Source organism: Pinus tabuliformis, chromosome 1_1, assembly GCF_031772625.1.
Source record: "Pinus tabuliformis cultivar Carrire ecotype Pingquan chromosome 1_1, CPIR1, whole genome shotgun sequence".
Classification (NCBI taxonomy): domain Eukaryota; kingdom Viridiplantae; phylum Streptophyta; class Pinopsida; order Pinales; family Pinaceae; genus Pinus; species Pinus tabuliformis.
In genome coordinates, this window is record NC_142297.1 from 804,640,601 (window position 1) to 804,712,689 (window position 72,089).

The following is a 72,089-nucleotide window of genomic DNA, read 5'->3' on the forward strand; positions in this document are numbered from 1 at the left end:
GAATGGTCATTTAATGTTTTCATATCAAAATTTCCCATGCTATATTTTTTTTTTTACAATGGATTACATTGTATGTAAAATTAATAGATCATTGGTCTATTTGTTTTAATTAGATCATTACAATTATTTACTATAAATATGGTTTAAGTTATTGTTATACCTCTTATAAATTAGTAATGTGAACGATGACCCATTGCATTCTTATAACCTTTTTTATTCCATATAAGTTGAAAAACTATATTAAGTTGTATGTAGCACCAACAATAAACATACAATTTGTACTAAAAGAAGCACCAAAAGAAACTAAGGTAGAAACTCTATAAATTAACATATAATAATTAGGTTTGAAATTTAGAAATTGTATTATATTGTATGTGAAAAATAATATATAATTAGTTTGTTTACTTGCACTAGACCATTTTAATTATATTTTTCAATTGCAATTAAATAAATCATTATAAGTCTTAAAATCATTGATTTAAATGGTGGTTCATTGATTTAAATGGTGGTTCAATGCATTCTTATAAGACTTTTATTCCATACAAATTAAATAAAGGTATTAGGTTGTATGTATAAAGTAAACATATTATTTGTTTGTTCATTTTAATGGGGCAATTGTTTTTGTATTTTGTGATACTATGAACTCATTGTAAAATTACCTTAGCATACAAATGGAAATAATTCATAATAAATATTAACATCATTTTTAAAATGATAGGTTTTTATCTCCTTAAGCAATGAAGTGTTGAAGTGAAGATATGTTAATATCATACATGTTGTTACAGTGTAGATGCAAATGGGCATTACTACAAGTCAGAAGATGTTGTTGATATTTGAAATGGAAGGAGTATTCTTCCAATCATACACCAAATATGAACAAAATTTTCATATCCAAAGAGAACCAGATTGGCAGTTTGGTGATAGGTCCTTTTTTTTAAGGCCTTTTCAGTCAGAAGTATTAAAATATTGCTTAAGAAATTATGATGTCGCAATATGGACATTAAATGTCACTGACAAGTACATCCGAAAAGTACTTGAAAAATCAAATATTGATATAGAGGAATTTAAATTTGCATGGGACAGGTCTCATTGTCATTTGCAAACAAAATTGGAAGCAGGGAGAACAAGACAATTTTATGAGAAAAAGTTGATTGATGTGTGGTCCCAATATGGAGATAGTTATGAAGAATCAAATGTATTGCTAATAGATACAAAAAAGCATACTTCTCAATTCATCGGATATCGATCAAACCACATCTTGATAAAATCATATACAGGAAAAGAGCAAGATATGTGGCTTCTGCAAGTTTTATTCCCCTTTCTTAAGACACTTCATCGTATCAAACAAAAACATGAGTACATTCGAATGTTCAATAGAACATGTACTTCATTGTAGTTGATGAAGATATTTTCCTTTATAAATTTGTTGAAAAGTACATTCCAATTTTTCAATACATTTTGGACATAGTTTTTGTTGAATCAATTTGTATGATTTTATATTTTTTGAAGTATATGGGATGCCAATTATATTAATATGTATATTTCTTATTATTAATAATTGTTTTTGCAATGACTTTGTTGTATCAATTTTTTTTCTAAGATGTGTGTGTGTTCTTAAATGAATTGTTTGCCATTCAAATTATCTTACATGAACCATCAATGCATGTTATTGCTAATGACTTATGTTTACTTATATGTATCAATAATCATATATCAATGTGAAATATAAGTTTTTAAATATAACTCCTTGCAAACAAAGGTGTTATTCTTACTAAAGAAATTATAATAATTTACTTGATAAATGTTATGTGCATTATTCACTATTAAGGCTAATGATAAATGTGTCATAGGTAAATGATTTGATCTTTTTGAAGCATAAGATATGTGATTTTTCAATCGATAGTTTTCATAAATGTATATGCTTAAATCAACTAATGGTTGTAACTACAATCATATCATATTGAAAATCAACAAGGCACAAAGTCAGTTATTTATTGTTTACATAAAAAATGCACTAATATAAGTGCATAAATGTAACATGTAATTTTTGAGATAAAAAATATATTTTAAATAATTTTGCATTTCTTAAAAAAACATATACATGATGATAATGATATATAAGTGGATTATCAAGGTTTGATTAGACACTATCACAAATGAATTATGTCATTGAACTTTTTTAACTGTAAGGCATCTAATTTCATTATTTAAAGTCATTTTTTGTAAATTAGTATTTTAAATAAATTGAAATCATATCACTTGAGTTAGAATTATATCATTGACTTGTACTTACTTATGTCCATAAATATGAGTATACTATGATGCAATTTTTCGAAAAATACGTCTTTTAATTTCTTGATAATAAGTATTAAGTGGACTATTTAGGCTTAATGGGTGATGGTTCATAAGTGAATACTACTCGTTAAATTGTAGGGCATTCAATTTTTAACCCATATATTTTATTCATATATTCTTAAATCACCTATTTGTATATGCAATCATCTCATCTCATTTAATTTAATAAAGAATCCATATATTGAATTTTATTTGTCTATCATGGAATTTATTAAGATTGTATTAATCTCATATTATATTGTTTTGAAACAAAACTCCATGAAAAACAAAATTCTCTTTTTAATAAAACATGGAATAATTAATTAACAATGTGTTAAGTGGACCATCTAGACCCATTAAGGAGATGGGTAAAATATGGTTGTATTTAAACTTTTTTGCACCATAAGACATTGATTTTCTAATCCATATTAGCATTTTTTCATTTTCATTTCTTAAATATTTTATTTGTGGTTTAAATAATTTCATAGAATCGAATATGAGTTGAAGAATTCTATTTGGCTATATGCATTGATAGAAGTTCATAAATGTGATGCATTTTCTAAATGTAACTCTTAATGTAAGTATATATATATTTTACAAAAAAAATTATAATTAATTGATAATGAGTTTTAAGTGGTCTAAGCGTGTAAATGTGACACTTTGTTTAAAAAATAAAACTCCATGTAATATGAAATGTTTTTCCCAACAACACATGGAATAATTAATTGGTAATGAATGTTAAGTAGATTGTTAAAGTTATTTAAAGGTACAAGTCATAAATAAATGTATTTAAACTTTATGCAACATATGGTATTTGATTTTCCCACCTTTATTAACATTTCGTAAATTTCAATTCTTAAATAAATTATTTGTAAATGAAATAATCTCATAGAAACCAACAAGATGAGTATGTATTAAATTATATTTAGTATGTATGTATGTGTAAATGGAATTTATTTTTGAAATAAAGATCTCAATGTAAGTAAAAATATATATATTTTTAGAAAATTAATAATTTAAAATCAATTATTTATGAATTCTAACTGGTTTATTCTATTTTGAATTGACAATTTTTTCTAACTATGCATTATTAAATCAATTATTCCTATATGCAATCATGTCATATAAGTCAATAAGTCAAGAAACCATTAATTGATTTTTATTTAACTATCATGTGGTTTAATATGAATGTATAAATGTGAAATTGCTATTTCTAGAATTAAAAAAACCACGTAAAGAAAATGAATTTTATAATAAAACATGGATTAATGACTTCACCATGAGCATTAAGTAGACTATTTAATCTCATTCAAGAGATGGGCTATAAATGGATGCCTTTAAACTTTTTTCACCATATGACATGCTTTTCCCATCAATATTAACATTTTGTAGATTTCAATTCTTAAATAAACTATTTGTACTTAAAATAATCTCATAGAATCCAACAAGACTCAAAAGTTATTTATTGAATTTCATTTAGTTATATGTATTCATATAAGTTTATAATTGTAATTTATTTTTGAAATAAAGCTATTAATGTAAGTAAAGATATATCTTATACAAAACTAATTAGAATTAATTGATAATAAACTTTAAGTGGTTTATTCAGACTACATGAAAAATCAAGTGTCATAGATGAATGCCTTTTAATACATATTTAATATTCAAAATCAATATCTTAATTATAATTTATTTGTATTTACATTACGTATTTAATAATTAAAGAACACGGGGAATTATATAAATTTCAATTAAAATACATGAGTTATGTTTCACACTTATTTCTTCCCCATTAAAAATGGTTATCATTTTCTCTTCTTAGTGAAAGTAATGATCAATCATGGTTTTCCATACAGTTGGTTAACACTAAAATTACATTGAAACTATTACTGGTTTTGACACTGTTGACAAGGAGAGATCAATATCCACACTGCCATCAACTGTGCTAATATTTGAAAACCCTTGCCTCCACTACTCACAAGAAGTCACCACTAAAGTTTCTTGTTTACTTCAATTTTTGACATTGTCCATCATAATGGAATGACTTGAATACCCATTTAAGAACTCTCATTTGATGTACTTGGATTTGAGTGGAGATAGATCAATGGTGCCTAACTTTCTTGAAATACCTAGATCAACAATGTATAACTTTTATAGTGGATGTCTGCATGCTATGAAGATGAATGATGACCCCCTCATTAGTGGTTCATAAAGGCACATAGGGACCGTAGGAAATTGAGCACAAGAACATTTTACTAAGGTTTTAGTAGACTAGTTTCAAAGAAATGCAAGGGACACTTATCATTGTCATTTATAATAAGATCTTCACATCACCATCATTCAATCAACAAATCTCCTGTAGGTTGGGGGAAAGGGGGTTAGAGTTGCCATATTAATATGATCTAGCTTAAATCAATTTCTTCTAACAATTTGATTTCACACTCCTTTTGTGTATTGATACTATTGTACATAACAACCACATGTTTGACCTATTCATGATCTCTAATTGCTTTGAAATTACTAAAATTATTTTAATATTGAATCAAGTCAATATGATGATTTACAAACGAATGAATGTTGTTGAAGGCCCTGTAATAAAATACTTGCAAACAAAGGTGATATTCTTACTAAAGGAATTTTAATAATTTACTTGATAAATGTTATGTGCAATATTCACTATTCACAATGCATAATTCACTAGTAAGGCTAATGAGAAATGTGTCATAGGTAAATGATTTGATATTTTTGAAGCATAAGATATGTGATTTCTCAATCGATAGTTTTCATAAATTTATATGCTTGAATCAATTAATGGTTGTAACTGCAATCATATCATATTGAAAATCAACAATGTACAAAGTGAGTTATTCATTGTTTACATATAAAATGCACTAATATGAGTGCATAAATGTGATATGTAATTTTTGAGATAAAAATGTATTCTAAATAATTTTGCATTTCTTAAAAAAACATATATATGATGATAATAATTGATAAGTGGATTTAATCAAGGTTTGATTAGACACAATCATGAATGAATTATGTCATTGAACTTTTTGAATTGTAAGGCATCTAATTTCATTATTTAAAGTCATTTTTTTGTAAATTCGTATTTTAAATACATTGAAATCATCACTTGAGCTAGAAATATATTATTGAATTGTACTTAGTTATGTCCATTAATATGAGTATATAAATGTGATTTATAATATCCATATATTATGATGCATTTTTTTCGAAAAATAAGTCTTTTAATTTCTTGATAATAAGTATTAAGTTGACTATTTAGGCTAATGGGTGATGGCTCATAAGTGAATACTACTCGTTAAGTTGTAGGGTATTCAATTTTTAACACATATTTTTTTTTTCATATATTCTTAAATCAACTATTTGCATATGCAATCATCTCATCTTATTTAATTTAATAAGGAATCCATTTATTTATTTTTATTTGTCTATCACGTAATTTATTAAGACTCTATTAATCTCATATTGTATTGTTTTGAAACAAAATTCTATGCAAAAAAAAATTCTTTTCTTAATAAAACATGGAATAATTAATTAACAAATTATGTGTTAAGTGGACCATCTAGACTCAAAGAGATGGGTAAAAAATGGTTGTATTTAATATTTTTTCACCATAGGACATTGACTTTCCAATCCATATTAGTGTTTTGTCATTTTCAATTCTTAAATAGTTTATTTGTGGTTTAAATAATTTCATTACTAGAATCCAATATGACTTGAAGACAAAATCACTGCTGATACTGGACATGAATGGGAAGTTATTTATTGAATTTCATTTAGTTATTTGTATTCATATAAGTTTATAAATGTAATTTATTTTTTATTTCACACTCCTATTGTGTATTGATACTATTGCACATAACAACCCCATGTTTGAACTATTCATGATTTCTAATTGGTTTGAGATTACTAAAATTATTTTAATGTTGAAACAAGTTAATATCGCAATTTACAAAAGAATGAATGTAGTTGAAGGCCTTGTAATAAAAAACTTCCAAATTTAATGAAATATGTGTTATTGGCGAGATGAAGTCAATTGGGATGTGCTGGGGGACCCATCAACCTAACAATAATACTATTGGTAGAGAGGTGGGGCCACTTAACAAGTTGGCCTAGCAAATTGACACCCCAGATCGACGGCCCTTCCATTGGCTAGAGGAGTGGCCCAGATGCCTTAGCCCAAAATAAAAGATGGAGGCGTAAAAAGGAACATTGCAATAAAACAAGTGGGATTATGTGAACTTAGTAGTTTTGCCATTGGTGGAGAGGTGGGCCAATTGATAGGTCATCTCGAAAGGTTTACCCTAGATAATTCTCAAGCACATAGGCGAAAGGGGAGTGGGGTGAAAGGATCAAGATGACGTGTCTCAGTGGTCCCCACCCAGAGGTATAAGGAAGTTCAACAAAGAAAAGTGTCGGGACAAAGGAGTCAGGATGACGTGTTCTAGAGTGTTCCGCTTGGCGTGTAAAAGAGTGGAGCTTAATGAAAGTGTTGGAACAAAACAGGTGGGGTGAAATAGGTATGGTATCATGGTAGGTGTTTGGAACGGGTCCCCTGGGGGTCATTTTTAGGATTAAAAACCCAAGTTTTGGGGAATAAGGCTCGAAATTTGTATAGAAGAATGTAAAGTCTCTGCATTTTGTGGTCGCAAAGCACGAAAATATCTAAAGTCAAAAAGGGTTTTCCGCCCTTAATCTAGATAGGTTGTGTCAGTTTTAGAGATCTGCCCTTGGTCCAGGGACCATGGGATTGTATGAAAAGGAGGTCTTAGAGGAGTCTAAGGTAGGAAGAAGTGAAGTAGGAGTACTTGATGAGTTTGTGAAGAGCTAAGAGCAAGAATCTTAGTGTAGGAAGAGGCTCTACAATTGAGTGCACAGAGGCCTAGGGTAGAAGTCTGCAGCCGAGTGCACAGAACCTTGTAGCTATGTGCGTAGGGCAAATAGAGTTTGTGTTGAGAGTCCAAATCAACAAGAAGGAGAAGTATTCTAAAATTACTATGCATTTTTCCTCTGTGGATCACATGTGATTATGTTATGTTAAGTTTTGGGTTTATGTTATAATGCTAATTTGATGTGCGAATGTATATGTTTCTATCTGTTATATAAATGCAAATAATGATATATGTCTATGTGAAGATAATATTAACTGCATGGTAAATTTGGCAAACACTTAAGATAATTCATGAAATTATACAATAACATGGTAGCAAAGGCGTGTAAGCACCTAAGCCACTAGGTAGGGTTACGTGAAGGAAAATCATATACTTTCGTGAGGGCTCTAAGAGACAAAAGAGAAAGTACATCAATAAGCCCCAGGGGCTTATCGATCTGTGTGAAGGAAGGGTTAAGGTATAAAACCGACGTCACGACCATCTCAGGGTGTAGAAACTTGGTTCTTGCATCCCCCCATACTACTTCGGGTGAGACTTCGATCCACGCTCCGCAGACTGATGCCGAAAGGGCCAGTAGTGTAGGGATTTGCTTGGCTAACTAACATTGAACTTGGATCAAGGCCCATCAAGCCAATCGCAAGCGTGCCACCCTGGCTGCTTCTCCATTGGTCAGAAAGCGACCCCATTATACACACAAACTCGGTGAATAAGCCCCAATGAATAATAAAGGAGAGAATTGGGATAAGGGTGTCAGGATGACACATTTTGGAGGGACTCGCCCGAATTAATTAAAAGGCACCATTGAGGGAATCTTCAAGATAGTGCACCGAGGTGAGCTGGCGCAGATTGACGAGGCGATGGCCCCGTGGACCAATGAGAGGCAGGGTGAGAAAAGGTAAGGTCCACTAGCCATGTGGTTGCAAAACCCCCATCCTGTGACGTCAATGGGGAGGAGGGGCAGGCTAGCACAATGATATTGGGTCGTCGGATGGGCACGTTCGATTTTGGTCGTCAAATAAAGGCCCAGAACTATGAGCTGGAATCAAGATTGTGCCACTGCTTGCTAGAGTTGTCTGTCGAGTGGTTTACCCTAGTGCAATCCATGGATCGAGGCACCGATGAATGAGAACCGTCGAATTGGTGGGGAGATAATCGTCAGTGTGATGTGAAGTTAGTAGGACTCACCTTAGGTCGGGGTTCAGGGGTAGGAACCGACCTTAAAAGTTTGTGAATGGGTGGAGCCAAGCCTGACTAGGTTGAGAGCCGAGAGTCAAGCTTGAACAAAATGGAATTACATGTTGCAAGGAAAGCCAACCCCGACTAGCCTATGAGCCGACTACCAGGTGGGCCAACAACGAGCTACCACATGGTAGTTAGACGAGGTGGTAGGGTGAAGTGGGGCATATCTTTGAGAGGCCATATCTCTTAATTAGGCAGTCAGATTGAGGCGAAATTTTATATCATTGGATTCGTTTCGATGAGGTAAATGCAATGGTGATGGTCATTCTAAGCTTAGAAGAGTTTGAAAAAAAGTCGAAATTTCTATACTCCAATTTCATAATGGTACTTTGGAGATCATATTTACATAGTGAACACCCCTTATTTATGGTTTTTGGTTTTAGGTAATGGGCATTCTCATGATATATATATATATATATATATATATATATATGACAAATAATTAAATAAATCTATAACTTTAAAAAATCATTATAAATATTAAATTTTTATACGCTTATTAATTAAAATTTTGAAATATTATAATTATTAATATGAATTATTATTATTTAAATTTATTTTAATGTGATATTTATATTATAATTTTGTGGAAATTTTTATTTGTAATTTGTTAATAAAAATAAAATTACAACAAAAACAAATTAAATTAAATCCATTTATTATTTTTATTTTTTATTAAACTAACACTATATTTTATTATTATTAAATTTTAATATAATGCTAACTTGAAAACATCTCCCCTATATTTCAACCAATGTTTTTAAAACCGGAACCGGTGACCGGACCGGTCCACCTAATGAACCGGTTTACCGACCAGAACCGGTCTAACTGGCACTGGTTTGGTCTAAACGAACCGGTTTTAAAAAAATACATTAAATAATTAATTTTTAATGAAACAAAACTATTTTTAAGATGTAAAACCATGATTCCAAGCCAATAGAGACAAAATATGCAAAGTTTGCTCATTTATATACCATGTAAAGGTGAATACATCAAAATGGCACCGAGTGCAATACATATCATCAACAAAATAGCAAAATACATAACAAATGAGGCTCTAAATGGCCTATAAAGTCCAAAAACATTGCTGCAAGCTATGAGGCCATTGGCCTACTACAAGTCTACAGTATACACATGATCAATCATCAAGTTCATTACCACTACTAGTAGTAGACACAAGATCATCATCAGGAGCTACATAGACATCATCTGGTTCAGAGTCTGAGGATGCCTCAGCCTGATCTGCAACCTCAGTATCAATGCCACCAATGACAATAGAAGTGGACCTAATGGAAGCACGAGTTTGTCGACCTGCATGACTAGTGCCTTCCATTGGTTCCTTGCCTTTCCTTAATGCCGCTATTGATCCTGGTTCTGATGCCACCACATAATCTGCTTCATCCCCCGCCAAAGCCATGTCGATATCAAAATCAGCCTCAAACACAGGTTCTTCAGTCTCCTCCACCCATTCTGATGTTGGATCAATATCGTCCAACACAATGGGATCTAGATTAGGAGTTTTTCTTATCATTTGGAGCTCTAATTGCATTTATTGTTTACCCCCAAACCATGAAATCCTGAAAACCATTAAGTCTGCTGAATTTTGAGTGAAATCTAAAATTCTAGTTTCTCCATATGAATTCCAATGAGGTCGAAACCACTCTCAAACATCCTGAGTCATTTCATGGTAATGTTAAAAAATTAAGTAAAAGGATGAAAATGAAAATTAAAGGAAATGTCGCTTTTACTTAACATTACCATTAATTGCCAACATTGTTAGGGTTGAAACACCCTTAGTCCCCCCCCCCCCAAAACCCCTCAAACACAGTCAAAAACATGTTTTTTTAACTTTATGGTGGTTGTGCCTAAAACCCGCCGGTTTTCACCGGTTAGGGCCAAAAATCGGGCAAATGAAGGGTCTGACCGGGTTTTTAGGCCGATTCGGACCAGCCAACTAGCTAACCGGCCGGTTTGACCGGTTACCGGTTTTTCTGAACGATTTTTAAAACTATGATTTCAACATCTCCCCATATTAAAATGTAGAAGGCAACATGTCCCAACACAATAATAATTAGCTTCATCTCAAAAAAACACTTTTTAAAATATGAGTTTGAAACTCATTAAAATGGTATATGAGGCGTTTGAAATTCATTAAAATTGATAACGGATAAGTGATGGATTTGAAATTATGGCAAAATTAATAAATTATTTAATTTTAAAATACGAATTATAAATTTCAAAATTATTTATATGTCTTAATTTTTATTTTTTTAACATGTGAAAATGAGTATTTATTTGAAAAGATTATTAAAGTGTGAAAAATGAGTATTTATTTAAAAAAAATATTACGATTAAAAAGTAATACTTTTTTTAACATGCGAAAAATTAGTATTTATCTTAAAAAAAATTATTAGGATATTTAAATATTAGGAGTAATAAGGTTAAGATGAATCTAGTTTAATGTAATATTAAATTAAATAGTATTTTTATTATTTTATTTTATTATTACACTTATTCATTCATACAAGTAATAAATATATATTAGATGGTAAATAATGATATAGGCTTACATAATGTTAAAGGGTTAGTTAAAGTTGATTTAATACTAATTATTTAGTGATTAACAATACAACTTTATACTAATGATTTGGACTCAACGAAGGATTGAGAACCATGGTCATGCAATGTTTTCAACTTGTAGTAAAGATGACATGATATTTTAGTTTATTTCATGTTTTAGGTGGTTGTAACAAAGATGATTGTAATGTATGCCATGACCTTATTTAAGATATATAAAGAAATGATGAAATAAATGTGTTTATATATATATATATATATAAACTTTGTAGTTGGTCTATATGGATAATGAGTAAGAACTTGTAGATATAGGAGGTCAATAGAATCATTATTATACATATTCAGTTAGGACTATTATAATTGGATGCATTTGGGTTTATTGGAGTCTTATCTTAATATTTAAGGAGTTATTTATAACTCATCATAACAATTTTTTTGAGAATTATACTTCATTCCACATTTGGTGTACATTGTGTGTGTGCAAGTTATGACACTTTGTTGTAATTTATGTTCATTGCAGTTACAAGTCGTGATGGGGTGCCATGCTACTACAAATGGTTTCATAGTTGAGTAGTGGAAACATAATAAAAGTGTCGATAGAGTGGATTTCATGTTCTTTATGCTACATGATAGTGAGTGTTAAAGAATGTCACATTAACATAAATATAATATGGCAAGAAAATAAGATAGTGCCAACCAGGTCAAAAGAAGATAAATAGAATAATATAAAAGAATGAACTACAAAAAATGACAAACCAAAAATGCAATGGATTGTTATGGCTCTAATTGTGAAAGCAATTGTGCTAAAGTTCAACCTTCATTATGCAATTGCATCTAGTCACTACACCATAGTTTAGATAGGAGATGGATTTATCCCTAATATAAGTAAATACAAAAGGTTGCCATTAACGAGATACTTATAAAGTTGATTTGATTTTTAACAAACTTTGCATGAAACAAAAATTAATTTGATATTCCTAAGTTGATCACTTAAGTGAGCATGGGCTCAATGAACCTTAATCATCTTAAATGGAGAGTGCCTTAAAAATCCAATTGGTAAGATTTTGTTGACTATGCTTGAGAATGTAGAGTTGATGAACAACAGTTTGATGCATGTTGATCTATAATGGATGCCATGTCGAAGATGAATTGATGAAGATTATATTACAAATTAAAGATTAAGCATTGGTTACAATTGCATCAAATGAGAAACTAAGGCTTATTACATATGAAATCATGGTAGAATCTATTACGACTACACTCCTAGTTGGGCTACATGCTAAAAGGTTCCTCCTACTTATTACGGACACCTTATATAAAACACTACAAGCAAAAATGTTCCTTCTACATTCTAGAATCTTATTGAGGCACATATAATGTTTTTCATATTAAAAACATTGGTGAATTGAAAATTCAAGTATAATAATAATCTTAGTATGGTACCAAAAAGTTCAAGAAATCTTCATAAGGCTATAAAAATTTGCACTTGTGTGTCCCACTAAGGACTTGGTGATATTTGAAGGTTTATATATCCTTGGAAGTCAATGCCAGCCTAAGGGTAGTCTTTGATGTGTACTAACTACTATTCCCACTATTCGAAGGGGATCTGATCAAAGACCCATCCATTATTACCACCTCATGGGTAGTGCATTATTTGTAACTAGGCCATCCATGACTCTATAGGCAATGGTTTTTAGACTATGATATGAGCACATATATAAGCCACCCACTCAAAGAAGAAGAAATGCTATATGATACCATAGAAAGGGGCTTTGAATCCCCAATAGAATAAGTAGTTAGTGATGCAAATATATTCTTTCATAGTTCATTGATTTCTAGTCAAATATTTTCCTTTAGTGCTTCTCATTGCTAGATCCATATAGTCCCATGATAGGTGCTAGGAAGTGCATAATCCAACAAGATAGACTCTTTTCCTACCTAGTGCACTCAAAACGTTATGAAATTGAGCACACCCTAGACACTTGAAGTCCATCAAACAATTAACTAATAAGCTAAGATATCTACCTATTGAATGTACATGAACTATTACAGGATTGCATGTGTCCCAATGTCAATATAAAGTAATTACTCTATATCGACATTGAGATGTTAAGCTCCCATAATTGTTGCCAAGTCGACTCCCTTTACAGCTGCCAAGTTATTACGGAAACCAAATCTGTCGCCGATTCCGTTAACCATCTGCCGCCCATTCCAAAAATTATGGAAACCATCTGCTATTGATTAATTTCTTGTTGGGAGCTCCTGGAGTGGTCCATTACTCCCACTACAGTTCTCTACCATGTTGTGTGGAACACTTGACACATAGCCAAATAAAGCTTGATGGAAGCTTGGCTATAAATATTTATGTTTGGTCCCCAAGGTCACTAACTCAATCCCCTTCAACGTTACACCATCAAATCAGAGTGAGAAGAGCTTGGAAGTGTCACACGGGTGAAAGAAAAAGTCTGCAGGTTGCCTTCATTCAATCTCATAGATTTTCTGATATTGTCATATTTGGTGAATCGCATGCTCCTGGAGATATACTCTCTGCCAAGATCGAACTTTCAATATGAGACATATGCAATCCTCTGTACATAGCATGTAATGGGAACAACCTTCCATAATTATAAAAATAAAAATAACAAAAATAAATATTACAATTATTCTAATCCAAATTACCACTATATGTAACTCCTTGGTATCAAAATGTCTCGGGGAGTTTTCTCATATATCCATTACACCCATTACAACCCTGATAGCGGCTTTTAATATCAAGGAAGAAGTGATCACACCAGTTGCATGTACTTTATGGAAATGAGTGGTAACGTATAAAGGTGAGTTAGGTATTGTAATTTCATACAAATTAAAAAAAAACTGAAAGGTTTTTGTTTAATTAACAAGGGATGAATTTACAATGTCATAATGTAAGTTTTTTGAAACTATAGGAAATTATATCTAAGTTTGGTTTAAAAAATACATCATATGTATAGAAATGAGATTTTTGTATGTAAAAACCATTTCAAGAAGATATTCTTATAGTTAAAGAGGTATTGAGAGAAGAGATAAAACTATTTCATGGGATATCCAGATTTAATTGAATCTCACGAAATTTTGATGACAACATCACATAACCGAACTTCCCATAACTCTCGTAACAACATCCCACATGTGGACGCATTGTTCTTTTGAGGTGGGATCATGGCCCTAGCTGGACCCCTTCGACACTTGGTTGGCTCGAATGTGGAAGTGGGTGGTTCTCGCGAAGCTGAAATGTCTTATTTGGCTCCTGGGCCGCAATCACATCCTTACTTGGGATAACCTGAACAAGAGAGGATTTTAAGCCTAGCATCTGCTCCTGTTTTGTCAACTTTTGGACAGACAATCCATCATAGATTACTTACAGGGCTGGTTTAGATATCTGTAACTTAAAACTCTCCTTCTATATATATATTTTTTTGGGAAATTTGGTGTTGCAAGAACAAATCTATTTTTGAAAATTTGTCCCCAAATTTGCATGCTACTACTGCCCGAATTGTGAACTACTTCATGGAGGTTGGCCCTTGTAAAGCCAGTGGCTGTAGGTGTCGTAGGGCACATATGCGCCTTGACAATGTCTACCCCATTGCCTTTTTTGACAGTGCCTCGGGTGGTGGGGAGTGTGGATGCGGGGCTCTAATTTCTCTTTGCTCATTCAGGACTCATCAATTCTTTTGGTTAGGGGCCTTGGGCTCCAATACTAAAGTAGAGGTTTTGGACCTGTGGAGTGCCCTTAAATCTTGTGGTTCGCGGTGGAAAAAATTACAGTGGCAAGAAATTCAAAAGTGACCATTGATTGAATAGGGGAGAGCACAGTCTTGTTGTGCCGTCACTATCCCACTAGCTCCTACAAATCCAAGCCATGAAGACAAAATTCCGCTCCGTTACTTTCTGCGAGAGCAGAATTCTCAGGCAGACCTACTTTCCAAAAGGTGGTCTCTGTCATGCCTGGACAGATCAGGCTGGAATGCCTTTATCGGGGATCAGTTACCAGCTCTGGATCCTTTGCTTTCACGTGATGGAAGGTTTCTCTTGTTTGCTTCCCGAGGCAAAATGACTTAGATGCTCTGTTTTATTTTTTATTAGCCTTGGCTTTTGCTACACAACTTGATTGTCTCTTGGGATGCTTTCTCTGGTTTTTTATTTTACCAGTTGGGATTCTGGTCCTGCTTTGCCTTCTATTAAAGGACAATCTATGAAATGGGAGGAGATTTTAAAAGCTTTCAGTGATGGGTGGCAAACACAAAAGGAGGTCAAAGAGTGTACCAAAGAGATTAGCAACATGTTATCCAGAATGGATGTAGTTGCAGACCAATTTGCAGGTGAGGTATTCATTAAGTTCCTCGGATTGCATCAAGAACGTGGTACTCATATGCCCAAACCAACACGGACGTGAGGGATTACATTTCTGTGCAGAAACATTTTTTCTCATAACTTACTTCGATAATTACTAATAACCCATCAAGGCAGTAACTAACAATGAAATAAACACTTCCGATGGCATTTCATGATGGAATCGACATTGGTATTTATAAAATTACAGAGATTGAGATATCAGATTGACAATGAAATACAAAAGTCAGATTTACAATAAAATCTTTGCATGCACAAATTGGAAATATAATATCCTGAAAGTAATGAATGATGTCAGTCTTCTATATCACATAATACCGCTATCTGTAGCGGACTTAAATGTTTCCGTTGTAGTCTAGTTGGTTAGGATACTCGGCTCTCACCCGAGAGACCCGGGTTCAAGTCCCGGCAACGGAAGTCATGCTCTTCGACGTTTAATATTTTTCAATGTTGTTGGGATCGACGGAAATGTTCTACAGAATATATAATTAGAGAAATAACAACGGTGATCTTCTGTAATGAAATTAGATGCGCTTAAGGAACAAATGTGGAAATTAGATGCACTTGCCGGGGATCGAACCCGGGTCCATTATTGAAGAAGAGATTTAGAAAAGTAACAGCAAGTGATATTAATTATAAAATGAAATCGACTGGAGATTTAGAAAAAGGAAAAACGGGTGATATTCTAGAATGAAATTAGATGCGTATAAGGATCAAATGCTGATATTGTAAAATGAATGGATGCATTTGGCGGGGATCGAACCCGTGTCCAGCGGAGAAGAAGAGAATTAGAAAAGGAACAGGGCCGAACCCGAGCCCAGCGGAGAAGAAGAAAATTAGAAAAGGAACAGCGCTGATATCCTAAAATGAAATTAGACGTATTTGGCGGGGATCGAACCCGGGTCCAGCAGAGAAGAAGAGAATTAGAAAAGGAACAGCGCTAGATATCCTAAAATGAAATTAGAACATCTTAGGAATATCCCTTGATCCACGTGTTCGTCATCACCCACCCACTTGTCTTCATGCGGAATAAATATTCCTCCACCTAGAATTCCTTCACTTAGGCAAGATCACTCATGACTCTGCTCCTCCTTAACTACTATACTACGTTGTGTCCTCACATGATCTGATTCATTAACCTCCTGGCCTCCCTCTTGTATACATTAACATTGTATTCCTCACACGCCATGCCCATAATGTGGAGCATCCCTCCTCCTTTGTTGGGTCTCCCGCTCCATGCTCCATCTTGCATTTCCACTCCTATGACTCTTCTGACCCTTACAACATTTCCCTCCAATTTTCCATAGCATAACTGAATGGGAAGCAGAGGAGATGCACCATGGTGGGAACATGATGATGAACCTTTGAGCTCTTCGCAATCTCCTCACCCACCACCTCCTCTCTCAAGAATGGGACTCCTCTAATGTCGCTAGAAGAATTGCATAAATCAATTCCCACTCCAACCACCTCTACTCCTCCCTTCGCCAACTCTCCCATGACCTTGGTGTTGTCTTCCCTCCGGATCTCCCCTCCTCATCCTCTCTTGGTCCCTCTACCTCAAAATTTCTCTCCCTTGGCTCTTCCTCACCATCCACCATCTATGTTGTCGAGCGTAATTCCCCTTCTAGTGATTTACAGAACACCCCTCTTCATTCCATCGACATGAAACTTGCAAACGACAGACTCTCTCCCCCTTGCCCCAGTCCATACAACTGTTACATATTGGAATAACTACCCAAAGTTGGCCCCTCTGGTCTTAGAAGCACATAGGTTGCTGGTCCTCGAAGGGAAAAGGTTGCTAATATTGGTAGTGTAGAGATTGTTGGTCTTGGAAGCACTAGTCCAACCAACGAAGGACTAGCACATCAACAGGAAGTCCGCACTTTCTTTGAATTACATGGTGCTAACTGAGCTTAACCAACTCCACTATTTTTATGGTTTTGTCATTAGTATTTATTTTCACTGACTTTGTCAACTTGTTTTGTCTTTATGTAATAGTTAGAACAACGGTTAGGGCTCTCTTTCATTGGCCTTGCTCAACTCTTTTGTTTTGGTCTTATCAATCTCTTTTAACGATAATGAGGGCACTAATCTTCTTCTTCTTGGGAAAACCATTTGGTTTCCCCCTCTTAAGGAAGATGCTCTGCCTTCTATATCCTTCTATGGAGCCTTCGAGCCGTGACTTACCATGCTTATCTGCTTGTACTTTTTGGAAACCATTTTTGTTAATATAATGTAAATCATTTTCCAACAAAAAAAATATCCTAGGAAGTAAAATAAAAATTATTTTCTTTAATTAACATTGAAAATAAATAAAATTTAGTTAATTTACAGATAAATTTATATGTTAGATACCTAATCCCTAGGGATTGAGATATATTATAAATCTATTTGTAAATATTAAGTTAGGATAAATATGAAGAGTCATAGGTGAATAGGAAGGGTCAATTAGGCCTTTTGGAGGATGAAACCAAAGGTCACTTCCTTTTGTATATATGCATGATATGAGTTAATGAAAATCATCCAAGCATGGAGTTACTCATCCCCGCCTCTCAATGGTATGAGAGTGGGTTATTTTTTTAACTCCATGATTATCTCCTCATTTTCTCAACATTGGGTATTACTTTCTCTCTCCTACATGCAAAAACACCCCCTTGTCATATCTGAGATCTCTCTCTCTCTCTCCCAACTACTTCTCTCATTCGCATTCTTGCCTCTCTCTTGGACCTTTTTCATTGCAGATTCATTGTTACTTCTCTAAGCATTGTAGTAGTTGATGTTCACGTGTGATATTTTTCCTCCAAGCTTTATAATAGTATATCCATTTGCATATCTACATTCCTTCTTTTGGAACTCTATGATTTCCTTCCTTTGATCATTGTAGCAGTGGATACTCAACATATTATCTTGAAACTTGGGAATCAACCTTGACACTCCAACTTCCTTGTTGTATTCCTTGAAGGGGAGTTTCTTATTATATTACTATGATTATGCATCTTTTTCCATGTTTGATACATCAAATCTTGAAAAATGTGCAACAAGAAATGCTAAATTTAGAATGTGCTAAAAATAGCAGTTTGGCCAGTGAGGTCATTGGCCACATTGGGTGAGAGGTGAAACTGCTAAAAATAGAAAGTTCTAAAAATAGCATTTTGGGTCCCTTCCTCTTTATAGCAGTCCCTAGTCTATCTATAGGAAGTAAAATTATTTTTGGTCTTAACATCAGTTTAAAATATTAATTAATTAATCTCCATGAGCTAATTAATTATGGAAAATTAAACTTGAAGTCTTTGTGAGATCATGCAATTATTTTCTCCCTTGATTTAGGAATTTATCCCTTGATTAAAGGAGATAAGGTTCAGTTCTATAATGAGAGAATCAGTTGGCTTAGATCTAACTAGTCAAGTCCAGTTAGATTATTTTAACAAGTTGTTAAAATAATAAAATATAGTTTGTTAATGCTTGCATGCATGTGACAACTATTATTTTAGATAATCGAGGATTCACTCATGGATGACTGTTGCATGTCAGTTCTGTCAAAGACCCCATTGAGATTAGATGGGGGACAATGTACTATCAGATGCTTAACTATTTCTAGTAAGTAGTTTTTGCACGGTTGAGGAACTAGTGTTCTCAAGGAATACGTAGTTGGACCATTGGTTGCTTTTGGTATGTTGGAATTAATAGAATATTCTTTTGCTATTATTTCCTAAGCAAACTACGTAAGGACCATAGGGAAAGCCTATATAAACAGGGCTTGGGTGATTCATGAGACATATCTTCATATCTTCATAGTTCATTGAGAATTGAATAGCTTGAGAGCTAATTCTTTTTGTATTGTGAAGAGGATTTCCACTTGATTGATAATACATGGTTGGGGTTTTATGCTGGTGCTTTCCCCTGAATATATCTTGTGTTATGTGTGATTATTTCTCTTGATCAGTTATGCATGTTTCTACTTGATGTTGCTCATGAATTCGATTATGCTTCCGCTTAATGTTTTGTAGAAGTAGAACAAGTATTATGCTTTACGACATTACATATATGGGTTTGTTCTACAGGTGAAACTTCTACATGGTATCGAAGCTAGCTGATCTGTAGAAAAAGTTCTACGTGGTATCAGAGCTAGCTGGTTTGTAGAAAAATTCTACAAAATTCTACATGGTATTGGAGCATAGGTGATCAAGCAAGAACAATATACTAGTAGGAGGAATTCGAAGTTTCTTATTTTTGATATATATCTCAAGTTCTTATCACATCTATTTCATCGATGGCGTTCAATGGTTTGAGGCTTGAGTATGCCCTTGATAGCAGCTCAAACTATATAACTTGGAAGGATCGCATGGAGGTAGTTTTGGAAGATAATGGTCTTAAGGATTTCATTGATCAAGAAGTCCCTAAGCCCACTGACAAGACTGAGCTGATGGAATGGGGTAAGTGTGTGGCTAGAGCTAGGAGAATTCTCTTGGAGGGAGTGCGAGATCACATTGTCTCGAGCCTCCATGGGAAGGAGACTCTGCATGCAATGTGGAAATCATTGAAATATTTATATCTGAATAGCAGTGTTCAGAGGACGCTGGCACTGAAGGACAAACTTCGAAAGATCAAGTGTGAAAGGGATGAGACGATATCTATGTATCTGACCAAGCTCATCACATGCAGGGATGAGCTTGCAAGTGTAGGGGTCGTGACATCGGATGAGGATATGGTGAGTCTAGCACTCACCATAGTCCAATGAATATGATCTTGTAATGTCTACTTAAAACTTTAACCAAAAGCAATGAAACTAGTGCTATGTAAGTAGTCTACCTCCACTTGTAAAATAATGTAGTGGTAAGGTAATAGTGTAGACAAAAGGGGTAAAAGAGGAGTAAACTCTGGTAAAAACAATAAAGAAGTAGGTGTAAATGGCATAAAAGTAGGGACCAACACCTTGCATAATCATTTGTGGCATAGATTGGGCACTTGTCTTAGGTGTACTTGGAACCGGTTGTTGGACAATTATTTGCACAGTAGGCTGAACAAATGTTTAAGGAATACTCTAGACAGGGTGTTGAAAATATACTTTAGGAGTTCCATGGATATGTTGTTGAACAAGTTTTTGTGATATAGTTTGGCTAGTAACTTAGACAGGTTAATAAGCAGGCACTTGTGGAGTATATTAAATAGTCTATTGAACATAAGGAGGGTTCCAAATAGTACTCCCCATTCTTGGAAATGGAGCGCTAATAAAGGGTTGAGATATAACAAATTGACTTGGACTCACCTAAGGTTTCTAACCAAGATTCATATAAGTTCCAGTAATATACAATCCTACAAACGAAAGATAAATTTATCCAGGAGGTTTCCCTCTAGGAGGAACATAGGATTGTTCCCCCCCAGCTGGATAGTAAATCCTAGTTGGAGTCAGCTGAGGAGTACAGGTGTTTCCGAATAACATATTAATGTATTGATCTGATGCCAAAGGTGTTTCAGACATGAAAGTCATGTTCTAAGAAGTAATTTCTACATTACTAGGTGTTAAACTAGATGAGATTCCATAAAACCAAGTAGAAACTTGAGAAGGAGTGGCTCCCGAAAAATTTCAGTGAGTGATTGATACCCAGCAGGAACCGAAGGTCCACCATATAGGAATGACTTCGAAGATCCTATAAACATAGAAGTGACAAAAGGTTGGCTAAGTTGTGTGATGATAGGAAAAGACAAAATTTGACTTATAGGAGAAGCTTCTGACATGATTCACCTAGGTGTAAAATCAAAAGGAGTGCGTAAACAAGGAATACCTTGACCTAAAAAGTTTAATGGAGTCAAATACCAAGGATCTGGTCGAAAAGGTTCAAAAGGAAGAGCTTGAACAATTAACAAATCACCAGTAGTAAGAAGAGGATATTCAGTATTTTCCTCTTCTCCTTCAGTAATATCTTCAATGCTTAGAAGATTGGGAGGTAGACCAGTTGTAATAATAGTTCTTCTAGATGAAACCAGTAGAGGGGTAGGAGCTATAGCAACTGAAGGTGATTCAGGTTTAGAAATGTTAGATTTAGGTTCCTCTATGCTTGATTCAGTAAATTTTGTTTCTAAATTTCTACCAATCTCTGATTCACTCTGAATGATCTCAGGTTCTAGAGTTTCAGTAACTTTAGGTTCAAATTGCATTGTTTTGGACTCTATCCTTTGTGGTTGAGTTACTTTAGATTCTACTATTTCAATTTCTACAACACCAGATGTTTCAGGTTGGTCTGACGTTCCAGATTCTGCTGATTTTAATTTCTCTTCTTTGATTTTTTTCCAATTGACCAGTTGTGTATTGAGGGGGTACACCTTGGATTCTATGTGAATGTGGTGAGCACCAGTATTGTAGCAATAATGCTGCAACCCCTGGGTTGCCTACTTTACTCTTATCAACTTGGTAGTTCATAACAAACTTGGAAGCATTGGTGCTATATGCACAAGTACTAGTTCTTACTGCAGGTTGTCACTTGGTCAACCGACGCAAGATCACTAGGAGCTCAAGCCAACTTCTATGGATTATTAATATGTTATAAAAGTCATTATACTTCATTTTTTAAAGTATAAAACGTTTTTGACTTTAATTATTAACAAATCAATTTTTTTAATATATATGTAAAAATTATTAAAAATTATAAAATTATTTTATTAAGTTTTTTCATATTTATAAATTTCTCCGGAAAAGAACATTTAAAATCTTTGTTCTAATTTAATATTATTGTTATCAGGTTTTATAGATTTTTTTTTAATAAATTTGTAACATAATATTTGCATTTGATAAAACATTATAAAAATGTTCTAAAGTACACTTTAGAAACATTTTGTTTAAGAATTGAAACATAACAATGTATTTTTAACAATTACATGATATTGCAATAATGTAGATGAAACTTAATAAAGTCTTAAGATAATTTTTTATCTTTGTAATTGGAAATTTGAATAAACTTTTTTAGTTTTTCAAAATAGATTTTTGAAAACAAAAATAAAGTGGTGGCAATGTCCAAAAATGCAGAAGCAGTGACATTTTTCCACCAAGTGGCTCTTTTTTCTTATAGAGTACTAGCATTGGTTCATTGGCTTATGAGATGTAAGAGTTGATTGTTATGACTTGTGATATGTAAATGTGTGAACCTCCTTGATATCATTTCATTGGCTTATGAGATGTAAGAGTTGATTGTTATGACTTGTGAGATGTAAATGTGTGAACCTCCTTCATATCATTTGTGATACAAGTGGGAAATTTTGGGGTTCATTGGCTTGTGAGATGTAAGAGTTGAGCATTATGACTTGTGACTCCTGTAAGTGTGTGAAAATCCTTGACATCATTTGTAATGCAAGTGGGAGATTTTGGAATTTGATGGGTTAAAAATAGTTTTTGGTTTAAACTATTTTTAATTGGCACATGTAAACTAGTAATTGGTATGGTGTTGGCTTGTAAAGTTGGGTGAATATTATATAGATTGAAATTTACAAAAGATTTTTCAGCGAAAATCACATGAAATGTCATTTGTCGACGCGTTTCGAACCAACCAGTGTGGTTCATCGTCAGGACAAGTTGAAGAACAGATCCAGCTTAGCATGCTTAAATAGCTAGAGCAGAGACACCAACAGTTACCTGGGCAAAAGGTTTACTCAAGGAGCAAGGTCAAATTTAGTTAAATTGGGTAAAAATAAATAAATAAATATATAAATGATAAATTATAATATAATAATAGAAATAAATAAAATTGAATATAAAAATATAAATTCAGTTATATTAAGTGTAAGAAAAATAATAACAAATTATTTATTTAATATATAAATGAGGAATAATAATAAACTACTTATTTATTAATTAAATAAAAGAAAAAATATATAAATTAATAAATATAATAATAGAAATAAATAAAAATATATAAAAAATTATATATATAAAAATATAAATTTAGTTATATTAGGTGTAAGAAAAATAATACAAATAAATTATTCATTTAATATATAAATGAGGAATAATAATAAACTACTTATTTATTAATTAAATAAATGAAAAAATCTATACAAAAATATATATAAAATTTTATATAAAATATAAATTTAGTTAAATTGGGTGTAAGAAAAATAATAATAAATTATTTATTTAATATATAAATGAAGAATAATAATAAACTACTTACTTATTAAGTAAATAAATAAATAAATGAAAAATATATAAAATTAATAAATATAATAGCAAAAAATAAAATAGTTATTTAATTTAAAAATGAAAGGTATCATTAGTAAGGTAAATACATTCATATTTAGTTATATTAGGTATAAGGTAAATAACCAATTGAAGAATAATAAAACTAATAAATTATTAAATTTAAATAAATAAAAATATAAACGAAGAATTAAAAAATAATAAATTATTTATTTATTAATTAAAAAAAATAAATATAAAATAAAATAAAAATAAATAAATAAAAGTAAAAATAAAAATAAAAATAAAAATAATAACAAATCAATAAAATAATGAATAAATAATAATAATAATAAATAACAATAAAATAAAATAAATAATAATAAAAATAACAATAAAATAAATAAATAAATAAAAATATAAACCAAAAATAAAAATAATAATAATAATTAAAAATATAATAATAATAATAATAATAATAAATAATGAATAAAAAATATCAAAAAAAATAATAATAAATAAAATAAATAAAATAAATACAAATATAAAAATAATAATAATAGATGAATAAATAAATAAATATTATTAATAAAAATGCAAACACAAGTAAAAGGTGAAGGAGGCGGAAAAATGACTAAGAAAGGAGAGCCGGGACCCAACACCTACTGATTTTCCAGCCATCATCTCTGTTGAGATTGTTAGGCCTCTTTTCAATCTCAAGCGCTTCCCTAAATTTCCGATGATGGAAGTGCGCAACCCTGGCAATAACACTAGCCTCCTCAATACAGACATGATGATTGGTTCGAAACGTGTCGACAAATGACATTTCATGTGATTTTCGCCGAAAAATCTTTTGTAAACTTGATATAGATCACAGAAGCCTAAACTCTATAGATTGAAATTGTTTTTTGGTCTTTTGAATAATATTATAAAACTATTTTCAATTAAAAATCAAGTAAACCAATAAATATACCAATAAAAGTTAGTATAATCAATAAACATGTGGCACCAATAAAAATTAGTATAGTTTTTTATTTAAATAACCATAATGAATCAAAATATATTGAAAGAATATCTATCCTTATTATCAATTTACATTTAAATTTTCAAAGAATAACTATCCTTATTACCAATTTGCATTTTAACTTCTAAATAGCATGTAATCATATTCATAACCTATAATCCATCTTTACTAATATTCATTTAATTTAATTACGGAATAGATTTAATTATTAATCTTCATTTAATTTAAAATTTCGAATAAATTTAATGAACTTTCTAGAGTCAAATTATTTAAACTTAAAAACTTCCAATAAATGTGGGAGCTAGATTCCTCGGTTCCTGGGCCCACATTATTGTTACTGCTTATAGGCAAAACTGAAATTTGCCAGACTAAATCTGATCGAAGACAATTATTGCTACCGTGGGAAAATTTCCACCACACACCATATTTCATTATTTTATCCAATGTCGGATTTAAATAGCAAAGGCTTCTTCCTTCTTTCCAGCCATAGAATGTAGTTCTTATGAAAGGTGTGTGCAATATGGATTTTCCTAATTTGCCTCTGTCCCTGACTACCACACTAGCTGGTGAAGGTGCTGCCACAGCTGCTTTTGTCAGACTAGTCTTCTCTTTCTTTTTCATTTGGTCATTGCACAGAAGCATCAGCGCCAGATTGCCTCCAGGGCCCTTTCCATGGCCTATCATCAGAAATCTACACCAATTGATTCTGCCTACTCACCGTTCTCTTAAAGACCTTGCTGACAAATATGGCTCCATTTTCTTTCTGCGCTTAGGCTCTGTTCCTACTGTCTTCGTTTCTTCTTCTGAGATGGCTAAACACTTCCTCAAAACCCATGATTTGTTGTTTTCCAGCCGGCCTCCCACCTCCGTTTGGAAATACATATTTTACAATTCCAAGAATATCGTGCTTGCTCCCTATGGAGATCAATGGAGGCAGATTAGAAAAATATGCGTGGTGGAACTGCTCAATGCCAAAAGGATACACTCCTTCAGGCACGTGCGAGAGGAAGAGACGTCTCTTGCGATCCATTCCATTTGGGAGAAGAGTGAAAGTAGCACGATTGCGGTGAATGTGAGCAAGGCCATCTCCACTCTCATCTCTAATATAGTTTGGTGGATTCTGGCGAGCAAGAAATTTACTGACGATAATTTGGGTGGCGATTTCGAAGGTTTCAAGGATCTGTTGATAGAGTTGATAACTGCAGTGGGAATTTTTAACATTGGTGACTTCATTACTTACCTACATTAATTGTGTTTGTATTTGTGCAGGACATGTTCTCTGGTGGGGTGGAGACGACATCAAATATGTTAGAATGGGCAATGAGTGAGCTACTCAGACATCCCCATGCAATGAAGAGTTTGCAGGAAGAAATGGAAAGGGTAGTCGACAAAGATTGCAACGTGGATGTGTCCAATCCGGAAAGTATGAAATACCTCCACTGCGTGGTGAAAGAGACACTACAATTATACCCAGCTGTGGCGCTAGCGATTCTTCACGAATTTGCAGAGGCACTGACAGTAAAAGGATATTACATACCTAAGAACACACAAGTAATGGTGAATTTGTGGGCTATAGGAAGGTATCCTAATGTGTGGGGCGGGGAGGCAGACACTTTCAAATTCAAGCCGAAGAGGTTCATTGTTAGAAATATTTGGCGAATTTAAATTTTGTTTTCGTGGAGGGGAGAGGTAGAGAGTTGTGATTTTCGCGAAGCTACTTACGGGAAACTAGGTTCACCCACTGCGAAGAAGATTTCGCGGAGCTACCTTCGTGCACCGTGAGGCTAATTTCCCAGACTTGGATTTCGCGCACCTCGGAACTATTCCAAAGACTTAATGAGTACTCAGAGCAAAAATAACAAGATAGGTTTGGATCAACACACTAAAACTTAGTATTCATTTCTTAAACATGAAAATTACATTTACATGAGATTGCGGCTCATTCACCAAGAAAAATAAAATTTTACAGAGATTTAAACTTATGCGAGTAACTGTTGTTTTCACGCGTCCACCAAAAGTTTCTCCACCATTTTCTCCACAGAGACTTACGCTCTTTTCTTACTTCTTACTCTCTAACCTCTCTGCACAGTCTTACTCTAATAAAATGAATTTTACATTCATATATAAGTCAACATACAATTTTACATTTAATTCATGATAGAGCAAAATTAATTTTGATGTTGTTGTTGAGTTTGATCAGAGTTGCGGAGGTGTTTCTGGAGTGTGGGCAAGGTTGTTGAATTAATGCTTGCCCATATCTGTTTACCTAAGTACATAAATTCTTTAAATGCCTTTGTTGGGTTTCTAAATGGTTTGCGTCTAACTTCAGACCTTCTATCTTCACGCTGAGATGCAACCTGCAAAAATGTCTTCACAAATAGACGCAACCTGCAAAAGTGTCTGACATGTATGGCCAAAAAAGTGTCTGACATGTATGGCTGCTGTCAGGATGTTTATTGCGGTGGTTGGGATTATTATTTCCAACACTCCCCCTTAATCACAACTGTCGCCATTGACAATTCCCAAATAGTTTCTGAGATAAACAAAAGTTTCTCCTGCTAATGGCTTTGTGAAAATATTAGCAAGTTGTTCCTGTGACTTGCAGTGCTGCAACACAACTTCATCATTGTCAATAAACTCTCTAATAAAATTATATTTAGCATCAATATGCTTGGTCCTTTTGTGGAAGAAATAATTCTTTGACAATGCAATTGCTGAGGTGTTGTCACAGAAAATAGTTGTCGTGCACTCTTGGTCATGACGAAGATCCCTCAACATCCTTCTCATCCAAATTGCCTCACACGTTGCTGTTGTTGCTGTGACATATTCAGCTTTTGTTGTTGACAATGACACTATTGGCTGCTTCTTGGAGGCCCATGAAATGGCTCCGGAACCCAAATGAAAAACATATCTTGACGTGATCTTTTTGTCATCGACACTGCTTGCCCAATCACTGTCAGTGTAACCAACCTGCCTGAAATCACTGGTTGCTATGTACAAAACACCACATTGTTTTGTCCCATTGACATACCTCAGAGTCGTTTTCGCTGCTTGCCAATGTGTCTCCTTGGGTGTCTCCATGAACCTTGACACCAAACTTACTACTTGCATTATATATGGCCTAGTGGCGGTCAAATACATCAGGCTGCCTATCATGCTTTTGTATAATGTCGGATTGATGTTGCTGCTGCAATATTCTTTGATCAACTTCAACCCTATGACAGTTGGAGTTGGTGCGGACTTGCTGTTTTGCATTTTAAACCTCTCCAAAATTTCTGCCACATGCTTTGCTTGAGTGATAAAAATTCCATTTTCTGTTTTCTTCACTTCTATGCCCAAAAAATATCTTAGCAATCCCAAGTCATTCATTTCAAACTCACTCTTCATTACTATTTTAAAATCAGCGATGAGGAAATCATCACTGCCTGTAAAGATCAAATCATCTACATATAAGATGACAATGAGAAGCTTACCTTTGTTCTCTTTGATGTAGAGAGTAGGCTCACCATCACATTTGTCAAAACCATTGTTAAACAGGTAAGCATCTATCATGTTGTACCATGCGTGCAATGCTTGCTTCAATCCGTAAAGAGCTTTCCTCAACTAATATAATTTATCTTCTTGACCTTCAATCTCATAACCAGGCGGTCGCACGACATACACTTTCTCTTTCAACACTCAATTCAAGAACGCTGACTTTACGTCCATCTAATACACTGTCCATTTATGTTGCGTGGAAATCACCACAACTGCATGCACTGTCTCCATTCATGCCACTGGCGCGAAAGTCTCCGCATAATCTCTTCCATGTTGCTGCTTGTATCCTTTGACAACTAGCCTTGCTTTGTGCCTTTCAATCTTTCCCTCAATGTTACTTTTGGTATTGTAGACCCACTTCACTCCAATGACATGTTTTCCTTTTGGAAGGCTCACTAACTCCCATGTGTCATTCCTTTCTATTGCTTCTATTTCTTCCTCCATTTCCGTAACCCATTTTTCTTCTTTGACTGCATCTTCAAAGTGAATTGGGTCATCTACATGACAAAATAATGCAAATAAGGAATTCACTATCAACTTCATCTTGCTCATAAATTTCATTTAAATTTCTGAATTTTGGCCTTCTTGTGCTTGCTGAAGATGGACTTGATATGTCACTTGGTGTCGTGCTTCGTGGTGTGCTTGGAGAAGCACTTTCTTGGCTGCACGAAATTGTCCTATTATTTGTTGATGGTGTTGCTTGCTTCCTGCTTTGTTGTGCTTGAATAGGAGTAGAGGAAGTCACTATTGAGGAATTACTTGCTGCTAATAATTCCTCTCTTTCCTCATGTGGTATGCATGCTTTGACATTTATTGTCTTTTCTAAACTTCCATCCCATGCTTCCTCTTCTATGAACTACACATCTCTGCTGATTATGACCTTCTTGGTTAATTGATTGTAGAGTTTGTATGCCTTGGATTCATCACTATATCCAAGAAATATGCATTTCTCCCCCTTGCTGTCCAACTTCTTTCTCAACTCATCCAGGACATGTGCATAAGCCACACATCCAAAAAATCTCATGTGAGTGACACTATGCTTTCTTCCACTCCATGCCTCTTCAGGAACAATGTTTTGGACACTTTTGGTTGGACATCTATTCAAGATATATGCTGCACAAGCGATTACTTCAGTCCAATAGTCATTTGGCAAATGCTTTGCCTTCAACATACTCCTTGCCATCTCCATAATGGTCCTATTCTTCCTTTCTACCACACCATTTTGTTGCGGTGTATATCTTGTTGTAAATTGCTTATGAATTCCATGTTCCTTGCAAAATCAAAGGAAGTCATTTGAGATGTATTCTCCACCTCTGTCTGTCCTAAGGACTTTGATGAAATGTTTGCTTTGCTTTTCAACAAGAGCCTTGTATTGGCGAAAGCGCTCAAACACTTCACTTTTCTGTTTTAGGAGAAAGACCCATGTCTTCCTTGTGTAGTCATCTATGAAGGTCAGTACATAGTGACTGCCACCAATTGATGGTGTCTGCATTGGTCCACATAAGTCTGAGTGGACAATCTCCAAAGGTGCCTTTGCCCTCACTGACTTTCCTACTGGAAATGTCTCTCTATGTTGCTTGCCTAAGATACATCCTTCACATATGCTATCTGGTTTTTCTATGAGTGGTAAAACATTCACCATGCCTTTCCTATGCAACAAATTCAAACCTCCAAAGTTGAGATGTCCAAATCTCAAATGCCATAACCAGTTTTCATCTTTTACGTCTGCATGAAAGTTTACTTGTGTGATAGTTGTCCCTTTTCTTCCCTTTTCTTGTTAGTTCATAGATAGTTGTGATTTTGCATCTTCTTTCTGTAAATATGATATTATTTTCAGGGGAAACATTCTATTGTCTATCATTTGAACCTTTGCAATCAACTGTCTGCTTGGAGGCCTATCCAAAATTGTACACACATCATTTTTGAAGAAGAAATTGGAGCCTTTTTGCATGAGTTGTCCAACGCTCATGAGATTATGTTTCAGACCAGGGACAAAGTAAACATCTAAGATGTATTTCTTCTCCCCCCTCTTTGTTAGGATATTAACTCTTCCTTTTCCCATGACAAAGACTTTGCTATCAGTCCCTAATGTCACTTCATATTTCACACTTTCATCTAGATCATAAAACATTTCTATGTTTTCTGACATGTGGTTGCTACAACCTGAATCTAGATACCATATATCAGTCTATTTTTCTTGTGCTACATTAGAAGCTAAAAACATGCTATCATAGTTACAATTTTCTCTAGTGAAATTTACACTTGGTTTGTTACTGATATCATATTGCTTATTTCTACATTCATTTGCATAATGACCATACTTCTTACAGTAATGACATTGAACTTGAGACTTATCATACCACTGATGTTGTGCTTGATTTTGGCTTGGGGCTTGACATGGATTTTGATTGCTGCCTCTTCCATTTGAGCTTGAAGGGCTGCTTCTTCCACCTCTGTGTGGGCTTCTTCCTCTTCCTCTAGCATATGTTCTTTCTCTACCTTGACCTTTACCAGATTATACTTGTGTCTTGAAGGCATGCTCCAATGAGGAGCTTGCTACTCTATTCAGTCTATGTTCATGAGAAATTAGTGATGCATTAAGCTCATCCAATGTGAACTGTGAGAAATCCTTTGTCTCTTCTATGGCCACAACAATGGCCTCAAACCTTGCTGGCAGACTTCTCAAAACTTTCTCAACTATTCTTCTTTCCTCAAGTGTCTCACCATGAGACTTGATTTGAGTAATCAATCCACTTACATGTGTAAAAAGTGAGTCTATATTATCAGACTCTTTCATACAAAGTGTTTCAAAATCTCTCCTCAACATTTGCAGCTTTGTTGTCTTGACTTTTTCTATGCCTTGGTAGGCAGTCTGGAGGGTGTCCCATGCTTGCTTGGACTTCGTTGTTGCTACAACCCTTGGGAAAATACTTTCATGAACTGCTTGAAAGATATAAAACAGAGCTTTTGAATCCTTCTTCTTGTTGTCCCTTAACACATCTCTTTTTGGTTGAGATAAGCCATTGTATATTGTTGCATCTGCTAGTTCTTGAAAACCATTCTCCACCAAATCCCAAATATCTTGAGAAGAAAATAGGGCCTTCATTGTAATAGCCCAATAAACATAATTTTTTCCATTAAACTGAGGTATTTAAGGATTAGTCAAGCTTGTGCTTGATGTTTCCATTTCTGAGCATGAAAACAAACTTTCTACCTACTGGTAAATATGCTAAAAAACAATGAGCACTAAAAACAATTTTCATTGTTAGTAAAAACACTTGGTTTTACACTAACAGAGTTTAACTCGCTCTGATACCATGTTAGAAATATTTGGCGAATTTAATTTTTGTTTTCACGGAGGGGAGAGGTAGAGAGTTGTGACTTTCGCGAAACTAGGTTCGCACATCGCGAAGAAGATTTCGCGGATCTACCTTCACGCAACACAAGGCTAATTTCCCAGACTTGGATTTCGCACACCTCGGAACTATTCTAGAGACTTAATGAATACTCACAACAAAAATAACAAGATAGGTTTGGAGCAACACACTAAAACTTAGTATTCATTTCTTAAACATGAAAATTACATTTACATGAGACTGTGGCTCATTCACCAAGAAAAATAAAATTTTACAGAGATTTAAACTTATGCGGAGTAACACATAGTAAAACAGAGTAACTGTTGTTTTCACGCGCCCACCAAAAATTGCTCCACCATTTTCTCCACAGAGACTTGTGCTCTTTTCTTACTTCTTACTCTCTAACCTCTCTACATAGTTTTACTCTAACAAAATGACTTTTACATTCATATATAACTCAACATACAATTTTACATTTAATTCATGACAGAGAGAAATTAATTTTGATGTTGTTGTTGAGTGTGATCAGAGTCGCGGAGGTGTTTCTAGAGTGTGGGAAAGGTTGTTGAATTAATGCTTGCCCATATCTATTTACCTAAGTCCATAAATTCTTTAAATGCCTTTGCTGGGTTTCTCAATGGTTCATGTTTGACTTCAGACCTTCTATCTTCATGCTGAGACACAACCTACACAAATGTCTTCAAGTAGAGACGCAACCTGCAAAAGTGTCTGACATGTATGGCTACTGTCAGGTTGTTTATTGCGGTGGTTGGGATTATTATTTCTAACATTCATGAAGGAGGAAGATACGAATTTAATAGATCAGTCAGACTTCAGTATGATTTTGTTCATGGCAGGAAGGAGAGGATGCCCAGGGGGTCCCATAGCTATTCCCACGCTTGAACTTGCCTTGGCGCAACTAACGCACATTTTTGATTGGAGAGTGGGTGTTAGGCCCCTATACTACTAGTGTAACCCCTTATTGTTATTAGTATAACCCACTTATTATATTGATGTACCCATGTAGTGCCCATATTGTTACTATTATGCCACATAGAAGCCCACCATTGTTACTGTTGTGCCCTACAATATTATTGTTATGTAGGCTTTGATTGTATTGGGACCACTTAGACTCATATATATAGAAAGGAGATATTTTCATTTGTATCATCCAAGAATTGTTCATTTATGTAATGTAAAGGAGGTTGCCCCTCGAAGAGGCTGAATTCTAAGGCGTGGATCTCTCTTTTCTATCTTTTTGTGAGCTGGTTTCATAACATTTGGTATCAGAGCTTTGGATTCTAGGGTTTCGCTGCTCCAAACAGGTCATCGTGGAATTGTCGCTATAACTTTATTTCTGTGACATTTCAGAAGTCGCAAAAAAAAACCCATTTGAGAAGAATTGGTGCTGAACCTTGGGTCCGAATTTCATATCTTTTCGCGCGATATTGTCGGAGATAGGATCTGCGGAAGTTGGTCTTTTTGCCGACTCCTGAATTACACTCAAAACAGGTGACCTGGGGAAAATCGTCATAACTTTCTTTCTGAGCATCGGATTGAAATTTCGTAAGAAGTTACAGAAAGAGGACTGACTGTAGTTTCTGTTTATATATTTTTTAGAGTCAAAGGTTGAAACAGTGACACGTGGCACTTCATACAAGTTCGCCCTACTGAACTAGTCTATAATTAGGTCACTGCGGGAGATTGTGCATAACGTTTTCTTGGAGAATCCAATTTGGATCAGACTTGTGGCATTGGAAAGAGGACACAGAGGTCTACTACAGATCACAATTTCAGAACTTAAAGATCCGAAAGTACAGAGTTACAGTCGTTTCAAGGTAGAGCTCCTAAAATCAAGAAAAAGCAAGATGAGGAAGTTTGATGGCAAGGATCCGGTAAATTGGATACTTCAGATGGAGCAATATTTTGATATACATGGTGTACAATTGTTACAAAAGGTATGTATTGCATCTTCATATTTAGAACCAGATCAATTTTTATGGTACAAAGGGCTTTGTTCTCGTAAAAAACTTGTTACGTGGTCAATTTTCACGGAGGAAATGATAGCACATTATGAGGATATAAAGAGCAACACCTTCTTTAGAGCAACACCACAACAATTGGAAAGAGTAAAAGGGCTTTGTGACATAATGGAAAGCAAAATTATGGAAACCAAGAAGCATACCCCTCACAACTATAAAGATGGAAGTGTTGTTTCTCCCAGCTTTCCACAACCTACAAGGGTTACACCACAACAATTGGAAGAAAAAAGAGAAAAAGGGCTTTGTTACAATTGTGATAGCAAATGCACTAAAGGTCATAGGTGTGCTGAGAAGAAAATATTTTACATAGAATATGAAGAGGAGGAAGAAAAGGATCAAGAAACATCAAAAGAAGAGGATATACGTCAGGACACCACCCGAGAGAAAGAAGAAATGAATCAGACCATATCTTGTAAAGCATTGGCAAGAATTACCACTCCTCAAACTCTCAAGATAGAAGGACATATCAAGAAGAAAAAGGTGCAAGAAGTGAAAGATCACATCGAGAAAGAAGAAATGAATCCAACCATATCTTGTAATTCAATGGATGAAATTACCACTTCTCAAACTATCAAGATAGAAGGACACATCAAGAAGAAAAATGTTCAAGAAGTGAAAGATCACATCGAGCATCAAGAAATGAATCCGACCATATCTTGTAAAGGACTGGAAGAAATTACCACTCCTCAAAAGATAGAAGGACATATCAAGAAGGAAAAGGTTCAAGTAGAGAAAGATCATATCGAGCATCAACAACAAGTTCTCCAACTTTTAAAGGATAACGCCACTTCGGTGCAAAATCAAATGAAACAACAAGTAGATCAACATCGTAGTGAAAAATGTTTTGATGTGAGTGATTGGGTATTTTTACTGCTACATCTCAAGCAAGCTATTTATGAGAAGGAAATGTTGGCAATACTACATGCACTTAAAAAATGGCGACCTTACCGAATGGGAAGACGCTTCAAGGATGAGGATGTGGAAGCATTGTTTTGTGCTATTTATATTATCCAACCAAATTGGATAAACGAAGCAACAGATGAATGGAGGAAGAACGAAGAAGTATGGCCACTTATTCAAAAGTTGCAAAAGATCCCAATTCAAGCAATATTGCCAGAAATTGAAGAGGAAGGAAAAATCATATTGGAACCTGGAGCAGTCACAAAAACAAGAACCCGACAGCTACGAAATCGATCAATTTCAGAGTATCTCATCAAGTGGAAGAACTTACCCGCTGAATATTCCACATGGGAGGACACGAATTTTATATAGAAGCATCAAGAACTACTCAAGCATTGAGGACAACGCTTTTTGAAGGAGAGGGGCATGTTAGGCCCCTATACTACTAGTGTAACCCCTTATTGTTATTAGTATAACCCACTTATTATATTGATGTACCCATGTAGTGCCCATATTGTTACTATTATGCCACATAGAAGCCCACCATTGTTACTGTTGTGCCCTACAATATTATTGTTATGTAGGCTTTGATTGTATTGGGACCACTTAGACTCATATATATAGAAAGGAGATATTTTCATTTGTATCATCCAAGAATTGTTCATTTATGTAATGTAAAGGAGGTTGCCCCTCGAAGAGGCTGAATTCTAAGGCGTGGATCTCTCTTTTCTATCTTTTTGTGAGCTGGTTTCATAACAGTGGGTCCCGACTGGATATGAAAGAAGTGTTAGGTTTGACAGTTCCAGGGCAAGTTCCGCTCTACGCCTATCCAAGGTTGAAGGTGTGCTTCCCACTACAGACTGAGGTTGATCCGTAGGAGCAGGCATGACGCTCTGTCGCTTTCCTTGCAATTGCTTTAGTATTATCACCATATATGTTAGTTGTATATTTCCCTTTGTCGCTTCTCACCTCCCTCACAAGGAACACTAAAGTTCTGACATGAAGATAGGATCACATGGTTGAACTCAACAACACAACGCAACAACTAGATTCAATCTCCCTAGCTTACTCAATTCGCTCTATTTTATTACTTTATGTAGTAACTTTTGTCTGTGAGCTCATGTTCTGCCAAATTAATTTGGCGAAGCTCCTTTAGGCTCTAATCTCAGGCTACATGCATTAACCCTTCTTTCTTATTCTCTAGACTCCATCCAAGTTAGGTTCATCGGCAGATGCAAAAGTGTTGTTGATTCCTGACTTACATTCGCATCTAGAAGTAAGTTGTGTACCTAGAAGTATGGTATGATGTGTATCTAGAAGTATTCTTGTTTTATTTTAACTAGTGACTTTCAACGTAGTTGTGTTCATTATTTTATAGGTCCTTCTTAGATGCATTTAAGCGTAAACATAACTTAGTATTCTACAAACAACAAAATGATACATCCCAAATATAGTAATATTTATTCTATACAACAGCATAGTCAAGTACACAAATTATATAAAGACAATTCGATTTACAGTGCAAACCATAATAATGAAATCAATTAGTGTAAACAATCACCCTCCATGGTCTTTCTGGTTGCAAGGATTACAATAATCAGTTTTTTTAGTGTCTATTATCTTTCTAGGAAGACAAATGAATCCCAATAAATTTCTTTTTCTTCTGACCGAAGTTTTTTGGTTATTTATTATTTTTATGTATTGTTTTACTATGACCATTTTATTTGGCTTCTTCTCACAGTAAGAGGTTTTAGTGGCTTTAGTATGTTACAATATACGTCTCCCATATATCTACATTCTTTTACTGAAAATATTGTTAGCTTTAGTTTGACTACATTAAATGCTTTCATGAGAATATTTGTATTTCATTTGAAAACTTTCCACAACCTTGTAACTATCACCTATACATCCATACAAATATCAACCTTCCATCTTATTCGGAAGCAATTTAAGGGGAAAAGAGCAGGAATGAAACCTTAACCTTGCCCATGTAAACTAAACCCAACATAAAATAAATAACAGGTCAACCCATAGTACCCAACAAACAAACCAAGGGAAGAAACTCCGAGTGGATAGAAGATGTTTGGTTCTTAAAAGTATATATAGGGAGATTTATGAACCAAAAAAACCTGAGAGTGGTCAAGAAGTTGGGCTTCTAGTGACTTGCTTCACTTTGTAACCTCATCCACTCTGTGGGGGATACCTTCTTAATGAGCTTTCCATTCTGACTCATTTGAGGCAACATATTACCATGTAAGAAAACATTGTACCGATATGATGGATGACTAATTTTAGAGGAAGTCATGGGCATGACTGGTCTACCTTGCTTGGCTTATAACTCCTCAACCTACTCCTTTTCTTACTTGTTCACTAGCAAGATCCTCATAGCTAAATGAAGAGTTTAATGTTCAAACCAAAGATCCAGAGGGGGAACTTGGCTACATGCAAACCCCACTTGGAAGTTCGGGCAATTCACTTTATTTTTTTCTTTTATTTAACCTTATTTATTAGTTATTATATTCACTTCTTTTTTTTAATTTAAATATATTAAAAAAATAAACACCAATAGCTTTAGTCAACACATCTTTGCATGCACGAGACATATCTAGTGGATGTTAAACCTATTTGAAATTTTTAATTTTGATGAATGCCTCAATTCATTTAATTTATTGGCTTATTTTCCTGTGAGATTATTTTTGCTTCATGTTGGGTTTTTCCTTTATGACTTGATTAAAAAAATGCAGAGGTCAAGAAATAGCGAGATAGCCATCAATTGGAACACACAAATCAAAATATTGTGCTACGATTTAGCCTCGATCTCTCTTCTATTTCAAGGTGAACGAGATAAATACGAGTTGTCTTTGTATCTGAGAATCATTGTTGAACATATGTTAATTGTTGTTTTAATTGCCTTTGCCTTTGGTTTTGTTTTCTACTGATATGTGTGTGCAACAGATCCTTTCCTATGCTGGGATTGTGACTATTTTGTAAATGGTAAAAAATCAGAAACAAAAAGTTCAGCAGAGATTCTTAAATCCAGTGATAAAGTCTATCTTTGCACATAAGAAGCACTATAACAAGAATTATTATTTGTTGAATGGTCTTTAGAGTATGTCACTACATGCATGAAGCATTGATGAAAGGATGTTAATTCTTAATGTAATTGTTTATGTCTTTGCATGTGTTTCTTGACTACTATGTCCTTGTAATATATCTTTGCCTATGCTGGGATCATGTTTCTTTTTTTCACATTTCAGTCATGGAATATTACTGGTTTTGACTGAATTTAAGTAGATATAGACACAAATATAGAATATAAGTATGCCCTTTATCTTTTGGATCAAAATCAATGCTAAATAGGGATCTCATCCTTTTAGGATACAAATGTCTGTAGAAACTATTCATCCTATGCAATCTTTTCTTCAATCTACAAGTCATATTTTCTTCAAATCCTGCTTAAGGGGGGGACTTGTTTCCCTATGAATTCCCTTGTTAAATATGTTTTGAATCATTAAAAATATTGAATTCCATGAGAAATATTTATTTGTGTCCACTTTCGTGAATACACATCATTCTCAAAAAGAAAATGGAAATATTTGAACAATGAAGCAAATTTATATCCTGGAATATTTATGAGGTATAAATAAGATAAAAATGTTTATATTTATAAATAAAATTTATTTAATTATAATTATTATAAAATTGGTTCCCAAAGTCTCAACAATCATGGGTTAACAAATATAATTTAAGGTCCACTTGAGAAGTGCAAAAGAGCAAATGATAGGAAATCAGAATCAAATTGTTTTCCTGTAAATGCTTGGTTTGATGAGGAATGAAAAATACCAAGGAGAACCTTGAAAATAGCAGGAAAGGAGAACATGAATGTAAAGTTTATATAAGTAGAATTTAAAAAGGAAAAAATATGAGTTCATGCAAAAAAGATGAGAAGAGAATATATCTAGGCAAGAATAACCCAAAGTTTTTTTGGTAGGAACCTCAACCAAGGAAGAAGTAAACTGAAAACAATATTACATTCAATCAATGGTTTGACTGTGCAATACAAATCTATGAGAAAGAATCAGAGGTTGAGGCCCCCTGAGGATCAACACAAGTACAAATATTTTCATGTTGTAGGAGGTGTAGATTGGAGTTAAGAAGTTGAGAATATGAAAGGCAAAGGAATTGGTTGAACTTCAAGCAAGATATCTAAATTTGGGAATGAACACTCTTACACCACACATCATAGAAATATTCAACAACGTCATTCAACAAGGATTACCAAGAGACTAGACAACTAGCCTAGCAATACCCCTTTTTAAAAGTGGAGACATTAATAATCCTTCCAACTCTAGAACCATTATGATAAATCCCTTCTTTGCAAATATTTTTAGTAGCATGGTACAAAATAGAATCAGTAAGTGGGCAGAAGTAAAAGAAAAGAGGGAAAAAGGGCAATTCAGTTTTAGGCCGAAGCATTCTGAAGAGGATCATGGTATCACGCTGAGACATGTTATTGAAAAGGGTTGGGGGGTTGGTGGTGTGGGGGGCGGGGGGGGGTGGTGGGGGGGGGGGGGGGGGGGGGGGGGGGGGGTGGTGGGGAAGAAGAAGTATTTTTTTTTTTTTTTTAATTTTAAAAGGCATTTGAAATGGTCCCTAGAGATAAGTTGTGGCATAGAATGGAAGAAATTGAAATTCCTTTTCATTATAGATTCGTTGTTCATAGCCTCTATGAAGACTAGGTGAAAGTCAAAATTAGAACTTCAACAAGAATTTCAGAAATCTTTAGAAGTGACATTAGAGTCAAGAAAGGTTGTCCTTTATCCCCAACTCTTTTTGGTTTATATATTGATAAACTAGAAGAGTGGCTAAATATGCAAGGTGGAGATGGTGTTCGGTTGGAGGAGTTTGTGATAAATCTTCTTTTATATGTTGATAACCTTGTATTGATTGTTAAATCAGCCCATGGATTCCAAATGCACTTATATGCCCTTGAGAATTTTCGTAGAGAAGTGGGGATGTAAGTCAATACTAGCAAGACAAAAATAATGATTTTCTCTAATTAAAGGAAGCAAAGCCAACATATGTTCTTCTTTCAAGGCAACATTCTTGAAGGAGTAAATGAGTACAAGTACCTCGGGATTTCTTTCAACCACAAGTTTAATTGGGAGGATTGTAGAAATAGAAGAATTTTAGGAGGGTGGAAAGCATTATATGCTCTTCAAAACAAATGTAGAAAGGTAGAGTTATGGGATTGGAAAATGATTGAAGTTCTTTTTGGACTCCTAGTTTGTCCAGTGATGTTTTATGGGTGTGAATTGTGGGCTAGCAACACCCCTGTCTCAAAATGAAAATAAATTGAGAAAATCCAAAAAGGCTTGACCATTTGCAAGTTCAAAATAAAAGGTTTGGTTCCTTATGAGATAATTTTGAGTGAAATTGTAACATTCGCTGGTTAAAAGTTCATGTAATAAAAGTTAATAAAGGAAAAATAAGACCACAGTTAAGGGACACATATTCCAAGTTGAATGTTGGTCAAAGATACCCTAGCGGGCATCACTAGATGTGTTTGTGGCTAAGGGAGATTGGAAAAGGAAATGGAAAAGGCATTAAAAAGGAAAAAAGGTATTTGGACACATTTATTTATGAAAATAAAGGAAAATAGGAGAAAAGGAAGGCGAAAGGTCACAGGGTGCATGTGAGGAGGAAATTGAAGGAAAATAATGGAAAATGAAGAAAATAGAGGCCTCATTGATAAAAATGCTTATGAGGATCAGTTGGGAAGATTTATGTCCCATTTAAGATTTTTGTCAGAGTTAAGCTTTTTGTCATAGTTAAGCTTTTGCTGAACTTTGGAGCAAGGAATGGAAAAGCAAGCAAAGGAAGGACAAGGAAAAAGGAGGGAAAGAATATATCAAGTAAGGAGGAGCAAGATCAAGTAGCTTCAACAAGAATACTTGTAGGTAACATATTGCATGTTTGATTTCCTAGTTGGTTTTGACATGCATGGCTTTTCATGTTGGTATATGGTTCTCTTTTACTCGGTGGCAAGGTTTTGCTGGGTTATGGCAGTGGTTTTCAGCCTTGCCTTCCCTTTTTTCTTGACAGCGATGATGTGATGAGATTGCTTTCTCATTCTGAGCTTTGGAATTGTCGGATGGTTTTTGAGATCCAGGGTAGAGGTGGTCTCAAGAAAATTACCAAAGGACTAGGAATCCCTTGACCGGTGGGATACATGGTAAATCATGAGGGTAGAGTCTCAGTTTAGGGCCTAGTGATCTGATGTGGATTGTGGTAAATCCTAAGAGACTGGTGTCTCATCTTAGGCCTAGTAATCCAGTGTGGATTGCGGTAAATCGTGAGAGACAAGGAGATAAAAAAAATCCTTAAGGATAGTGATAAAGTCTAGAGGAATTCCTATCTTGGTTTGGCTTTGTGATCTTGATGTTGGTTTTGGTCAGATCATGGTTTGGAGAGGGTGCAGGTGGTTTAACCTCCGGATTCCCTTAGTTTCTTTTGGTTTAGTTTATCCATGAGATCCCACATTCAAGCTTGGAATATGGCACGGGGGTGACTGGCTGAAAGAAATATTTGGTTCAACCATGTCTATGGTTAGGTGGTACATGAAACTCCCAAACCTAGCTGGCTCTTTCCTATGCTTGATAAAAGTTAAGTTCTCTTTCTTTTGTACTTTTTTATTATGTGGCCTTAATAAGTGTTATATCATTGTTATTTACATGGTTTAATGTTGGTTACAATCATGGTTATATGACAGGTTATTGTCATGGTTATTTTATGTATTTACCTATAAGTGAAAGGATAATGGATGCAAGAGCTAATTGATGTCAAAACAATTAAGGGAAGAGGGAAGTGATCCTTCTTATCAAATCCCACATGATTTATCAGTCATTTATGCTTTGTCTTGTATTCATTTCCTGTAGATTGCATTGATTCCAAGTGTTTGACAGAATGTCTGTCCTGGTTGGGGATGGTCAGACCTAGTCTTGGAGCCGTTTTTATTTATAAGTCTTATCATTATATACTTTATGAATTTTGAGAGCTACATGGGTTTCTAGGCAGTGACCTGGATTTTGGGCTTGAAAAGTGGCACAAATTCAGGAGATATAAGCACAGCACTAGGAAAAAAGGTCCCCAAACACATACATACCCATGCAGTGGGATCATCCAGAGGCTCCCAGATGCACCCTTGTCCATATAAAGGGAGCGCATAGGGATCTGATCTACTAAAACATTAGTTCACTTCAAGGGTTGGTTACCTTAGTGGTTGGGATGACTCCTAGGAGTTCTATTGTTGATGTGGAAGGTCTTTTTGATGTGTTCCAACTATTCCACTTCTTTAAATGACACATAGGGAGTCAAATCATATCATAGTAACTTCTCATCACATGTTTAACCTTGTTGGCCAGTTAACTGGGTAGATGTGGGAGGAGGGTCCGTACAGAAACAAGAGTAGCTTCGATCAAAGTGATTTCTATGGTGTGTATCATAAGATATCTAAAAATAATTAAGAAAATGGGAGTAGACAAATGGACTAAAGCTATCTTAAATGAAGGCATGAATGAAATAAATAAAACATGGATGAGACAAAACAACAAATGGAAGAAAAAATGGAATATATACCTCAATGTTTGCCCCACAAATAGCAAGGAGTTAAATAATTTGCTTATGGAGAAGTTTTGTAAGCCTATATGGAGAAAAGAGTTGGGTAGAAAGAAGAAGTATTGTGTTGAGGATTTCAACCCCGGTTGTGATATCCAACAAAAAGAGTACATTGGAGCTAGCATTTCATGGAGAGAAAATATTCTTATTGCTCAATTTAAAAGCTAACTCACATCAACTTTGGCGTGAAACAGGATGGTGGAAAAGACCTAAAGAAGCTTGGAAAGAACTGTTGTGTATTTTTTGCACTTATGAGGGAGTGGAATTGGAAAAATAAAATCATTTTGGAATGTGATGCTTTTAGAGACATGAAGGATAGTTATGGAAATATGTTAGCAGCGATCCTTTGGCATTGTCTTTTCAACAAGGGGATTGTTAGAAGGATGGGCCAACGCATGATCATCAATTTGAATAAGAAAAGATTGAATTGCAAAAGATGAAAAGCGGGGAGGCTAGTGGTCCCATAGACTAGTTTTAGTCTCATGGACATAAAAATATCATTCCTTAATTCATTATTTTAATTACTATTATTTTTAGTATATCAATATACACATTTATTAAGGTTGATTTTTTTATTTTTTTTTTACAAAAATCAATATAAAATAAAATGCAAACATCTATATATAATAATGTATTTTAAAATAAAAATTAATAATTATATGGTTTGATGTGTAACCATGCATTGTTTATAAATATTAAATCCATATGTAAGCAACCTGGAGCGAATGTGAGGTTTGTTAAATTAAATAAAACAATACAAATCATATAATTATGAAACTACTATTTTAGATTTTTATGAATTTAAGTAACGGGATTAAAATCATATGATTTTTATAATTCTTGAAGAGGATATTTGGCTACAATCCTTGCATTTCAAACCATGTAGAGATATATTATATTCACCCTGACTACAAAGATAACTTCATGTTAAACATGTAAATCATTTTGATTTAAAGGTATCTTAGCTTGCTATTATTAAGTTTGATACCATTAACATTGATATTAACATTAAATTTAATAACATTAATATTAATATTAATATATTATCTTAATATTAATATTAAGGATGTCTGTTTGGGGTAGCTCAATTGGCAATGGCCGTGGAAATGAAGTCTTAGAGAACCAAAAGTCTTGGGTTCAAATCTTGTGCTATCCCCCTGATCGGGGTGAGAAGTTGGAAATGATGAAGATGTAGCCCTACCAAGCTTACATAAAAAAAAGTATTAATATTAAGGATAATAACATTAATATTAACATCAATATCAATATTTTACTTTAATATTAATATTACGATTAATAATAGTAATATAGATAATAATAATGTTATTAATATTAATATTAAGATGTAGTATTTATTTATTAATAACATTAATATATACATTAACACATTAATAATACATTTGTCTACAAATAAAAACTTGTTAATAATATATTAATCTGTATATTAACACATGTCAATTATGATTGATTTGGTCAACCATAGTCAACATGGATATCATGTCCAATCATGATTAAATATAGGCATTATGTTCAACAGGCCTATAATTAACCATAGATATCATGCCTAACACACCCATTGTCAACCATAGTTAAGGTTTAAAAAGGTTTAATAATAACAATAATACTTTTAAAACATTTTTTAACAATGAAACCATATTGAACCATGGTCAAAGTAGGTTAACTATGTTCACCATGGTCATTTATAGTTAACATGGCCAACCATAATGAGAATGGTCAATCATATTCATTTATAATTAAACTTTGATAACCATGGTCAACAATTTTCATCCATACTCAACCATGTCAATCATGATTGATTTGGTCAACCATCATCAACATGGATATCATGTTTATGCTTGCTTAATAATAGGAATTGTCTTCAACATGCCTATAGTTAACCATAGAAATCATGCCCAACATACTCATTGCCAACTTTAGCCAACCTTATTCAACTATAGTAAATCATGGTAAACCATAGTCAACAATGGTTAAGCATAGTTAGTCAACCATATTTAAGGTTTTAAAAAGTTTAGTAATAATAATAATTATATTAAAAAATTCAATAGTGTAACCATATTCAACCTTGGTGAAACTAACTCAACTACGGTTAACCATAGTGAACATGGCCAACCATATTCATTTATACTTAGACATTGACAACCGTGATTAGCAATACTCACCCATAGTCAACCACAGTGGACCATAGACAACCATGTTAAAGAATTAGCATTAGAATGTGACAAATAAATATCAATGTTGTAATGTATCAAACGAAATGCAATGTCACAATTTAATGAAAAAAAATTAGCATCACAATGTGATGAACAAAAATTAACATCGTATGTGATGAGTTAAAAATCCTTGTGGCATTGTGATGAAAAATTGAATGTCACAATATGGTAAAGAAAAAATCATCATAATATGGCAAATGAAAAAGTCAACATCAACATCAAAATTAATTTCAATGATAGTTAACATGGATGTGATAATCAACATGAACATCAAAGTCAACCATAGTTATAGTTAATATGGGTGGCATGGTGAACCATAGTCACCATGTCCATTGACTTTAATATTATTTCCAATGTGACAAGGAGAAAAAAACATTGCAATGTGATTAACAGTAAAAATGTTGTGAAGAACAACAGATGATGCCGCATGTGACAAATAACATAATTTTAAAACTAGAAAAAATAATGACGTCACAATGTGACAAACAAAAAATAATTTTTCAACATGATGAAACAAAATGTCATAATGTGACATCTTTTTACCTACGTTTACCAGGTTGACCTAAGTTTACTAGGATCACCTAAGTTTATTAGGTTTATTACATTAATCTAGGTTTACTAGGTTGAATTATGGCTTACTAGGTTAACCTAGGTTACTAGGATGACCTAGGTTTACTAGGTTGACATAGGTTTACTAGGTTAACATAGGTTTATTAGGTTGACCTAGGTTTATTATATTTACTAGGTTAACCTAGGTTTACTAGGCTAAGCTAGGCTTACTAGGTTTACCTAGGTTTACTAGGTTGACCTATGTTGAACTAGGTTTATTAGGTTTACTATGTTTACTTAGAGTTTTCTTGGAGAAATTTGGCATTGGATCAAGAAAGGAAAAGAAGGCAAGATGAAGGAAGGAGCACAGAGAAAGAGTAAGATCAAGAATCTATAGCGAGATTCTGGGTAGGTATCAATTCCCATGTGTGTTTTCCTTTCTAGATTTGGCATGCATGGTATTGGACGCGGTTCTTTTCTATCATGGCATGGGTTTTTCTAGGTGTGACAGTGTTTTAAGCCTAGCCTTTCCATTTTTGGATAGCCATGGTGTGATGGGGCTCTCATGTTTTGGTTGAGCTAGATTTTCAGATGGATTCGAAGTTGAGTGAGGTGGATCTCTGAAAGAAAAAACACATGGCCTAGTGATCCCTGAACCAAACCATGGGTTGCGATAAAGACACTAGCCTAGTGACCCTTGAACTGAACTTTGGGTTCCTATTAAGCCAAGTATTTTGTGCCTCAGTGGGCCTAGGAATCCTTTACTAGTCAATGGAGGGATATACGGTAAATCCTAGAGGTGGTTTCCCTTCATTAGGTATAGGAATCCTTATCGGTGAATGGTGGGATATATAGTAAAGCTGAGAGGGTGGAGTCCTAGTTAGAGCCTAATGATTCGGTGTAGATTGCGGTAAAGCCTAAAGACTAGGAGATAAGGAAATTCCTCATGGTGTAGGTGGAGAAATATGGTGGCATCCATGCTTGCTTTATGGCATAGTGATCTAGGATGGATTGCGGTAAAGCTTGGTTATATTAATTGAGGGTTAGGTGGTGTAGCCTCGGGAAGCTTTGGTTGAGTTTGCTTTTAAGTCCCGCACACATGCTTAGAATATGGCACAGGGGTGATTGGTTGAAAGAAAAATTTGGTTCATCCAATCTATGGTCGAGTGGTTCGTGGAAGTCCCAAAGCTAGTTGGCCTTTTCATCATTAATATGAAGTTATTTCTCCTTGTTAATTCATAAGTATTATACTAGTTTATATGAGGGTTATATGGTTGTTTTTTCTTTGGTATTTCTATTGTTATTATGTCGATTATCAATATGTATTATCATAGTGGCTATGTATGCCTGTCATCATGTTTTTACTTGTAAATGAATGAACAATGTATCTAGGCTTAATAGATTATAATGGAGCTAATGTGATAAGGAAACAATGCCTCATAGAGAATATAAAATAAGTATAATAGCCCTATGCTTAGATTTGATGTTAAGACATGTAGATTGCATATTTGTGATATGTTTGACGAAATGCCTTTCATGGCTAGTAGTGGTCCAGTCTAGTTCTTGACAATGTTTCACAAACATATCTTTATTCTTATGTGAAATTTCATTTCTGAAGATGCCATTGAGTTCTAGGTAGTGACCTGGGCTCTGGACATGAAAAACTGGCACAAATCCCAGTGTCGCAGACACATCACTAGGGAAAAAAGTCCGTGGAAGCTCCCTTGCCCTTATTGTCAGAGATTTTAGAGCCTCCCAAATGAACCCTTGTCCATATTAAGGAACCATCTAGGGGTTTGATGCACTAAAAATGTAGTTGGTCTCAGGGGATGGTTACCTAATTGGTTGGGGTGGCTCCTGGGAGTTCTGTTGCTGATGTGGAAGGTCTATGTGATATGTTTCTATCGATTCCACTTCCTTAAGGTGACTTAGGAGGTTGAATACCATTATAGTAACCTCTCATTCCACACTTACCACGGTTGGTTTGTTACTTGGGTAGATGTGGGATGAGGGTGTTGCATCGTGGCAATGAGCAGTGGAGCAGTTTGATAACCCATAATTCTCATAGATCTGCCTTCCAATGATTAATATGTAACAAAAGTCACCCACTTTGATACCAATTGTTGGAAACTTAGTTATACTGAGGGGGGAGGGGGGGGGGGATGAATTAGTATAACACTAATTTAAACAATTTACTTAATCTTTTTCCAAATCAATAAACACTTAGACAACCAACAACATGGTAGAAGAATAAAAAATTTAACATGCATGCAATTTCAAAACACAACATGAGAAACAACACACAAGGACACCATGATTTTCAGTGGAAACCCTCAAGGGGAGAAAAGTCATTGTATGGTATATCTTCTTGTCTTCTTCTCATTAACATTCATAATTATTTTACATAGATTTTCTAGCCACTACCCAAAAGGAGCCACTACTCTTGCCTTGGCAAGCCATCGCTTTCCAAATGCCCCAATGATCCAGGTGGCTCCAGAGAGACACATAGGACAAAGAGGGCTTATGAATGCTTGAAAACCAAAGTTCCCAGAATGGCTTCGACCCAGGACCAAAGCACAGATCTTGTCATCCTGATTGTGGAGGTGTGAACGATTTGCTAAACCGAGTTTGTATGAGGGAGAACGGGCCAGTCAAAGTTTTGGTCAAAGTTGGTTTGTGGGCTAGGTTTAAGTGTCCTACAATTTCACCAACCCCGAGGCATAAACCTAGCTCCCGAAATCAGTCGAAATTGTTGCCTCATTAATTTTCCCAATGACCCTTATTTTCTAGAAGTTTCAAAACAACCTCTCTCTTTATAAAAATCCAAAATATATATTCTAATTATAAGGCCAACGGGCCATAACTCCCCGCCGGCCAAATCGCAACAATAATCCAAAATTATTATAGTGTTGACGGTCATAACCCTCACCGGCCTAATCGCTCCAATCCTCAAATTGCATCAATATCTATTTTTGGGTTGGTGGACATAACCCCCGCCGAACACTCAACCATCGCATATATTAAGCATTGTTATTTGGGGCCGACACGGGCCACCGGCGGTGGACCCAACCCACACCCCATCACCCCAACCTCCTTATACATATATGTTATATATTACATTGTATTATGGGGAGGGTGCGGGCCATCGGCGGTGGAACCAACCCACACCCTATCGCCTCGACCCTTTAAATCGCATCGATTAATGCGATGACACCATCATAATATATATTTCCGATCTTTGAAACCGGCGCAACCACCGTATATGCTGCCATATCCGATCACTGATTTATAATGCCGATCATCGATTTAATAGGCGCTGATCAGCACCGATCATCGATTACTGCGCTGACAACAGTTAAGGATGTTAAGTGTTAGTGCGGGGTTTAAGGGTAGGCCGCCCAGTGTGGACCCAACCCCCATTAATACATCATTTTGGTTCATAAAAATATATATGGAGGGGCAAGATTTGATCCCTTGACCTCTCCTCAACCATATCCCTCTTTTGCCAATGCGCCAACCAATTCCTTGGTTAATCCGCCAATAAATTTATTTAAACAATCATCTTCACCAGTGCACGTAGTTTGAGACAGGGGAGAGACTGCAGACACACAAATCGAGGAGGCAAAAGGTGGGCACATATTTCGAGGCAGTTAACTAATATTTTAATGCAAGAACCATGAATTTTGCACGAGGGAAAATTTTTCACTTTGTCAAATTTTGACAAATTTTATATGGATTCTACACCTCTCGTTGCCACGAGCACAACGGTGCTATCTGTTTCTCCATCAGAGTTCTGTATTTTCATTCATTTTCCGAATGAACGTGGAAAAAGAGGGCATATGAACACTCAAAAGTCAAAATGCTCAAAATGACTTCGACCCAGGACTAGAGCGTAGATCTCGTTGTCCTAATTGCGGAGGTGCGAACAGTTCGGCAAACCAAGCTCATATGAGGGAGAATAGGCCAGTCAATTTTTTGTCAAAGTTGGTTTGTGGGCTAGGTTTAAGTGTCCTACAATTTCACCGACCCTGAGGCATAAACCTAGCTCCTGAAATCAGTCGAAATTGTTGCCTCGTTAATTTGCCCAATGACCCTTATTTTCCAGAAGTTCCAAAACAACCTCCCTCTTTATAAAAATCCAAAATATATATTTTAATTATAAGGCCAATGGGCCATAACTCCCCACCAGCCAAATCGCAACAATAATCCAAAATTATTATAAGGATGACAACCTTAACCCCACCCAACCTAATCACCCCAACCCTCAAATCGCATCAATATCTATTTTCGAGACGGTGACCATAACCCCCGTCGAACCCTCAAGCATCGCATATATTAAACATTGTTATTTGGGGTGGGCATGGACCACCGGTGGTGGACTCAGCCCACACCCCATTGCCCCAACCTCCTTATATATATATGTTATATATTACATTGTATTATGGGGTGGGCGCGGGCCATCGACGGTGGACTCGGCCCACACCCTATCGCCCCGACCCCTTAAATCGTGCCGATTAATAAGATGACACCATCATAATATATATCTCTGATCTTTGAAATCGACACAACCACCGTATATTCCGGCATATCCGATCGCCGATTTATAATGTCGATCGCTGATTTAATAGGCGCCGATCAGCGTCGATCGCCGATATTACTGCGCCGAAACAGTTAGGGATGTTAAGTGTTAGTGCGGGGTTTAAGGGGCGAGCTGCCCAATGCGGACCTGAACCCCATTAATACATCATTTTGGTTCATAAAAATATATATGGAAGGGCAAGATTTTATCCCCTGACCTCTCCTCAACCATATGCCTCTTTTGCCAATGCGCCAACCGATTACTTGGTTAATACGCCAGTAAGTTTTTTTAAACAATCATCTTCACCAGTGCACGTAGTTTGAGACAGGGGAGAGACTACAGGCACATAGTTTGAGGAGGCAGAAGGCGGGCATGAATTTTAAGGTAGTGAATTAATATTTTAATGCAGGGACCATGAATTTTGCACGAGGGCAAAATTTTCACTTTGTCAGATTTTGACAAATTTTATATGGATCCTACACCTCTCATTGCCACAAGCACAATGGTGTTGTCCATTTCTCCATCAGAGTTCTGCATTTTTAGGTAATTTTCAGAATGCACGTGGAACCATGAGCCTTGAAATTTTCCCAGGGAGGTAAAAATTTTCCATGTCGGAATATAGTCAAGTTTATACTTGTTTTTAATCATTTTCCATAGGGATCGCAATGTCAAGATTAGATTCATCATCTAAGTTACACATTTCCAGTCCATCCATGGAGCAGAACCTTTGAGGAATCTTGGGGGAATTTAAAATATTCCTTGAGCCCAGAATTCTCAACTTCTCACAATTCATATTTTGGATAGTCGATTAAGCACTACTCGATGCCACAAATTTAATGATACATTCTGATTTGTCATTCATTCATTTCTTCTTCTAGTCGCCTTTCTAAGTGCCATTGCAAATGTCCACATTCATGTGCGCGCAATCATGAGATCGATGTCGTGAGATCAATGGTCCGAGCAGCTTCAACAATGTGACATCCACTTCTTCAGATGGCCCTTGGTTGTGAGGTATATGATGTGTTCATGTACTTCTTCTTTATGAATTATGTCGCACAGATCCTTGATTGATGTTGATGCAAGATCTTGTTTATTACATGTTGTCATGATTCCTTGCTTGATTTGATGTGGAATCTTCTATGTGATGTACTTACTGTCATAAATCATCAGGTTATGTTTTGAGATCCCTTGTTGTATGTTGTTTGGATACTCTTGTTGTCATCATGCATGATGGAAGGATGTTTATCATGCATGTTTTTGTGTCATACTTATAGGAGTCTTTTGACTAAGAGTTCCAGCAGTGGAACATCTCTTAGAGCCACTCCTGCATGAGGGAATTTTTCCTTGTATGATCACGACATCATCTCTTGTGTACATCACCTTTCATGAGATCACTTAATGCAGCGGCCTACACCATCTTGACACTGAGGCCTAGAGATGTAGTCCCTCCTGGACGAACTCCGTTATCAATGCTTATGTTTTCATGTGCTGATGATTGTTATGTTCCTCTTCTTTTCTTCATGCACATGTATTCACTCATGTTCTTTTAAAATTGCAATTTAACACATCACAAAAGTAAAAGGTCTTGGAAGGGTCCTTCTTCACACCCGAACCTGGATCACCCAATCTCCTCAAATAATTCAAACCACCCTGTGATTCATTTTCAAACTAGATCCTCTGCTGCAACAATGATAAATCAAATAACTTCCTGCAATCAACACCATCAATAGTGACAAAAAATCATACAACAAAATCAATACATATCCATCATAATAATAACAGTATAAACCCTCACACAACCACCAACTATAGCATAATACAAAACAACCTACCAATACATGGAAACTACAGTGATGAACTGAGACTATAGAACATTCACCTCAACTCTAATCACTACTACCATTAAAGACATTTTTAGGTCTAAAATGGGCTTCCTACGGAATATTATCAAGCAATATTGGAAATAATAAAATAAGATTAGATGACATCATCAAATTTTAAAGAGAAAAAAGAAAATATACTTTTTCAACCCATATTTTCAACTTATCTCCCTACTATTTTACTCAAATTTTGAGCGATAGTACTCGTTGGATGCAAAATTTAATTCCTCATCCAAGGAGTACCCATGTTGCATACCTTTAATGGGCGTTTCCACACGAAAAATTAGAAATACATTAAAAATGTGACCAATCATGTTTTTCATGTATTTCTCATTTTACATGTGGCAAGGTTTATTGAAAGTATGCAACATGGGTACTCCTTAGATGAGGAATTAAAATTTTCATCCAAAAAGTGCTACTGTTCAGAATTTGAATAAAACTGTACGGAGATAAGTTGAAAATATGCGTTGAAAAAGTAGTTTTTTCATTTTTTTAATCTTTTTATTTTTTTACTCCAAAAATGGTGAATCATCCCTCAAGGTTGACATCATCATCTTGAATCTTATTGGTTCTTATAATGTTGATTTTGGTTAAACTAATCTTTAACACTAGCATACTATATTTATGTTAATTTTCCTCTCATTAGGCTAGACCAAATCAACCAAATGCTCTCCATTACTCTTTATGACCACATTAAAGAAAAATAAATGTTGATAAAATTTTAAGCTCTCCCTCCAAATACCATGTGAAAAAGAAATGGTAATGATCATATAATTAAATACAAACAACTAATTTAATATATCCTCAAGCTTCATCACACTAAATCATGATACCACCAACAAAACCATGCCAAAACATAACTGAAGGTTGAAATCAATGCCAACAAAACAACATTGTTTCCAACCAATATGTAGTATATTTTGCATGAAAAATAACAGAAAACTATTAGTAAAACTTAAAATTACATATTCATGCACATATTACATCCATCCCCCTGAGAAAATGAGGTGGGATGAGATAAGGGAATCAACACCTCACTTATTGAGCAAGGGTGAAATGCAACCTACTCAACATTAACACTGCTATATGGTTGGCATGCTGGTGTTAAATAAATGAAATGGTGTGGGAGGATTAAGGTTCTATTCCATATTAGTATATTGTTTCTTACACGTAGGGAAGTAGAAAGGAAACCACCATGATTCATTTTCCATCATTTTCGATATCAGCCTATTATTCAACTTTCATTTCCCTTAGCCTCCATTGATTTATGGTTTTACATATGCCAATAAAAATGTAATATCTACTTGTTTTCCCTTCCTTTCATTTGTTTCTATGCAATTTTCCTCTGGATTTCTATAGACATTATGAGTGGGAGAGAGTATTCTCTTCCCCTAGCTCATCTTCTACTCTTTGATCTATGTCACATTTTGCAATGCAAGAGTTTAAGATAGACACTCAAGTTTCTAAACATAGTTTTATAGAGGGTGAGTTGTAGACAATTTAATGGTGATTGCAAAGGGTTGAGAGGATCTCGATCTCACTCAAGAGTCAAGGCTTCATCTCATATTTTCAAAGAGAAAATCATTGTGGTGGTCTAGGAAGAACTACATGAAGTCAAGGTAGATGTTGTGGTTGAGAAAGGTTGTCCTTGTGACTTTGAAGTTTTAACTAATATTATAAAATGGATGCTTGACTTGGGCAATAACCGTGGTAGATAAAAATAGTACCTGTTGATTTATACTAGAGGGTAAAAATGATGCTAAGTGTCCTAAATTAATAATTTTGAGTGCAATGGACATAATTTTAATATTCAATTATGCAGTTGAAAAATAAAATTTTATTAAATAGGTGCGTATACAACCCTTTGCACTCACGATTAACCCTTGTGGAACTTCGAGAGTGCATCATGCAGGTTACTTTTTAATTAACAGTCGAAAAGACATATTGGGGGCCGCTAAGAACTTTATGGTTAATAGTGGTGGGGCAAAGGGGAGACTGAAGTCTTGCCCAACTAGAATAATGATGGGGAGTACATCACTTAAAGAGCCATGTTTAACCGCGGCCCCCCCTCCCACATCCACTTTGCATCCCCTCAACGATGTGGCCAACTCAGTTGTTATCAAGTCCAATCCATAACTTCAAGTAGCACTTAATGACACATTCTACCAACCTTAATTGAAATTTTGACCCTAGCTTTGACATGGTATTCAACTCTCTACTCTTTTTTTACACTTTTCTCAACATATTTATCTACCTCTATGATTTTCTCCCTCTTCAACAACTTATTGTTTCTACCTTTACGTTGGGATTTGCTCCAGGTCCTCATGACCTAGGCACACCTTCATCCTCCTTTTGTAGCTTTTTTGTTGGAGTTCTGAGCCGCATAGTTTCTTGGCCAATGTTTTGGCTCCCCCTCAGTCCTCGGTGCTTCAAAATTTCATAATTCAGTTGTATGAGCTGGAAATATTGGTATTGCTTCACCATTCAGCACTTGGTCCTGGTCTTGGCTTCCTCCAACTCAGAATGCTCTAGTCACCAACATCCTCAGTAAAAGATTTTCCTTGTCAACTATAGCTCCTCTAGACTCGATTGGCTATATGAAGCCAAAAACCAGGTACAAATCTTCTGTGATTATTTCAAAGGAGGGCATCTTAATCCCAAAGGATTATCTCAACTTAGTTCTCTCTTTCAGAGCCTCTATGTTTCCTTTTTTCATTCATTATTTCTTTTGTATTTTCTCTAATGCTTAGTTGAAAGGCTTCCTCCCCATCCTTGATGCCTTTCTATAGTCTTTTTTGTCACCTTCACCCCACATTGCGCTTCTCCTCTACCACCTTCCTTCTTGCTCCTCCTTGATAGCTTCCCTCTCAGTATCTATGTCACATGAAACCTCACTTCACTTCACTCCTATTTCAGTTTGATGTCTTTAGCTTTACACCAAATCTCCTTTGGATTTCCTACTCTTCTCCCTTTTCCCAACGTGCCTTGAGAATGAATGAGGAGCCACAAAAACTCCATTAATGGTGGTGTTCGCAATGTCCATGCTCAATAATGAGCCTTTACTATAGCAAGGATATTATGAGCTCTCACCTCGAACCATATCGATATGGATTTAGATAGAACCACTATAGCAGCCATGGTTGATCATAATGATTTCATTGATGTCATGTTCCTTGCATTTGTATCTGAGTGGATCCTTGACTTGGGACATACTCACTGAAGAACAATTAAATATATTTATACTATAGAGGTTTGTTGGCACATAATATTTGTTCTAGGCCAAGTACGTTGAAAATGACAACAAGAAATGCTAAAAATAGCATTAATATAAATAACAGTTCATGTACCTGTTAGAACCTAAATCTACCTTAGGCTGAGGAAGGTAGGATAGAGGGCCAACATCAAACCACGCTTAACCTGGTTGCTAGCCCTACCAGGTTGGGAGAGGGCTCTCTTCGGGTCAATCTCAGCAAATTATAATCGATGAGGGCTTGAGATGACTAATATAACTACTAATCTTAGGCTAGGTATATGTGTGAAAAAGTTTGATTGAATAAAATGATGTTTTTGTTGGCTCAGATGGAAAAGCAGATTTTGGGTGCGGGGAATGAGGCTCAGTCTTGCAGAGATCTCAATGGGGCAAGGTAGGCAACTGATTTTGGCACTTCAAATCAAATGAGATGGAGGGATTAGACAGGTGAGGAGTTGAAGAGGGCAAGATAAATCATGGATCCTCTCCAAACAGCTGAAAACATCAAAGACTAAAGCAAACCTCAAGTAGAACACTGCAATTTCAATGGATTCTACTTACACTCTTGTTTGATTTGGCTGAGAATAAATAAGAGAGATAATGGCAAACAATCACATAAATAAATTCACAATTACAAAGAAAAGCACTGTACCAAGACAAATTGCCACATGGATCCCAAAGAGTGCTGCAAACCCCGGTCTCAATTCCTTAGCCAAAATAGTGATATGAGTGTACAATGAAGCTCAAGGTTTTCTCAAAAGTCCAACCATGCTAATGACTAAAAGATCACAAGATATAGACAAAGAATAACTCATCCTAGCCTAAGATCAATAGTTATATCAGTCATCTCAAGCCCTCATCAATTATAATTTGTTGAGATTGACCTGGAGAGAGCCCTCTCCCGACTTGGTAGGGCTAACTACCAGGTTAAGCGTGGTTTGATGTTGGCCCTGGATCCTACCTGCTTCAGCCTAAGGTAGATTTAGGCTCTAACATAGTGGTGACCATACTGGGAAAGAAAAGTTTATTTGTTTGTTAGTGTTCTTTGTTTTATAGACTACAGACGGAGCCTGAAGTTAGCCAGGTAGCCTTCGAAACGCTCTTGCTTTGCATTAGCGAAAGTAGATAAAAGCTGCTTCAGTCAATCTCCGGTCTAGTCTTATGAACTGAACATCTAACTTGCAAATTGCCCCAGTACATGTATCAAGTTAGATCTGATTGTTGATGGTGGACAGCAGTCAGACATAGGAAGGTTGAAATCATTCACCTAGTGACTCCAATGTCGAAGAATCCCAAGGTTCTGAATTTTTATGGCGACTCCACTCTTCAAGAATCAGTAGCCTGAAGAATTTCTTGGTCAATTCATTGTTATCAAAATGGATTTGCTTGCTCGACGGTATGCTCCCATGAGCCAAGATCACATTCCAGGTTTTCCAAATAAAATTCCAAAGGTAAATTGGCAAAGGAATTTGCCTATGTTTAAAGATGATAATAGGAAGGATGCTGCTTTACATCTGGTTAGATTTCACATACATATTCGCAAGTTGAAGGTTGATTTTCCTGAAGATTGCTTGATGAAGATATTCATGGCCACTCTGGAAGGTGAAGCCCGATCTTGGTATGAAAGTTTGCCGCCTGCTTGTATTTACTATTGAAAATCTTGAAATTTTTTATGAAGATGATGACTTCATGGATGATGAGATCATGGAGGCCCTATATGAAAATCCATTTCAGCAGCATAAAAAGAGCTTAGAAGATACTCATCAAGATGCTCAAGAAACTTTGCAGTAGGATCAAGATCTTCACACAATGGAAAATGATGAAAGAGAAGGTTTTATTTCAGATCTGTCCATAGAAGAAGACAGTATGCAGGGAAGTCAAGTTTCAATTTCAGAATGTGACAAAGTCAAGTCAGCTATTTTAGATCTAGATTCAGATCGTGATGATGAAGACAACCTTGTTCTGAATCCCATGAAGGAGAGCTCTGCTATTGAGATCATCTGGAATGAAGAAGATAGAGTTATTGAACAAAGCCTTCATGAGGAGGTAATCCAGTCATTTTATGAAAAACAAGATGAAACCTTTGTTCGAGTAAGTGAAAAATCTTCTTTCGATAACTCAGTGGTAAATGATAATTTGGATAGTTTGATTGCCATGTCATATGAAGATGATCAACAATGTTTCCAAATTTCAGAAGATCAGGACTGTCATTCAGGTTTTTCATGTTTTGAAATTTTATTTCAAGAAGACAAAAATCACTTGAGCAAAACAAAACAAAAAGTATTATCTCCTCTGTTTGAAGATGAAATAGATCGACTCTTGAAAGGTCAGGTTACAACAAAAGCTAATGCAGGTCTGCAGTGTGCACATGGTCAAGGCGGTGTTGGTGAAACTTCTTCTTCTTTTGAAAATGATGCCAGTCTTGACATTAGCCTTATAGATCAACGAATAGATAATATTCTCTTTCATGAAAATGATAAGGCTGTCATGTTTGATAATCTTAAAGATTGTTTTCTGTTTAAGAATGACCTAGACCATGAAATTGAGGAATGTGAGTCTGAGAGACACAATAAGCTAGAATTCAAGTCAATTACTATCAATCAGCAACCCACTGTTCTTTCATATCAGAATAAAGGGAGCACTTGTATTTTTGCTGCTGGATCTCAAGACAAGATAGTGCTTCAAGATGATCAAGATCCCTTTGACATTCTTTTGCAAGCACTAGAGAAGATGAATGTTGCCTGGTTCATTAGCATAAGCCTTGGTTTCAGTTCTTATTGTGAGTTGCCTACATTTACATCGTCCTACTTGCTCAGGACAAGTGAGAGCAGAATTTCAGTATGTAGCCATCTACTGGATTGGTTACATTGGAAGGCTCACTACACATGATTGTACATATTTCATCAGTAGGAAGGTGGTTGTCATCATGATTTGAAGCTCTCAAATCTCGATGGTCTGCTACCATTAAAAAGCTTTGTAAGTACTTGTTTCAGTTAAGTCTTGAGTCATATTTTGTTTTCGTCAATTTGGAGTGTCTAGTTTCAGCTGTTGAATGTCTAGTTTCAGCTTTGGAGTATCTTGTTTCAGTTTGAGTTAGTCTTACTCATTTCAATTATGAGTCTTGAGTCTTGAGTTTCGATGTTTTGTTGTCAAGAGTTTGGTTTCGGTTTGTCGAAGTTATTGACTCCATAGCCCAATGGACAAAGGCACTGCCTGCTTTCCCAGAGATATGTAGTTCTTGGCACCTCCAAGGAGCTACCATCCCCATTGGAGCCAATGTTAGTGTTGGTATCTTCATCCCTCTGTCAGAGATCAAATCCTCTTGTTGCATTGCATATTAGGTGTCCCGCTCAGTCAGCTGCATTCCATTAGGCGCATGGATCATCTGATGGTAGTGGCTTCTCCTACAGTTTCCCTCATGTCATTTACTTGCTGGCCCATGTTTATTTATCAAAAGTTGCATACAGTCACCTTTATGTCTTAAAGATTGCAGAAGTCTTTTCTAGGGTTTCATTGTCATTTAGGTCTAGGGTTTCATAAAAAAGGTCTCCAAAATGTCCAATAACAACCAACAGGCACATGAGGAGGTTCCAACATCAATAAATTTCAAAATCAAGTGTTCCGAGATGTGTTTTTCCTCAAAACCCTGTTTTGAGGAAAAACAGGGTATCTTTAGATTTTATTGTAAAAATTCATGTAATTTTATCCCTTCATATGTAAATTGGTTCACTTGTAACCCTGGTCACTTTTCCTAGCCTCAGTAGCTCTAACCCCCTGCAAAACAAGCAAAACATAAGTCATTTAGTTCATCACAAGCTCTAATAAGGTGAAAAAGTTCAAAACAGAGTTCAAAATAAAGTCATTTTCAAAACATTGTAAAAGTGGGTTTTGCCAACCAAAAAATTAAAAGACTCCTTGTATATAAGTCATATCTCCAATTTGAAAAGCTCATTTGCATTTCAAAACAAACTTGGGTAAAGCAAAGTCGTGTTTGAAGGCAAGTAAGAGAAAGTGGGAGAAATTTGCCAAAAAACAGAGGCGCGGCGCATTGGGCAACTGGCGCGACGCATTGGGCCACAGTCTTCAGTGCAAATTTACATGGGTGCGGCACACATAACTGGCGCGGCGTGTTGGGTTTGATGCACGGCGCATATAGCCAGCAAGCCCAAAACCTTCAGCAAATCATTCCAAATCGCCCAAAACATGTGGATCATCATTTGTGCAAGTAGGTTGAGCCTTCATCACTGCTAGTGAAACAATTTTTAATGAAATTTATGGTGATTGTCTTATGGTGATGGTTTAAAAAGAAATCAAACCCTATCTCTTGAAATCTCTCAAATGAAACTACTGCCTAGGGTTTGAACTATTGTTTTGGCTATCAAGTCCATCTTTCTATTCCCTCACCACTCCCTTACTCCATTTTTCCCTTGATTTCCCTATTCCCTAAACTCATACATCCCTAAATTCACTAATCCCATATCCCAATCCCATATCCCCAATTCCCATTTCCCAAACCCTAGTCCCATACCAAAAGCTCCCAAATTACTCTCTAATTCCATGTTCCCTTAAACAAATCCTATCCCAATAGTCCCTAAATCCCTCATTGTTTCCTCCCTCCACAGTCCCTCATATCAATTTTTCCCTTGGTGGCAAAAGTCAAAACACATCATAAATCACCTACTTCTCATCAAGACAGTTCATCCACTAGCAAAAATGGCATCTAATCCCTCATATGATTATGAAGAGGAGACATACAATGACTCACCTACAGAGGTACATGCACCCAGGAGGCCTCATAGAGGTGGCAAGCATATTCGAGAGGAACCAACGCCTCTTGCTGAGTTGCAGGCCTACCCTCTTGCCATCTCTTGTTTCCAACACCAGTCCTGCCTGTGAGAAGGTTGCTAGCATTCAGTTTCATCATGAGTTGGCTCGTTTGTTTGTATTGCATTTACATGATGGTCAAGCCACTCTAGCTGGTATCACTTTCACATTAACACCAGAATCTATTTCACTAGCAACCAGTATTCCTAACATTGGAGAGCAATGGAACAAGAGGCAGCAAATTGACCAGCAGCATTATGAGCCATACATCAAACCTGGTTATTTGAGACAGCTCAACAGAGTTTTTCCTTGCCGGTACCTCAAAGATTCTTATGCTCCTTTGATGAAATTGATCATGAAGTATTTCAGCTGTGAGGTCCAGTTTTCCCGTTTATATGCTTATCATATTAGGTTGCTGATGCATTTTACCAGGGTGAAGATGATGAACCTCCCCTACTTCATGTGCCGAAACATTGAGAAGATGACCACCCTAGTACAACACAAGAATCCTCAGCAGAATTTCAATAGTATATATCATTTTGCTCTCATTAAAATTATGGTCATCCATCAGCTTGGCTTACAGGGCATCACTTGGGAGGACTTCATTTCTCGTGAGTTTTTCAGAGCTCCTTAGGAACCTTCAAAGGCTTTGCATGAGACAGGCGGACCTTCTTATCAGCATGAGGGTCATGAGACATAGACCGCTAGCATGCCAATGTTTATCACCTATCGTAAGGGCACTAGACGGTTGTTCCCAGTAGCTAAGTGAGTATTATTTCCACCCGGGGTGGAAGGGGTCTTGCTTCCATCATCAGCACAACAGGTTCAGGACAAAGGCAAGAGGCCACTATAGGATGAAGGACCATCAGATGAGCGTGATATTGATTTCATTCTCATTGAGGGTGATAGCACAAATCTCAAAGAAGTCATTCAGGAGCAGCAGGCAGACATTAATGCCTTGTCCATCAATTTGGAAAGGGCTAAATGGAAAATACAGTACCTGGAGCAAAGGAATAAGTAGCTTGAAGACCAGCAAGTGATTATGGAGTTTCAAAACATTCGAGAGAATCGCCAAGTTGCCCAAAGGAGGGGGGTGGAGCTCACTTCACTTGAGCAAGAATTTAATGCCGATCGGGAGTCATGGCTTGAAAGAGCCAATATCCACTTGGAGAGGAAGTTAGAAAAGGCCATCAATTAGAAGAATATGCGGAGAAACCTGTCATATCATTATTTTTTGAGGAACATGGCGTGCCAAGCTAGAATCAAGAGCTTGAAGGCAAAATTGAAGAGAGCATCAAGGAGGAAAAAGGAGCATGAAGGACTTCAGATATTGGCTGAGGCTTCCTTGGCCCAACACAATGCTTGATGGAGAAGACTCAGCCCAAATTTCAAAAAATTTGGGGCACTTTTTGCATTTTTGAAATTTTTGGCACAAAAAATAGAATTTTCTGCTCTATGCGCCGTGCCACGTGGTGCTCGCTTTGGCTAGGAGCCTCTAAATCACAAAAACTCAACATTTTTGGATCTGGCATGGAAAAATATGATTTCCTACTAATGGCCAAGAAATTTGGACAGGTTTTGAGTCCTCAAAAAGGTCAAAAACACTCAAAAAATGACCTCACTGCCCCTATTTTGACACACAGGAAGCAGTGTTGGGAGATCTGAATTTTGGAGGGGAAAATGGAGATCAAATTGAAAAATTCCACTTGGGTTAGAAATTAGACAGGCGGACCTTTCCAACAAGAACACTTGGAGCGAATTTGGACACCAGGAAGGCCTTCAAAAGTGGGTCCAAACAGACGCTACGCATAGAGGAAATTTGGCCCAGTTTGACCAGGAATGCTCTGTTTTTCACCCAGCTTTTGTCAGTTTGAATTTTTCACATGCTTAGGGTCAAATTTGTGATGTAATTTAATATAAATTGATGGATCATGATGTAAATATGTCAAATTTTCACTTATGGAGGTAGATTTATTTGTTAAAAGTTGTTTGAAACTGAATGAATAAGTTCCCTAGTTTCTAGAGGCAAGCTGTTCCACTGCCTGATTTCTAGTTCTCAGTTTAGAATTAGTTGGAATAGCTCCTAAACTTGTGATCTCGACCCCTAGAGGCTAGGATGAGTTATGCTTTGTCTATATCTTGTGATCTTTCAGTCATTAGCATGGTTGTACTTTTGAGAAAGCCTTGAGATTCATTGTACACTCAAATCAGTATTTTGGCTAAGGAATTGAGACCAGGGTTTGCATCACTCTTTGGGATCCATGTGGAAATTTGTCTTGGTACAATGCTTTTCTTTTTAATTGTGAATTTATTTATGTGATTTTATGCCATTATCTCTCTTATTTCTTCTCAGCTAAATCAAATAAGAGTGTAAGTAGAATCCATTGAAATTGCAGTGCTCTACTTGAGGTTTGCTTTAGTCTTGATGTTTTAAGCTATTTGGAGAGGATCCATGATTTCTCTTGCCCTCTTCAACTCCTCACCTATCTAATCCCTCCATCTCATTTGATTTGAAGTGCCAAAATCAGTTGCCTACCTTGCCCCATTGAGATCTCTGCAAGACTGAGCCTCATTCCCCGCACCCAAAATCTGCTTTTCCATCTGAGCCAACAAAAACATCATTTTATTCAATAAATTTTTTTCACACATATACCTAGCCTAATATCAGTAGTTATATCAGTCATCTCAAGCCCTCATCAATTATAATTTGCTGAGATTGACCCGAAGAGAGCCCTCTCCCGACTTGGTAGGGCTAGCTACCAGGTTAAGTGTGGTTTGTTGTTGGCCCTGGATCCTACCTTCCTCAGCCTAAGGTAGATTTAGGCTCTAACAGTACCAGTGTTGGACTGAGAAATAGGGAATGAAAAATGGAAGTTCTATAAATAACATTGCTAAAAATAACAGTTCAGGATAGATTCCAATTTTAGTTAGTCCCTGGAGTAAAATTGAGAAGTAAAATTCGAATTTGATCTTAGCAATTGTTTGTAAAATAATTAACTAATTCACCATGAGTTAATTAGTTGTGAAAAATCAAACATGAAGTCTATGTGAGGACATGCAACAGTTTCTCCATTGGTTGAGGAATTTATCCATCAGTTAAAGAGATAAGGATGAGTTGAATTAGTTGGCTTAGTTAACTAAGTCAAGTCTAGTTAGATTAATTCAAACAATTTTTTGAATTAATTGTGAGTTCAGTTAGTTAATTCTTGCATGCATGTAACTGCTGCACTTTAGATAACTGAATATTCTCTCATAAATAACTCATGCATGTTAGTTATGTTAGAGACCTAGTTGAGATTGGAGGAGGGACAATGTACTATCAGTTGGATGGATTTTTCTGATAAAGGAAACTCATTCATGGAGAAGGATTTATCTTCTTTAGGTTTGTGCAGTTACTTTTGAGCCAAGTGAGTAGTGTGAGGTGGGATTTCACACTTGTGGAAGCACTGGACCCCAGGAAAAATTGTGCAAGGAAATAGGAGGCTTGGAGGATAGAGGAGAAGGTTTGTGAGAGGCCTTTGACTGTGTAGAAATTCTGTAGAATATTTCTACAAATCAGCTAGCTCTGATACCATGTAGAAATTTTTCTACAAATAAGCTAGCTCCGATACCATGTAGAAATTTCCCACCTGTAGATCAACCTGGTAATGCAATGTACTAAAGCAAAACACTTGATCTATTTCTACAAACAATTTAGCGAAAGCTTAATAAACCATGAGCAACATCAATAAGAACACATATAACTGATATGGAGAAATCAAACACACATAACACAGAAGATATAACCAGGGAAAGCACTAGCCTAAAACCCCATCTCTATATTATCATACAAGTGGAAATATGTCCGGATTACACAAAGACTTAGCTCGGAAGCTATCCAGCTCTTAGTACAATCCCTCTTCTACTCATAAACAGTCAAAGACTTCTCACAAACCTTCTCCTCTACCCTCCAAACCTCCTATTTCTATGCACAGGTTTTCCTGGGTCCTACAGCTGCAACCTGTGTGATTCTCACCTCACACACAACACTCACCTCTGAAATAACTGCACAAACCTGAAGGAGATAAATCCTCATCATGGATGAGCTTCCTTTATAGGAAAAATATTCATCCAACTGATAGTACACTGTCCCTTCTCTAATCTCAACTGGGTCTTTGTTTGAACTGATATGCATGAGTTATTTAAGCTATAATATTCAGTTATCTGAAAATACCAGTGGTTACATGCATGTAAGCATTAACAAACTGAATCTCATTAATTTAACAACTTGTTAAATAAATCTAACTGGACTTGACTTAGTTAACTGAGCCAACTAATTACAACTCATAATTACAACTCATCCTTATCTCTTTAATTGATGGATAAATTCACCAATTAATAGATAAACTATTGCATGTCCTCACATAGACTTCAAGTTTGTTTCTCCTTAACTAATTAACTCATGGAGATTAATTAATTAATATTTTAAACTGCTGTTAAGACCAAATTCGTTTTTACTTCCTATAAATAAACCAAGGAATTCTATAAATAGGAAGGGACCCAAAAATGGTATTTTTAGAACTTTATATTTTTAGCAGTTTCACCTCTCACCCAAGGTGGCCAATGACCTCACTGGCCAAACTGTTATTTTTAGACATGATATTTTTAGGACTTCTATTTATAGCACATTCTAAATTTAACATTTCTTGTTGCACATTTTTCAACACTCCCTCTCAACAAGAAAGGCTTCCTCTCGAACTCGATCCTGTAACTCTGGAATGTTCTTCATGCAACACATCTATCCGGTCCACTTGCTCCAACAACTCTTGGAACAAAAACACTCCCAACTAACCACTCTATTGGGCTAGGGACATACTATGATGTTGAAGCTCTACTTGCTGCTGACAAGTGCTCCCTCTTTGACATCTACGCTACTGCAACATCTTTATGCATCTCCAACCATTGCACACCTCTCTGTGCCACCTAGCACTATGCAACACACTTGTGCCCCTCACATTGCTGCAGTTTGCTAGCCATGCGTTGTCCTAGGATTCCCTGCACTATCGCTCTCTCTGCCGCTCCATCCGCATTTGTCTCTACCCAATCAATCAGTTCCTGCTACTCCACATCGGGGCTCCCATAGCCAGGTCTCATCCAAGAGGTTGGGTACCTCAAGGATCCTGCCCCTCCTCCTTGGGACGAACAATCCACATCACCCCACCTCCTACTTGGAGGTATGGCTACATGTAATCCCTCAGCCCACTTGGTTTGAAGTTCCTCCCTCCTGGAGGTCTCTGCATGAGTAGATGTCTCTACTCGATCTCCTCTCAGCTTCCCTTGTTGTGGCTGCTCCACAACCTCCTGAAGTTGCTGCACCAATCATGGCTCCTCCACTATCACCTGAGACTTCTTCTGGCTCTACATGTTGAGAGGTAATTTACTCTCCCTCTCAACCACCAAGTATCCAACCTTTTCCTTGATCCTCAAGGCTTTGCATGCAACTTGTACTTCAAGTGCATATAGGTTCTTGGCTAGCACACCAATCTATTTCCACTTTCCCGCCATCACGAAAGTTTCTAGAAAAAGAGCTAATTTTAAATCAGCGATATCTCCCTCATCCGAACTTCAATTCAGCCGATTGTTTTTTTGATTTTGGATATTTTTCTGCAAGGAATCCAAATATTCTATTTGTTTCTGAAAATTTTGTACAAAAATTTTCAAATCTGCTCTGCAAACTCTCGGCCCAAAACTCAAAACTTTGAAATCTCCTCTACTATATTGTTCTTCCACGATCACCTGTGCTCTGATACCATGTAGAAATTCTGTAGAATTTTTCTACAAATCAGCTAGCATCGATACCATGTAGAAATTTCCAACCTATAGATCAACCTGGTAATGCATTGTACTAAAGCAAAACACTTGATCTACTTCTACAAACAATTTAGCGGAAGCTTAATCAGGCATGAGCAACATCAATAAGAACACATATAACTGATATGGAGAAATCAAACACACATAACACAAAAGATATAACCAGGGGAAAGCACCAGCCTCAAACCCCATCTCTGTATTATCATACAAGTGGAAATATGTCAGGATTACACAAAGCCTTAGCTCGGAAGCTATCTAGCTCTTAGTACAATTCCTCTGCTGCTCATAGATAGTCAAAGACTTCTCACAAACCTTCTCCTTTTCCCTCCAAGGCTCTTATTTCTATGCATAGTTTTTCCAGGGTCCTCCAGCTACAACCTATGTGATTCTCAAGCTACAACCTGTGTGATTCTCACCTCACACACAACACTGACCTCTGAAATAACTGCACAAACCTGAAGGAGATAAATCCTCATCATGGATGAGCTTCCTTTATAGGAAAAATATTCATCCAACTGGTAGTACATTGTCCCTTCTCTGATCTCAACTGGGGCTTTGTCTGAATTGACATGCATGAGTTATTTAAGCTATAATATGCAATTATCTGAAAATACCAGTTGTTACATGCATGCAAGCATTAACAAACTGAATCTCATTAATTTAACAACTTGTTAAATTAATCTAACTAGACTTGACTCAGTTAACTGAGCCAACTAATTACAACTCATCCTTATCTCTTTAACTGATGGATAAATTCACCAATTAATAGATAAAATGTTGCATGTCCTCACATAGACTTCAAGTTTGTTTTTCCTTAACTAATTAACTCATGGAGATTAATTAATTAAAATTTTAAACCGTTGTTAAGACCAAATTAGTTTTTACTTACTATAGATAGACCAGGGACTGTTATAAATAGGAAGGGACCCAGAAATGCTATTTTTAGAACTTTCTATTTTTAGCAGTTTTACCTCTCACCCAAGGTGGCCAATGACCTCACTAGCCAAATTGCTATTTTTAGACATGCTATTTTTATGACTTCTATTTATCGCACATTCTAAATTTAACATTTCTTGTTGCAAATTTTTCAACAGACTATCTATGAGTAGCAGAGGGATTGCCGAGAGAGTGGGATAGCTTGTGAGCTGATTCTTTTTGTAATTCGAACTATATTTCCACTTGTATGATATACAGAGATTGGGGTTTTAGGTTGTGGCTTTACCCAGGATTATTCTTCTATGTTTCATGTGCATGCTTTCTCATTCTCATTTATATGTGTTCTTATTGATGTCAGTCATATTCGATTAAGCTTCCGCTAAATTGGCTGTAGAAGTAGATCTTGTATTTTGCTTTAGTATATTGCATTATTAGGTGATATGTAGTGGGAATTTCTACATGGTATCGGAGCAAAGGTGATCAAGGAGAGAACAATATACAAGAAGGGAGAATTTCGAAACTTGTGATTCCTAAATATAGAAATCGAGTTCTTATCACATCTCAATTTCACCAATGGCATTCAACGGTTTAAGGCTCGAGTATGCCCTTGATGGCAACTCGAATTATATGCCCTGGAAGGATCACATGGAAGGAGTATTAGATGATAATAGTCTAAAGGACTTCATTGATCAAGAAGTCCCCAAGCTCGTAGTGGCTAATGTTACTAAATTGGCGGAATGGAAGAAATATGTTGCTAGAGCAAGGAGAATCCTTCTGGAGGGAGTTCGAGACCACATAGTCTCGAGTCTCCATGGGAAGGAGACATTGTTTTTAATATGGAAAACATTGAAAGATCTATATGAGAATAGCAGCGATTAGAGGAAGTTGGCACTGAAAGACAAGCTTCGGAAAATCAAGTGTGAAAAGGGCGACACGATCTCTACGTTTCTGAACAAGCTCACCACCTACAGGGATGAGCTTGGAAGTGTGGTGAAAACGATTGCCAATGACGACATGGTGAGTCTAGCTTTTCTCAGTCTTCCTAAGAGTTGGAATAACTACCAAGACTCGGTAAATGGAAGAGAGAAACTGCTAGATTGGGAACGACTTTGGTTAGATCTGATGTAGGAGGAGATAAGGGGAAGCACCAAAGATGGATCTTCTTCATCCAAGGAGGATGAAGAAAATTGTGCCTTAGCGAGTAAGGAACTTTTTACATAATATTATGATATTAAAATATTTTATTTAAATTAGACCGCAGAGAAAGCTAACTTTACAATCTTATTATCCCTACCGCCAAGTAGTGGATATTGCTTTGGGTTTTTGGTCAAACTCATATTAATTTGGGTTTGACCAAAAATATTTACAAAATTTCTATAGTTTAACTTTGCACATTCAAATTGTTTATTTTTTGACAATATTTTAATTTATTTATGTTCAATATGATTGGCTGTCAAATTGAACATGTTGTTGCTCATTTCATTGATTAAAGAGGAAAAAGTACAAAGGTTCTATCATGACTTGTTTATTTTAATAATTAATTGATATAAAGTGCTCAGATCAAAGATACTTGGACTTGCCAGTTGTAGATTTCATATCTTTTTAACAGAGACACTCATCCTTGTTTCGATACTACTTGTTGGGAACACAGTCATCGAATTTATTACAGTACTTCAAGTACAGTTGTAAGTGGGCTTTAACAATCCTGCACCCAGAATAATATACGTACTACACCTAATTCGAAGTGGGACCTGCCCAAGAAGAAGCAATACACGCCTAATTCAAAGTGGAACCTATCTTGGAAGAAGTGATACAAACATTAGAATAAGTGGGATCCCACCCTAGAAGAAGTAACATACCAACTATTAGGTTTCACGCCCTTAAATGCCAAAACCATATTCATATTTTCACATTCAAACTCTCTTAGGACGTCCATGGGGATCATGCTACTGGTAAATAGTTATATATGTAATAATGCACTTTTCGTGATTTAGAGAAAGTGTAAAATCCTCCGTCTTTCCATAATTTGACAGCGTTAGGGATCCTCTACGCTACATGCTCCAATTACTAATTTAGCCTCAGTACCATCGCCTTATTTTTACTTCGTTGTTGTTACTCCATCAAGGTAAGTCGCCAGGTAAGTCTCCAATCAAATTTGTGGATTTGATCAATAACTCATGTGACATGACTCAATATGACCACGAACGGTCATCCCTTAGTTGGGGGGAGGTACTATAATGATGAATTATTATTATTTTTATTAAAACTTATGCTAAGCATATTCACTCCACAATTTTCCACCATACTTCACAGGATACCCATATGCATCGGGACTTGAGGTTAGTATTGTTGTACTAATGAACGGTCATTTCCAACATTAAAAAGTAATTACCATTGTTACCGTCCATTATTATCCATTAACTTCCATGATTTTTCAATATTTCATAGTTATCCTTCTGGTTTTCACTCTCAATGCACCCTGTCGCTATCACAACTCTCACTACAAATCTACCTGCCGACACTCCTTCTCGACAGTCTACTGTGACTCTGAAGTGTTATTACAGGCCATTGCAAAATGGGTGGATAGGTTGCGAGACACGAACTAGATAATACAGAAAAGGTTCAACTCAATGCAGATGTTTGGCAACTCTTCTTGGATACAGGGTGGCATGTGTATTTTGAGAGGCTACAAGGATTTGATGAAGCCATCATAGTGGAATTTGCACTAAACTTGGAAGAAAATCATTCTAGAGTCCGTGGGATGAATATTTCTGTCACAGAGGAAGCTATTATAATTACTAGTGGATTACAATGAGGAGGTCAAAAATGGTTCTCTTGGAAGTCTCCTCTGTCGGAGTATCTAGAATTGCTTTTGCAGGCTAGGGAGATAGCGGCGTAGAAAGGAAGAGGATATGATCGTAAATCACTGCCATATCCATGGGGTGAGGTGGTGTATTTTCTTATGACGTATGTTACATGCGAAGGTCGTTTCTCTACATTGTTTAAGTATCATTTCAAACTCTTTGCATGCCTTCATTTTTTGCATGCACATGTTCATGCTTTAGACATGCCATACTTCCTATGGAGCAGACTCCACTTAATGGCACAATCTTCCCGATAGTCTTGACAACCATTAGCGGTTCTCACAAATCATGGGTTGGTTAGATTATTGGTGGTGCATGCTTTGTCTCGAACCTCTGTGGCTTGGCCACAATTCACTAAGTTGGTGGAGGAAGAACTTGCAAGTATGATACCTATAGGGGAAGAGGAAGAAGATCTAGCATTGGAAGAAGAGGCCACAGAAGATGTTGTTTCAGTGTCTCCTATTGGCCGAACAAATATTGATGCAATGGAGATAGAAGAGAGTGCAGTTGACGCTGCTCCACAAGAACCAATGTCGATAGTCAATCTAGTAGAAGAATCACCACCCTTGGGTGCGGTTATAGGTGGTGCTAACACACAAGAACCAACATCACCTATACAAATAATTAAAGAACTCTTGGCTGAGAATGTATGTGGTGTTGTTACACAAGAACCAACACCACCTATCTAAGCAATTGAAGAACTTTTGGTCAAAAATATAGGTGGTGCTAAAACACAAGAACCAACACCACCTGTTCAAATAGTTGAAGAACTTATGATTGAAAATGTAGGTGGTGTTGTCACACAAGAAGAAACACCACTTGTTGAAATGAATGTGGAACCTTTGGGGGAAACAGGTGCTGCAGTCGACACCACTCCACAAGAGGCAGTGTTGGCTTCTGAGTAGAAGGAAAACTCAAAAGAAGCACACGCAAGAGGAGAAAAGGGGATCATAGAAAAACCGGTGGATATAGAAGAAGAGGAAGGAGGGCCTGCGTCAGTAGGCATTGAGAAAACAAAAATTGATGAAATTATTACTTGTTCTCTTTTTGTTGCATCTTTGCCAAGAGGGGAAAGGAAAACTCATTCCTCTAGATGCATAGAGAAAGAGGAAGCTTCTCCTTCGATCCTGAAATTTTATGGGAAATCTAAGGGCACCATTATTGACACATTTATTCAAAAACTAGTGTTGATTGGTGAAAGAATTGAGAAAATTGAAGGGTTGGAGGTTGGCACTATCACACAAGAACTAGTGTCAACTGAAGGACAAAATGAGGAAGCTTTGTGCAGTATTACTCCTTCATAAATTGTTTCTGAGTAGATGGAGGAAGATGTAGCTGAACAAACTAAACCATAAGGGCTAGAAACTATTCCTCATCTGATGGAGGAAGATGTTGCTAATCAGACTAACCCACAAGGGTTAGAAACTACCCCTGAGAAAATGGAGGAGACTGTTGTAGATAAGGCTAAACTGCAAGGGTTAGAAACTACTCCTCAACATATGGAGGATATTGTTGCAAATGAGGCTAACCCACAAGGGTTAGAAACCATTCTTGAGTAGATGTGAGAGGAAACTACTGATTAGACTAACCTGCAGGGGTTAGAAACCATTCCTAAGAAATTGGAAAAGAATGTTGTTGACAAAAATAACCTACAAGTGCTAGGAACCATTCTTGCACAAGTGGAAGAGGATGATCGTACAACATAGAAACTACAAGAGACACTACCAAACAAGACCTTGCAGTGGATCCAAAAGTGTAGAGGGAATATGTAGAGGTCTTGAGACCTGAAGAAGGAGATGGCAAGATTGTTCCCTAATTCAAGGAACAAATGGAGGAAATCAGAGTAAAACAAGAGTCGGTTGATGATTTTGTCAACTCAAGTCGCCAAGCCCTGGACTAGTTGTGAGGCTAGTGGATGAAGTAGTAAAGAAACAAGAGTTTATCGAACCATGTGTGAGAAGGAGACCCCCGCTTAAGAATGATACCAGGCAGAATTCAGAGAGAATATGCAGTTGAAAATAGAAATCATGAAATTGAGGAAACAGTTGCAGCGCCTACGAAGAAAAGTGAGAAAGAACAAGAAAGACCCTACGAAGCCCCAACCCGAAACTATTTCAGTGCCAACGCAGACTAAAGACAAGCCAATGACTTCAGTAGCTACACAGACAAAGTCATTTTTGCATATGATCGGGCACGAGATTTTGTCATGTCTACATAAATTCAGAAGTGGCGAGCTATAACAGATCACTTTGAATGAGGGACCATTCCTTTAGAGGCACACCAAGAAGGAATAAGGAAAAATTGTGAGAAATATGCAAAAACAGTCTTTGGTTACATAGAATAAATAGAAAAGGAAATGCAGAAGCAGGAGAAATAGCAAAAGATAATTGAGGGACTGGAAGAACAGGTGAAGAAACTAAAGGATGATAAGGAAGAGATGTTTACCTTGGCTCAGAAGGAAATGGCTTGCCATCCCCCTACTCATAGCTACACCTTGTTCCTCAATGAAAAATATCTATTCTTTTTCTTAGAAAACATCCACCGAGAGCTCAGTCATGATATGGAAGATTCAATTCAGTTTTTATGCATCATGGGATGCCATAATATTTTGGATCAACATTTGATGTGCAAGTTGTACATGCATGACTACTTCCTGGGAAATGATCAGTCATTTAACCCAATTCCATATGTAGGATACATTCAACTCAGAGCCTTTATCTCCTACATTGTTAACCAGGTCAATTGGAAAAAGGATTTTGATACGTTTGAAGAAAATCAGGAAAATAGGCCACTTATCATTTGGATGGAGAATTGTTAGTCTATGAATGTTTACAACGGACATGAAACCCTGTTGGTGATAGAGGGACGTAAAGAACATATGTTGGAAACTCAGCAATGGTGTGCTAATATTTGCACAAAACATATCTTCACTTGTTAGGAGGTTGTCAGGGACAGTTACTAGAAA

At 35.9% G+C, this 72,089-nt stretch overlaps 1 non-coding gene and 1 pseudogene across 1 annotated transcript; both read left to right on the top strand.

The window, feature by feature from the left end:
• Positions 1-15,802: 15,802 nt before the first annotated feature.
• Positions 15,803-15,875, top strand: TRNAE-CUC (transfer RNA glutamic acid (anticodon CUC)). The gene has a single exon. It is a non-coding gene; the product is annotated as a tRNA-Glu (tRNA).
• Positions 15,876-25,169: 9,294 nt separating this feature from the next.
• LOC149216457 (cytochrome P450 750A1 pseudogene) lies at positions 25,170-26,314 on the top strand (annotated as a pseudogene).
• Positions 26,315-72,089: the final 45,775 nt, after the last annotated feature.